This window comes from Hyalella azteca, unplaced genomic scaffold, assembly GCF_000764305.2.
Source record: "Hyalella azteca isolate HAZT.00-mixed unplaced genomic scaffold, Hazt_2.0.2 contig9347, whole genome shotgun sequence".
In the NCBI taxonomy this organism is placed as follows: Eukaryota; Metazoa; Arthropoda; class Malacostraca; order Amphipoda; family Hyalellidae; genus Hyalella; species Hyalella azteca.
In genome coordinates, this window is record NW_025939421.1 from 230,127 (window position 1) to 301,246 (window position 71,120).

The window sequence follows — 71,120 nt, forward strand, 5'->3', positions numbered from 1 at the left end:
CGCTACCGTACATGTGCACCATCATCACATGGCACGTCTGTGTGCGTGAGAGCGAGGAGATGTAACCTACGCACAATATATTCTCCCAAGCATGTCTGGCAACTTCTACATCTGCACAAACGGGACGTTTTTACCAAACGCTAAAATAAATAATATCTTTAAAACATCGCGTGTCCTCAGGGCTGATAGAGCAGGTTTACGTAGTAACACTTTTAAAGCGTACTTTATTTACTGTGTACTAACAAGTTATGTACATTGAGGAGATGACCTTGAGGGCATAGACACTTGTGCAGCTACATGAAGAATCGTAGAGCCTCACAGCGCCGTGGTCTTGTCTTTTAAATTAACCCTTCAATAGTTAGCTTAAATCAGAGCTAGTTCATTTTTTGCAAGAAAATATAGTTGCACTGTTTGGATGTTAGTTCGGATAGCACATTCTAACAATAAAATTTTACATTGAATTAACGTAAATTGGTTACCATCGTTTCGATCAATTCAATTGTGATCGTTTCGTGCCTTTTTTCCCTTGACTGGAAACTATAAGGATATTTTTGAATTTGGCGATGTAAATTGGTCTTTTGAGAATAAAAAATTATTCACATGTTTTAAAAATTCTTCACAAATATCGTTCCCGTATTTCATTTTAGATTTGAACCAACAGAGTAGTCGATCAATAAAATAATGAGAGATAATAGACTCCGTATACCCTTTGGTTGTGATAATCATGAAAATAATGTGGGAGGAAAGTCAATTCAATAGCATTTTTCCTTGATCATTTCCTAGAACATTACTTGAACGAACATCTGCACCTGTGATGAGATCAAAATCATTAACTTCCTTTTGAAGCTAATTTAATGAAATATTTGCATTATATTAGAACCATACAACAACCTGTGCAAATTTTTTTATTATTCACTTTTAAATCAAATGAGAAACCTAATTTAAATTACTGTTGTTGCCGAGATAACGTTGAATGGTTACATAACAAGCATAAATAATTGACTTGGTTAACACATACAATTATCAAGATTAGTCTTTATAAGATCGAAGTGGTGCTAATTTGATAGTATTACTTCTAGGCCATTTTGAGAAATTTTAATCCTGAAAGTCAGCAGATCACATTGACCGAGTCAATGACAATTTTCAGTCATGATTTGTCCTCTACGTGACCTCTTCCCAATATCAATTCCTGACTCTGACGATCCATTTAGTAAAGTTGACATATACTAATTAAGAATACTACAATAACAGTGATAAATGCGATTAGTTTATATCAATATTTGCTGTCTTCACCAATACTATTACTGACTAATACTATGTGGTGTGATGAGTTTCATTTCAGATGTCCTGCAGACGACGTAGAAAGAACTTCAGTCTGTAATCCAAACAAATTTTCTACACAAAATAATTTTCATGAGGGACTAAGGCAAATAAATAGCAGTTCTAAATATTTTCTGTAGGATTAAATTGAAAGTAAAGTCATGGTCAATTAGCTATATCATATGGGGATGATGATTTTTGCATATATATGATGGTAATTTACACTAGCGATTAATCAGAGGGTAACATGAAGCTAGTAGATGATTGCGATGGACAATTTTCATGAGATTCGTCTTATTGTGAGTTTATTTCGTGTGTAACTTATACTAAGTGGCAGCTAAATGGAAAATTTTATATTGTGACATGAGACTCAAATTTACTAGTATTACTCATATTTAATCTGAAAAATTTGGCCAACAAGATTTTGAATTACAACTGAGTAACTGAAATTAGCACGTTACATATACTAAGTTAGAATCACGATACAGAAATCTAAAACATTTTTACTTTAATTCGACAAATTGATTCAAATTCAACTCAAAGTTTATGCAGCATATCGTCATGTATAACTTCACCGGTGAAAGCTCTCCCGATAGATGTCGCTGCATCTAAGACTTTTTCTACGCTGTCTAAGGCACTCGTCGCAGCGCCAGTGGAATGTTAGTGTCTCGGTGTCTCTGAAGTTTAGACCTACGCTCAGTGTAGGTAAAGCTGTGAAAGCAGTAGTGACGATCATTAATTTACTGCTCCATCATGTCTCGTGTTTCGAAGAGATTTTATCGTTCAGATAGTGTACACAATCTTGCATTTTTGGACAGAGGTGAAACAGCAGCTGCAGAAAATCGTTTTATTTTCGAGATAAGTCACGAAGCGGCGAATAAAGGTAAGTTTTGGTGACCTTCACCAATTTCTAAACGAGATGAATCAAGAAGCGCCGGGTCGTTTGATATAACTTTCTAAAGGTATTATTTTTCATCCTATAATAGCAATCCCATTGCTGAACAATCACGTTATATTTATATCTAAATCCATGGTTGATGAAAACTATTTCTGTCAAAATTTTATTTCTTTTAAACTCAGCTGCATTCGAGCACTTAATACTGTTAATAGAATAGAATAGAAGTGTGGGCACTGATGAAATAGGCCCATCCGCCCATGGCCTGTTGCCGATTCTTGCATTTTTCGTGACTTGATTCACAAGGGATCCGGCCTTTGGGACCCGATCTTTCCAGACGATTGATTCTTGTCATAGTAAGTAACCACGATTTGTGATGATCTGTGTTCAGTGTGTTGTTGGGCGCCTACTCGAAGGCATTGAACTTCTGACACTAACCTGTGTCTCAACTATGTTTATTAAGACTTAATTGATGAATTGAATGTGTGTTGTCAGATTGTGTTCGAAAGTTGAGGCAAAGATTTGTTGAAAATTAGGTTTCTTTTGATTTTTGAAGGCCTTCGACGCGAGTGCTGTTGCGAAGTTCGTGACATTAGACGGTACTACTCCCGAGAAATATTTTTTCATGTATCCTGAATTCACTCTGTATCTTCACTGACCAGTAAACAATTCTATTACGGACATGAACACTTCCGCACACCATGTCAAACTAAGCAGATGTGACAAACTTCATATAAACTGAATTTATATTGATGCCGTTCGTCTTGTGTTTTTAATTGTCATTGCCCAGTACCGGTACTACTCACTAACAGATTAAACTCCGCTGCATTCTGGCACTTGACTTGGTCATCATAAGTACCTACGATTTCGTGATGGTTTGTGTTGTTGGTCGCCTACTGGAAGGCATTGAGCTTCGGACACTAACCGGGTCTCAACTATGTTTATTAGGACTTAATTGATGAATTGTATGTGATGTTTTGCCAGATCGTGCTCTAAAGTTGAGGTTAAGTTTTGTTAAGAAAATATATTGTTTCTTTTGAAGGCCTTCAACATGAGTGCTGTTGCGAAGTTCGTGGCTTAAGGGTACTACTCCCTAGAAATATATATTTTTTTACGTATCCTGAATTCATTCTGTATCTTCACTTACCGGTAAACAATTCTACTGCCGAGATGAACACTCTCGCACACCATGTCAAACTAAACAGACGTGTGACAAATTTCATATAAACTGAATTTATATTGATGCAGTTCTTCAGGTGTTTTTAATTGTCATTGCCATTACTACTCACTAACAGTTTCAGCGCATACTACGGTCATAAATTGGGTGAAGTTAAAAAATTCTATTGACAAGTAAGTCAGTTATTTTGCAATACTCAAGGGGCCTTTTTCTGGCCAAATTTCACCGTATGGGTATTTTTTCGATTGCATTACCGGGCTAAAATCTATGATGGCCTTAAACGTAATGTAATTTCAAATGAGAAAAATCGAAGAATTGAATTGTTGCACCGCAAATTGAAAAATTATTTTTAATGTTGAATTGTGGCCATTTTTTGCGTTCTCTTTAGCAGATTTGGCCGCTTTCTTTTGCCACAGTCCGGCAACCCTGGCCTGAACATTTGACCTCTTGCCGCTAGCGTATCCCTGGTACGTTGATTAGTGCCTATATTCAATGAAGTAAATTAAGCGTGCTAGCATTGAAGAAAATCTCATGAAACTGCGTCAGTTGCCGACCCTGCAATCAAATTCGTCCAGTACAACACTCATAAAAAGGAATGGGTAGGTAATATTGTACAAATATTGACTCATTTTCTGCACGTAGATTTCCTAGCACTGGTCCGTTTTTTTGCCGATTCAAGGGAATTACTTTAGATTAAGTGCATCCAAAAGAAAGGGTGTTTTTTTAATTATATGTTTTTGGGGTGTAGATTAAGAATCTGAACTCCGTTTTTTGCGGTCGGCATTTTTTTATATATTTTCTATAGAAAACGAACCTAACCTAACCTAGCGCGATTTTTGGATTTTACATAGTTTTACAGACTGGAAATGATCTATATCGATCTGGGAATGACTGTAAACCTATGTAAAACCCAAAATTGCGCCAGGTTAGGTTAGGTTCGTTTTCTATAGAAAATATATTAAAAAAAATGCCGACCGCCAAAAACGGATTTCCGATTCTTAATCTACACCCCAAAAAACATATAATTAAAAAAAAACAGCCTTTTTTGGATGCACTTAATCTAAAGTATTAGAGTATTACCGATCCAAGCTGGGTCAGGATTGCGTACACGTAAGCAAAAGTGCATCGCAATTAGGACGAAGTCTCCTCGTTCTCTGAGTGATGGAGTCATCTTTACCAAAATTTTTCGGTCTGTAGAAAAAAATTTGTGATCGCAAAACATTATTTCCGTTGAAGGTAATGTGTAAAAATGTGTGCCTATTATCGCTTTTTTGCTCATGCAGTTGTGACTGTTGCTCATTTGTAATGATATTCCTACCTAGAGCGTTCAGTTAATCGGTCTTTTATCTCGCCTCTGCCCTAATAAGAAGTATGACTCGGCCTTGAAGCCTACGCCTTGTGCAGTGAATGTCTGCTGCGTAGGCATTAACCTACAGTGTAATCTACTGAACTCTTTTAATACTGCAGTGTTGCCACCGCTATGCCGCTAGCTCTTACACTGCAGTGCTGCTACCACCATGCCACTCTTACCACTGCAGTGTTGCTACCGCCATGCCACTCTTACCACTGCAGTGTTGCTACCGCCATGCCACTCTGATCCCTCAGTATAGAAGTGGCAGATGAATATAGTTAATATAGGTTTTCACGCCTATAGCTCCCCTACAGTTATAGGTGCATATCCGAAGCGTCTAAATTATCGACTTGATGTGATGATGATTCTTCAGTGTCACCATTTGCTATTTAAATCACCCCGACTGGTTCTGTTGCTTTATAACCTCTACAACTAAATTGTACCGCGACTAAATTGTACAGCCTCTACAACTAAACCCGCGACGTAGAACCGGTACTGCAACTGCATTACGCGCACACGAACTGTAGAGACGCCGGCATGTGCGTGCTGGCGCCAGCCTGCACACACACGCACGCCGTGTGCGTGTTTTACCAGCCTGTACGTTCACACACGTCGTGTACGTGTTTTTGTCTGGGCCGTGAGTTGCATACAAGGCGCACTGCAGTAGAACACTTTCAGTACGTCAAAAACGTATAAAAAATTAATTCAGTTATACTCGTATAGATCTATGAAATGTATCGCGTTCATTCAAGAAGCACGTTATCAATTTGTAAAGTTACTCGTATATACCTATTAATTGAAAAGTTCGGCAAGCAGCCTGTAATTCTTTTTCGTCATTGTCATGTCAATTTCCCGGCATTTGCTTGGAAGTTGTAAGCATTATAAGGAATTATAAATTAAGCATTATAAACATTAAGTAATGCATAAAAATGTAAGTCGATTGTGAAGAGTACCTTATCTGTGTGACGATATCTCGAGCGGCCGCAGGCTCTTGCACCCTCGAAAACTTTTATTTATCAGCATGACGGTAATTTTTGGTGCATTTGCATGGTGAATTTGGGTACGTATATACTGGGTTGGCAGGCGCATTCGGATGCTTATATAGGTACTGGGTTGGCCGTTGCTAATGGAACGACGCCTAATTTGCCAATGCGTATATTTTTCTGAATGCATGTACAAAATGCATGCTTTTAATTCTTAATGCATTCACGTTCCTGCTGCACTGCGTCATATAAGACTATACTAGTGCAAATGTTAGGTCAGATATACGGATGTGTTGTATACATGGTGCGCCGTGTATAATTGGTAAGAGTCCTGTGTTGTATGGAGTTCTCATACGTCAAGAAGCCACTGTATTTACCGTGCAGTAAAGCTTACAAGATATGCTTTAAAGATATTTCTACTGCTGCTCTTTATTCTATGGCCGGTTTTTGCCATGTTTGCTTGATCGAGTTATTATAGGGTCAGGGTGAAATTATGCCGAAATCCGTTAAATGACTAAACGAACAGATATATCAATTGCGTTCAATCATTGAACTTTTCATCTTGTCTCTATGTAGTATCGTCGACCTGCATGATAATCGCTACCTAAGTTTGAATGGTGCACGGTGCATCTTACCTCAATATCAATGTTCAATTTATGGGTCGAAGTGGTCTCGAGGTAAAAATACGGCACGAAATTTTCTTCGTCTGCTCAATTTTTGCCGATTCTCGAATTGAAATAGAATCGTCTGTCTTTAAAAGATCCCGAATTAATTCAATTGTTTTCATTGGGTTATTTGTTCGTGTAGATTCTTATGATTAAAGTACATATATTTATATATATTATATATTATCGTTTAGATTCCAAGCATTATCGTATGTATTTTATATAGCATCGTATAGATTCGCCCCATTAATTGTAAAGCAGCGTTCGTTTACTAGGTGTGCAGTCGATGTGTGATTGTGTACACGTAGTCACGTATACTCATCTGTGAATGTACGAGTGACGTGACCATGGCACCGACCAAGCCTGCACTCATAAAACTTATAAGGTCATTGTCCAAATAACGATACACGATTTGTGGGTCATCCTGACCCGGTTAGGCTCAAAAAAACGGGTGCGTATCAGTGTTAGGTGCGCTCTCTACTCGTACTGTGGGTAAGAAAGTGTCACTATTTGGACACAATGACACCTTCATGTCCCTGAGTGCACGCTGAAGGTTGTCACTGCAGACGTAGTTGGCTTGGTCTTCTCTTGGCTCCAATGCACGGGAGACTATTTTTAAATAGTCGCGTTTTGTGCTTACGTATATACACACGGAGAAATTTATGAGACTCTGTCCAAATAACGATGCACTTTTGCGGATCATCTTGACCCAGTTTGGGTCGTAAAAAGAAGTATCAGTGTTATACGTAGCAAGTGTAACTATTTGGACAATTCGACCCTTATATTTTTCTTAGTGTACGGGCGTGACTAGACAACTGCGCAGAGCCCCGCTGTTGAATAAACGGTCGCAGTCAGCTGATCACTACACTGAGAAAGAAATGAGTCATTTGTCCAAATAGAGACACACTCTCTGCACGTAGCATTAATGCGTCTTTTCGCCGTGCCCAATTGGGTCAAGATAACCTACACAAGGACTAGAAGTACATCGCTATGGGGACAAATCTCACTCATTTCTCTGAGTGTTCTTTAAGCGAATTTCAACGCGCTTACCTAGCCCAATTCGCATTACAATGAATCGTCGATCGTGAATCGTGACTCACACGATTTTCTCTAACGATATCATATACATATGATAATTAGGCTCGCTAGTTGATAAACACATTTTGTGGACTTGATCCTCAAATAATTGCGGAAATTCTGGTCGAGATCAGGAGGAGATCGAATGATTTAGAATTGACCACAAGCCTTGCCATCCAATAATCAGGTTAGTTTAGCGTCAGTAACTTCATATCAATTAAACCAATCCATCGTTTTAAATTCATTTTCATGCTTGCAGTTGATGGAATATATCAGGTGATCTGATGGGTTGACTTGCCATCTATCAAGATTACGATTATCAGGGTAATTAATTGGAATTAACCTGACCAACATTTTCTTTCATAATTATTTTCTTGTGTGTCGTTGGTGGGATCTATTAAGAAATGATCATGATTGTTATTTTTATGTAATTAACTTGATATTAACCAGATGAAACGTTTTCTTTGATAATTATTGTGTTGCGTCTGCAGTTGGTGGTACCTATTAAGAAATCATCAGGATTATTATTATCATCTAATTAACTTGCTATTAACCAGATGAAACAAACATTTTCTTAAATAATTATTTTGTTGCGTCTGCAGTTGGTGGTACCTATTAATTAAGAAATCATCAAAATTATTATTATCATGTAATTAACTTGCTATTAACCAGATGAAAAAATTTCTTTAATGATTATTTTGTTGCGTCTGCAGTTGGTGGTATATACCAAGTGATCAGAAGCAAATGTGGAGCCTCAGTAGAGGAGTTAGGCGACCAGTACATACTGCTGGGTCCCTACAAGGAGGCCACCGCCCAGACTGAGGTTGAGATCACCGACTTTGGGGAAGACTCTCCCCTCCAGGGGCCCTGTGAGAAGCTCCGCTCCTTCGGGTGGAAGGTGAGGCAATGTGGGTCTGATCTATACGCAGAAATATTTATGGGTCAAAGTGTCCTGATAGTGATGAGATTTGTAGTGTTCGGTCTAACTACTTTGATGGCAAGTTAGGCTTGGAATGTTCCATATGTTCCTGTATTGATGGCAGGTTAGGCTTGGAATGTTCCTGTATTGATGGCAGGTATAGGCTTGGAATGTTCCTGTATTGATGGCAGGTATAGACTTGGAATGTTCCTGTATTGATGGCAGGTATAGGCTTGGAATGTTCCTGGCAGGTTAGGTGAGGTTTGTACGTTAGGTATTTGTATGTATTATATGTATGTATGTTATGTAGACAGGTATTTGTATGTATTGTAGGTTAGGTAGGCAAGTTGTATTGCTCGGAATGTTCCATGTTCTTGTTTTGATGAAAATTTCAATGCTCGAAAGTTTCCCTGTGAAAGTTTCCCTGTATCGATACCAAGTTTTTTGTACCTACGCTAAACTGAATTGTGTGGCAGGTGCACATGGGCAGATGGTTGGTAGACGGCAACCCGCAAATAATTTTGTTCGACATCGGGTCGGCGTCGCACGACCTGGACCGCTACAAGCACGAGCTCTTCGAGAACACCAAGATCGGCATCCCTAACGGCGACATCGAGTGCAACGACGCTGTCATCTTCGGCTTCATGGTCGCAAAGTTCCTTGAGGAGGTGGGGGCAACCGTCAGAAATGTTAATATGTAAATAATGATACTAAGTAATATCGCAATAGCGTTTTTAAATACTGTGAAGTGGGCACAACCATCTGAAGTATTAAATTATAACTAATGAGAATAAATATTATTCCACTATTATTTAATTATTGCGATCGGTATGTGAAGTTAGCTGTATGATTTTTATCGGTAGGTACCTATTCCTTTTTGCCGTTCACTAAGTACTAAATACTGTTAGTCTAGTCCCGTCTTTACCCAATACTGTTGGTCCAGTCCCATCTTTACCCAATACTGTTAGTCCAGTCCCGTCTTTACCCAATACTGTAGGTTCAGTCCCGTCTTTCCCCAATACTGTTAGTCCACTCCCGTCTTTTCCCAATACTGTTGTTCCAGTCCCGTCTTTCCCCAATACTGTTGTTCCAGTCCCGTCTTTCCCCAATACTGTTAGTCCAGTCCCGTCTTTACCAATACTGTTAGTACAGTCCCGTCTTCATTACCCCCGCCAATACTGGACAGTTTCGGTCTTAACCCGCCAATACTGGACAGTACAGGTCTTAATTACCCCCGGCAATACTGGACAGTTTCGGTCGACATGCGCTGAGTTTTGCGAGGACCAGCCTCGCGTGGTCGCGCACTTCCACGAGTATTCTATGTCTAACTTACTGTTTTCTACGCTAACGTCTTCTTCTATGTCTAACTTACTGTTTTCTGTCTAACGTCTTCTTCTATGTCTAACTTACTGTTTTCTGTCTAACGTCTTCTTCTATGTCTAACTTACTGTTTTCTGTCTAACGTCTTCTTCTTTATGTCTAACATTGGTACTATATTTTATGTCTAACATAGGTACTCTCTTCTATGTCTAACGTACTCTTTTCTATGTCTAATATACTCTCTTCTATGTTTAATGTACTGTTTTCTATGTCTAGCATACTCATTTCTATGTCCAATATACTCTTTTCTATATTTAACAAATTCATTTCTATGTCTAACATACTCTTTTCTGTATCCAACACACTCTTTATCTATGTCTAACATACTCTTTTCTTTATCTAACATACTTTTTTCTATGTCCAACATAAACTTTTCTATGTCTAATGTACTCTTTTCTATGTCCAACATACCCTTTTCTATATCCAACATACTCATTTCTATATCTAACATACCCTTTTCTATGTCCAACCTACTCTTTTCTATATCTAACATACCCTTTTCTATGTCCAACATACACTTTTCTATATCTAAATTACCCTTTTCTGTGTCCAACATACTCTTTTCTATATCTAACATACTCTTTTCATGTCCAACCTACTCTTTTCTATATCTAACATACCCTTTTCTATGTCCAACATACACTTTTATATATCTAAATTACCTTTTTCTGTGTCCAACATACTCTTTTCTATATCTAACATACTCCTTTCCATGTCCAACATACTCTTTTCTATATCTAACATACCCTTTTCCATGTCCAACATACTCTTTTCTATGTCCAACATACTCTTTTCTATTTCTAACACCCATTTTTATGCTGTTATTAAGATTAATTAACATCTCCGGACTCAGACATCCACGTGCCAGTATCTAACTCACACGCCGTGCAGGCGTGGAGGCGACTCACCTGCTCAAGAGGCACCCCGACGTCATCACGCCCAACGGCCTCAACGTCAAGAAGTTCGCAGCCCTGCACGAGTTCCAGAACATGCACGCCATCGCCAAGGAGAAGATCAACGACTTCGTTAGAGGCCATTTTCACGGGTAAGATCTATTATGCAGGGGAATTTTCACGGATCAGATCTTTTACTATGCATGGTAATTGACACGGGTAAGATCTCCTTTACCAAAGCAGAATTTCTACGAGTAAGATCATCTTTATTAGAAAATTAGCCCTTTGAGGGGAAAATTTACTGTTTTTCTACTAGCTAAAAATAGAAAATTTTAATAAAAATGTAAATCGAGTAAACTCCTGTTTATTATAGTTGTTTTCGTCAGGCACATGGACTTCGACTTGGACAAAACTTTGTACTTTTTCATCGCTGGTCGCTATGAGTTCGGCAACAAGGGTGCCGATGTATTCATCGAGGCCATGGCCAGACTCAACCATTATATGAAGGTGATGAGTTAGCTGTGTGTTGTGTGGGGTGCTGTGTGTTGTGTGGGGTGCTGTGTGTGTGGCGTGCTGTGTGCTGTGTTCTAAGTGGTATTTTTTACAATTAATGCAAGGTGTTATTGTACAAGGCGATCTAGTCGAGGTATGCGGTGTGGTTGTGGGATGATTTCGAATTATTCAAACTAGGATATTGAACAATTACATATTACTTGTTAATGAACTCTTCTTCAAAGTATGGAATACGGTAGTTGGGTGCTATTGCACGATGCAGTCTAGACAAGATATGGAGTGTGGATGTGAGGTGATATGGTACAATTTTGCTATCAACTATTCTTAATTGTACTATATACGTACCATCAAATTGTGTGTTATACCTATTACACTTAAACTTAACTTAAGTGTGCTACTTGTCATTCGAAACTAGGTGAGTGTGGTTGATATATATACGTACCTTTCACTCCAGACAATGTGTTGAGTTTCTTTATGTTGCCGTTGGTTACCCTAATCCAGGCACGATCATTTCACCTGAAATGATAAAATCTATGAATGTTTGCATTTTTGACGTGTTCATAATGATAGACATAAATGTTGCAGTTCAACATAGACGACGAGGCGGGCCGTCGTGGCATCTACCACCGCTACTGCATGGAACGCGCCGCATGTCACCTGGCCCACACCTTCACCACCGTCTCTGATATTACAGGTCTTGTTGCTTCTGTATGTCTAACGTCTTCTTCTATGTCTAACTTACTGTTTTCTATGTCTAACATATTGTTTTCTATGTCTAACATATTGTTTACTATGTCTAACATACTGTTTTCTATGTCTAACATACTGTTTTCTATGTTTAACATACTTAATTTTTCTATGTCTAACTTCTTCTCTATATCTAACATATATGGTACCCTTTTCTATGTCTAATATACTCTTTTCTATCCCCAACGTACTATTTTCCATGTCAAACATACTCTTTCTATGTCCAACGTACTCTTTTCTATATCTAACATTAGTTTTTATTCTGTTCATAAAGATTAATTTACCCTCTCCGGACTCAGACATCCACGTCCCAATATCTGCTTCTTTAAACCGTGCAGGTGTGGAGGCGACGCACCTGCTCAAGAGACACCCCGACGTCATCACGCCCAACGGCCTCAACGTCAAGAAGTTCGCAGCCCTGCACGAGTTCCAGAACATGCACGCCATCGCCAAGGAGAAGATCAACGACTTCGTTAGAGGCCATTTTCACGGGTAAGATCTATTATGCAGGGGAATTTTCACGGATCAGATCTTTTACTATGCATGGTAATTGACACGGGTAAGATCTCCTTTACCAAAGCAGAATTTCTACGAGTAAGATCATCTTTATTAGAAAATTAGCCCTTTGAGGGGAAAATTTACTGTTTTTCTACTAGCTAAAAATAGAAAATTTTAATAAAAATGTAAATCGAGTAAACTCCTGTTTATTATAGTTGTTTTCGTCAGGCACATGGACTTCGACTTGGACAAAACTTTGTACTTTTTCATCGCTGGTCGCTATGAGTTCGGCAACAAGGGTGCCGATGTATTCATCGAGGCCATGGCCAGACTCAACCATTATATGAAGGTGATGAGTTTGTGTAATTACTTTACTTCATGCTGAGGTAATTACTCTCAGAGAAATAGAGGGAATTTTGTTCAAATAACGATAAAATTCTTAGCTTATGTGCGAAAAAATTGTTGCTCTACCTTATGTGGGTCATCCTTACGCAGTTTAGATCATTGACAAACTGCGTCAGTACGCCACCATGAATGTTAGTTTAATATACGCCGCAATACGCGTCATGAACATGATGTTTAACACGAGATAATTTGCAGTTGGTTAGACACCAAGAATTTCAAGGTGGACGCTTCGAGCATCGATGGTCCAAGCGCATTAAGTGCTGTATTGATATGAATTTCATCTAGTTAATAGATCCAAAACTGTAAACCATCTCTCACTCAGACTGAATTAACAATCCAACCTAGAAGCTAATTAAATGATCTATACTTATTTAAATACGTATTTGAAATGCAGCTATAGTCCAACTATAAAAGTGGTTCTTCTTAAGAATACATTTTTATTTCAGAAATGTAACTGTAACCATAATAAATTGCTTTTCTTATAAGGACTAATTATAATTGCAGGTATTTTCCGTTAATCATAAAAAGTAACTTTTTTCGGTATTGATCATCATCTAAGAAATTTAACGTTAACCTTTATAATTGATTTTTCATAAGAATCGGTTATCATTTCAGGCGTCAAACGTAGACAGAACAGTCATCGTGTTCATCATCTTCCCTGCGAAGACAAACAATTTCAACGTGGAGAGCCTGCGCGGTCAAGCCGTCACCAAGAGTTTGCGCGACACCATTCATGAAATTCAGTCCAAGATGGGCAAGAGGATGTATGATATCTGCCTGACGTGAGTCAAGTTAGTGTATGATATCTGCCTGACGTGAGTCAAGTTAGTGTATGATATCTGCCTGACGTGAGTAGAAATTACATTATTATATTGTATTATAGCGGACGATTGCCGACCGACGACAGACGAGTTTTATTATATTATTATATTTTATTATATATTATATTGTATTGTAGCGGGCGGTTGCCGACGACAGACGAGCTAATGCTGAAGGAGGACACGGTGCGGCTGAAGCGCTGCATTTACTCAGCGCAGAAGAAGAGCTTGCCGCCCATCACCACGCACAACATCATCGACGACGCCAGGGATCCTGTCTTGAATGCCATCAGGCGCTGCAAGCTCTTCAACGATCCTGCTGATAAAGTCAAGGTCTTTGCTTAATGATCTAGGTCTACTTTTTATTAATGATTATTTGTTGCTATTCAATGATCCTGCTGATAAAGTCAAGGTATTTACTTAGTGAGATGGTCCAAGTCCAATTTATTATTGAAGATAAATGCTGATGTTGCTGAAGTGTGTGTGATTTTTTATCGATCAAATAGAGGTGCTAATTTTCTTGGTAAAAATAAATGATTATGTCGATGACGAGGATTTTTTTTTTGCAACTCGCAGAGGAAAAATTACGTACGTTTTCCGGCATGAGTGAATTGCATATTATCAGCCTTAATGTGATAAATCCTGAGATCTGCGGGAGAGTTAAAAACTTCATGTGAATTATGAGTGAAAATTAAATTCTGATCGAAAATTCAAACAGGTTGTGTTCCATCCCGAGTTCCTATCGGTGACAAGTCCGCTGCTAGGGATGGACTATGAAGAATTTGTCCGCGGTTGCCACCTGGGCGTGTTCCCTTCATACTACGAGCCGTGGGGCTACACTCCTGCTGAGTGTACCGTCATGGGCATACCTTCTGTCACCACCAACCTGTCTGGTCAGGCTCTTGATTATATGCCAAGAAGTTACTTTTGTTATAAGCAAAGAAGTCACTTACTTTTTTTCTAAAAAAAGCACTTTTGTTATAAGCAAAGAAGTCACATACTTTTTTATAAAAAAACACTTTTGTTCTAAGCAAAGAAGTCGCTTACTTTTTTTCTAAAAAAGCACTTTTTTTATAAGCAAAGAAGTCACTTACTTTTTTTTTTGTAAAAAAGCCCTTTGTTCTAAGCAAAGAAGTCACTTCATTTTTTTCTAAAAAAGCACTTTTGTTCTAAGCAAAGAAGTCATACTTTTTTTCGAAGCAGAGCAGTCACTTAATTTTTTTTCTAAGCAAAGCAGTCACTTATCTTTTTTTTCTACGCATATAATGGCATATAAAATGTTAATTACACTCCGTAGGTTAGATCATCTGCCGATCTGCCGTTCAATCTGCTCATTTGTTGAAAAAATATTACTCAGTACTCACTGCAGTGAGTGACGGAGAGCGCATTTTCTCGTCGACGAAAACGTGAAGTCACGGACGGACAGACAGACGGACGGACAGACAGACGGACGGACAGACAGACAGACGGACGAACAGACGGACGAACATGGCGAGCACAATTTTTCCACAAATGAGAATATGCGCTAAAGAGCGCGCGCCCGCACGCTCTCGAAATAAATTAATGATGAGTGGTATTAGCTACCACTTCTTCCCTAGTCGGAGCTGTTAAATATTTTCATACTTCATTCATTTTCTTTGCCAATGCTTAATATTTGAAGTTTTAAGAATATTTCTTCGTGTTTACTTTCTTTTATTTGGAGCCCTATCCCATTCTCTCAGGTTTCGGTTGCTTCATGGCGGAGCATTCATTTTATTTGCCAATATTTGAACGTTTTAACAATATTTTTGCTATGCCTATTCGCATTCAGCGTCTTTTCTTTACAAATACTTGACTAACTTTATAATGTTTCTTCACCTCTTCTGTCTGCCATTCAAAACCTTGTCCTTTGCCGCAGGTTTCGGTTGCTTCATCGCGGAACACGTGGCTGACCTAATGAGCTACGGGATCTAGCCTTTTCTTTACAAATATTTGAGCATCTTTAGAATATTTCTTCACCTCTGCTGTCAAAACCTTGTCCTTTGCCGCAGGTTTCGGTTGCTTCATCGCGGAACACGTGGCTGACCCAATGAGCTACGGGATCTACATCGTGGACCGCCGCCACATCGGCCTGGAGGAGTCCGTGCGGCAGCTGGCGCAATATCTTTACGACTTTACGACCCTCAACCGACGACAACGCATCATCCAGCGTAACAGAACCGAGCGTCTCTCCGAGCTGCTCGACTGGAGGATCCTAGCTGGCGTGAGTTCTATCCTTGTGAAGGATCCTAGCTGGCGTGAGTTGTATCCTTGTGAAGGATCCTAGCTGGCGTGAGTGGTATCCTTGTGAAGGATCCTAGCTGGCGTGAGTGGTATCCTTGTGATGTATCCCATAGCTGCGTCATCCTATTTATATAGCGTGAGTTAGACTTGTAAAGACAGGATCAGTCGACTTCTTGTCATATGATCGACAGTAAACTGCCCGTGTCTGCTGTTGGACGACCTAAGGATGTGCAAAGCTTCCCGCGTAGAAGATTCTTGTAATGGATAAGCAATTTATACAGAAAAACCATGCATATCAGTGAAGAGTTATACAGGAAACCATGTTTATCAGTGAAGAGAAAGGTTTTCATTTGAAATCCGCTCCCAACTTTTTTAATTTACTTGAACCTTGTTACCACATGTTCCCTATGTCATGACGATAATTTTTTACAGATAGTCCTTTAGTTTTGTGGTACATGATCGCTGACATTGAAAAATGCTGATTAATTCCTCACAATCTGCTCAGTATTTTTATTCAATTAATAAATACTTATCATTTCCTCATAACCTGCTCTGTATTTTTGTTCAATTAATAAATACATATTACTTCCTCATAACCTGTAATCCCCCCCATACCGTGTTCAGTACTACCGGCAAGCGCGGCAGGAGGCGCTGGTGAAGGTGTACCCTGACCTGAAGCTGCAGGAGGACCTGAAGGGCGGCGCGTCTAACATCAACTACCCGCGCCCCATCAGCGAGCCTCCGTCGCCCTCTTCGTCCCGCGCCACAACTCCAGCGCCCTCACAGCACGGCAGCGACGAGGAGAGCGTCGACAGCGAGGGAGAGGTATTTAGGATTCATATTTGTCAATTACCTGTTGCCTTGTTAAATTACCTATCTATTACCTTACTGTATATCTTAGAATTAATCTTATAGCATCGACAGCGAGGGAGAGGTATTGACGTATAATATATAATCTATTATCTAGAATAGAATCTATTATCTATATTAGAATCTATCTTATTATGTTGATATGTTAACTTTTTTGTATATTATTTTCTCTTAGCGTCGACAGCGAGGGCGAGGTAATGACGATTCATATTCCTCAATTTATGATAATATTCGTCAATTACCTGTTGCATTATTATTTAACCTATCTATTACCTTACACGTACTGTATATCTTAGAATTAATCTTATAGCATCGACAGCGAGGGCAAGGTATTTATGATTCATATTCGTCAATTTATGAATGATATTCATCAATTTATGATTGATATTCCTCAATTTATCTTTGATATTCCTCAATTACCTGTTGCCTTCTTACCTAACCTATCTATTACCTTACTGTATATCTTAGAATTAATCTTATAGCATTGACAGCGAGGGTGAGGTATTTATGATTAATATTCCTCAATTACCTAATGCCTTATTACCTTAACCTACTTTTATTACCAATTACCATACTATATATGTTAGAATTATTCTTATAGCATCGACAGCGAGGGTGAGGCATCGACGTATAATATATAATCTATCATCTATTTCCTTATTAATTCTATATTAGAATCTATCTTATTGTGTTGTTTATATATTACCTTTTATATATATTATATTCTTAGAACGTCGACAGCGACGGCGAGGTATCAATGTACTTCAGTATTTTATCTGTTAATCATAACATAATTGTCTTTAATTAATTGTCGTTAATTGTTGTTATGTTTATCATAACATAATGTCTTTAATTAATTGTCGTTAATTGTTATGTTTATCATAACATAATTGTCGTTAATCATATTGACCTTATCATCTATATTATATTGAATCATATCTATAATCTATATTATCTATTTCCTTATTATATACCATTTTTTTGATGAAATTCAAGGAATAGTCACTTGAAACGACCGCATCCTGCATTCATGCAATTCTATAGGCAATGGTTATAAAGCGATGACATTTTTTTTTAATTTAAAATTTAAATTATTCTTTTTAAATTTTCAAACGGCTCTGTATTCCAGGTGCTGCTGCTAGATTTCCATACCGTTTGAAAATCTCACGTGCATAGTGAAGGATCCTAGCTGGCGTGAGTTACATCCTAGTGAAGGATCCTAGCTGGCGTGAGTTACATCCTAGTGAAGGATCCTAGCTGGCTTGAGTGGTATCCTTGTGAAGGATCCTAGCTGACATGAGTTAGACTTGTCTTGCAGGATCAGTCGATTTCTTGAGATTTGATCGACAGTAAACTGCCCGAGGACCTAAGGATGTGCAAAGCTTCCCGCTTAGAAGATTCTTGCAATGGATAAGCAATTTATACAGAAAACCATGCTTATCAGTGAAGAGCAAGGTTTTCATTTTGAAATCCGCGCCGAATTATTGAATTTACTTGAGACTTGTTACTACTTATTTCCCATGTCATTATATTGCAACGAGTCGACGACAATTTTTTTCGATAGGTTTTTAATTTTATCGTACATGATCGCTGAGATCGAAAAATGCTGATCATTTCCTCATAACCTCAGTTCCTCATAACCTCAGGTCCTCATATACTCAGTTATTCACAACCTGCTCACTACTATCGTTCGATTAATAAATACTTATTAGTTCTTCATAACCTGCTCAGTATTTTTATTCAATTAATACATACTTATCATTTCCTCATAACCTGTAATCGCCCATAACGTGTCCAGTACTACCGGCAAGCGCGGCAGGAGGCGCTGGTGAAGGTGTACCCTGACCTGAAGCTGCAGGAGGACCTGAAGGGCGGCGCGTCTAACATCAACTACCCGCGCCCCATCAGCGAGCCTCCGTCGCCCTCTTCGTCCCGCGCCACAACTCCAGCGCCCTCACAGCACGGCAGCGACGAGGAGAGTGTCGACAGCGAGGGCGAGGTATTGCTGCTTCATATTCCTCAATTTATGATAATATTTGCCAATTACCTGTTGCCTTATTAGTTAATTACCTAAACTATCTATTACCTTACTGTATATCTTAGAATTAATCTTATAGCATTGACAGCGAGGGAGAGGTATTGGTGATTAATATTCGTCAATTTAAGCTTAATATTCGTCAATTACCTGTTGCCTAATTACCTTACCTATCTATTACCTTACTCTATATCTTAGGATTAATCTTATAGCATCGACAGTGAGGTATTGACGTATAATATATAATCTATTATCTATTTCATTTTCATCGATATAAGAATCTATCTTATTATATTGATTATATATTAGATTCTTAGAACGTCTACAGCGAGGGCGAGGTATCAATACTTCAGTATTTTATCTATTAACCATAACATAATTATCTTTCCAACTTATTATTGAACTTCTCATCAATATTATATTAAATCATAACTATAATCTATATTATCTATGTCCGTCCTTATTATCTACCGCTTTTTAATGCAATTCTACATAATAGTCACTTAGAACAACAGCATCCTGCATTCATTCATGCAATACAATACCTAGGCAATAGTTATAAAGCAATGAAATTTTTTTCAAGTTTAAAATTTAAAATATTAATTTTAAATTTTTAAACGGCTCTATATTCCAGGTGCTGATACTAGATTTCCATACCGTTTGAAAATCTCACGTGCATACTTTTTTCAAATTCACTATTAATTTTTGTGTAAAATTTAACGATCAATGTTTATTTCAGTTGGAGGAGCTGAAGAGCAGGTCAGAAGATGACTAAGCCGTCGCGTGTCTCTGGCTCCTGTGAACTGAAAGTCGCCAGCTGTCCTGGCGAGAAACAAGATATTGTCCACTGCCTCTGAAATTATTATGTACTCTTTAGTTGAGACTGCCATTGTAAGTAAGTAACATCTTCGAAAGATAGTGCCATGTTAGAGGTAGAGTACCTCTACCAATGGTAGAGTACCTCTACCAATGGTAGAGTACCTCTATCAATGAAAGATTACTCCTACCAATGAAGGAGTGCCTCTACCATTGGTAGAGGAGTATCAGGAAGAGAAGGTTCATATCGTTAAGTCTTGCGCGGTGAGAAAAATTAAGGGGTCATACTGTCCAAAAAGTAACACACTTTTTGCATATAGCGCTTATACGTCCTTTTCCGGCGCTAAAATGGGTTATGATGACCCTCATAGGAGCTAAAAGGGAATCGTTAATTAGACGAAGTCTCACTCATATTTCGTAGTGCATGTCCATTCTTGATGCAGGAGAAAAAAAGTGCTGCTGGTGCGCAACTTAGTATCAAAAGTTACCATCAAGTTGAGTGTAGTTAAGGTTTACTCTCAACGATGGTGTGTTGAGATGAATGTTCTTTTAAGAGGTGTGGGAAGCGACTTTCATATTCTATTGTTCAATATTGATATACATACAATACGGTGGAAAATCATTTTCACGTAGTGTGTGGAACTTTACTTGCTGAAATCTAATGAAAAGTTGCGGTACTGTGGTAGTTTTTCTGCTTTAAAACTGCCGAAAACTGGGAATTACCCACTGGCGCTTTAATTACCCCATTAGTGCTGGAATTTCCCCATTAGGGCTCAAATTACCCCATTAGGGCTTGAATTACTCCACTGGAAGTAGAGTTGCCCCACTTGGGGGAGGAACTACTTCATCAGGGATAGCATTACCCTACTGGGGGTAGAATTACTCCATTTGGGATGGAATCGCTCCACTAGGGGTAGAATTACCCCAACCCATTTCCACCTGAAACGCCACCCTGCTCTCATGTGATGCTCCTAATTCATAATACCGCTGCACATGCATTTAAGCAGTGGTATAAATCTGGCTATGGGATATTCAATTATTCATGATTGTTGAATGAAGTTAATTGTGTATCAACGGTGCTCATATTGCTCTATGATGTATGTAATGAAGCGCGGTCATTTTCCGTGCACGTCGATTGTATTGTGCAATTTCTGGTGCTAGTGTTGAGAATTTAAATGCTTCATGAAGCAGAGGATACAAATAATTTTAATTTTCTCGTGTGCCATTTAGAAAGTGCAGCTTTTGACGAAGATACCACACACCATTGAATGGTAAAAAGGCCTTTTACCTCGCAATCATGGTTAAGGTATCAACGGTGCCATACATAAGCATTTCTCTGACGACTTTACAACGTTGTAAAAAACGAATTAGTTCAATGCCTGTTGAAAGTGAGGGTCGTCGTGAAAGGTAAGCAACCTGCTGCGGATAAGTTTGTTCGGACGGAACGTTGCAGTTCCGGCAAAGTAGTTCGCCGTACAGGCCAGTACGAGTGAAGTGGTAATGTTACTCTTCCTTATCGACAGCTCAGTGACCCATCTTCATGTGAAATATTCGCGCATTGATTCGTGTAGCTCAAAATAAAACATTCTAGATTAGTAGACTCTATTCACCTGCTAGATATCTTTCTTTAAATGTGTTCTAATTTAAATATTTTATTTGCGCTTAAGAGATGAGAAACAGAGCCAAAATCGTATCCGAGCTGAAATATGGTAAAAGATGTCATAAAGATTGATATTTTATGCCCATGACAATAGATTCAAAATAAAACATTAATTATTGAAGCCGTGCAAGTCGTCATATGAAGAGGCGATCTAATCAAGAAAGTTCACCTCGTTTGCTGCGTGGCACGAGTAATGAAATCATTTTACTTGTTAAGCAAATGTATTTTTATGTCAATATTATCTGTTAAGTTTGAGCAAATTGAATGTGTTTAGTTTTTCCTTTGTAAAAAAATTAAGTTGGGTAAAACATTCAACTCGTGTACGATGTGTGAACTATACCCACTACTCGTATTATATTTTTTCGTGCTTAATATTATCTGATTCAATCAAGACGATAGAAAGGAGGCAAAATGAGATGTTTGTGTACTGTTGATCACCAAAAAATTGACGCCTACTTCATTTTGAGACAGCAACGCTGTAAGAAACCTGTAATGAATAATTATATACTTCCAAGCTATTAGAAAACATGAATAAAATGTACTGCATTTAATGATTTAACGAAATGAATAATTTAATGCGGACGTCGCGGCTTCGTTCAGCAGACATAGGCGTAGTAATTCGTAGCTTGGGAGAGCTTATGCATTCTTTCCAATAAATTGTAAAGCGAATGCGTTTTTTTATATTTCAATTATTCACACATGCAACTTATGATCCGATTCACTGATTGGTTAATAAAGGCATGAAACAAACGTGTGAATAGTTATCATATATACATATATATATCGTTACACGATTCTTTCATAGTAACATTTACATCTTTTAGAACACATATCAATATGTATCAATGTTCTAGAACGTACTGAGATTAATTATAATTTAGATTGCAGCTCCCATCAGTTGAGTGAAGTAACATTTCTAAGGAATAATACTTTCCACTCTTGTTTTTAATACTTCATATTTCGCGTTACATCGATTAATAGTAATAATAATTTAGTCGTACAAATTATCAATAACGGCCTTGGCGAAGTCGATGCGGGTTGAGTGGCCTCCGATATCTTTTGTTCGTACCTGAGACAAGACGTATAATTATAAAAACATAATTAAAATTATTACCGTTAGCGCTTTGGAAAAAGTACAAAAGTTAAAGCACAGACCTTATGATTCAACTGCCTGAATTCCACAGTACTTAGCTATCATTTCTAGCACTAGCAGTTGACCCAAATTTCTATTTACGGTTACATATTTCTAAATTTCAACGAATCTAAAAAGCTGGTACAGAAGCAAACGTCAAACATAAAAAGAGAGCAGCTTTTAGAAGAGATCACATTACGTGCACAAGGAGTCATGGAATTGGATGTGAAAATTACTGGTCTTTAATCCGAAGTTAAAGCAATAGTTTCATTTATTTCAAAGCCTGACCATGGGAATTGTAAACAACCTTATTCACCCTGATTTGTTCGAAACCACGAAATGTATTTTTTTAAACGATGAAATTTTTATAAATTTTCGAATAGATGGAAAGATTTTCTCTAAATTCTGTTACTCTTGTATATACATAAAATCTCGTCTAATTTAAACACCATCCCAAACCATTTGTTATAATCGTGCACATTATTAATGCTTAGAATTGCCGACCCATAATAGGTGAGCATTCCAAGACTGACACCAAATATCACGACAGGCAAAGAACGACACCAAGATTTCCATGGCGAAGAAGTGATCGATGTACGCATAATATTTCCATGGCGAAGAAGTGATCGGAGTTTATCCGCTGTGAAGATTCTCAATGATTGCTCGCTCAAACTCGGAAGTTTTGCTATAACCTCCGATGTCGCGAGTCTTCACCTACAGAAAACAAGAAGCACAAAGAAGCGTGCAACCATGAAGATATAATAAAAACACTCGTGCATTGATACCATTAGCAGGAGGTTAGTTTTCAGACATGAAGGTGAAGAGGGAATATCAAAATAATGTGACAGCCTAAACGAGTACCCGAGACGGCAACTAGATGTACGTTGTACAATAAAAAGAAAATCTAAGCTCTCAATTACGTGATCGTAATAAATATTAGCAACAGAACCAGGCTCCCGACAAAACCTTGATCATTCCCACGCTGTTTTAGTTAATCAAAGAGATGAGTTAATAAGGCTTCGTTAAATATTGAATTTTTTGGGCTGATCGTACATCCAGTTAAGTAAGAAATACTTCAGGGCAACTAATCTAATACACCAAATTACCATTGAAACATATCACGGTGTATAAAGCATCACTTATAATCTGAGTTGAGCTAGAGATCTGACTCAACAATACAGATAGTGTGATAATACATAGTGAAGTACCATGATAATCTCATACACAAGTTCAGAAATGAGAAAGTATTTATAAGAAAAATGCAAAAAAATTATGTCTCTGTTATCTGGTCAGGAATATACTGTACCTTGGCTAAGAATTCACCAAAAACGCAAACGGTAAATACGTGAAATAAGAACCATATTACCCCAAACGCGACAATGTAAACTACACCAATGAATAAACTACACAAGTAATTTCATAACAAAGTAGAGTCTCATAACTATACCTCATATTTGGTGCAGGTACATTACATTAACTAAAGTGTAGGAACTTAAAAAAATACTCATCACTATATACCACCATAGCACTTTTTTATACGTATATATACAAACTTTTTAGTATAACCTACCTTGCCGGCCTTAATGACTTTATCAACAGCTCCTTTAATGATGGCGCTGTACTGGTCGAGGCCTGCGTGCTTCAACATGTTGGCGGAGCAGAGCAACATCGCTGTTGGGTTCGCAACATTCTTGCCCATGCCCTCAGCGAACGTATGACGGGCGCCCTGCAAATACAATAACATTAAATAACTTACTTCTTTAGCCTGCTACAATAGCATGTTTAAGAATTTAAACGCAAAAAACGCCAACATGTCTTTATCGCAAATGCACTACGCAAGTGCTTCAAGAAAACACGCAGCTGTATTAACCCACGCACCTGCTACATGACACCACGCACCTGCTTCGTGACAACACGCACCTGCTTCGTAGCAACACGCACCTGATTCGTGACAACACGCACCTGCTTCGTAGCAACACGCACCTGATTCGTGACAACAGCCCATGCCCTCAGCGAACGTGTGACGGGCGCCCTGCAAATATAGTAACATTAAATTACTTACATCTTTAGGGTACGCACACAGTGAAAGCAGGTTTGCCCGCGCGGGCAACCTGCTCCAACCTGCCACAAGAATGAACATAGGATAATAATGTAAGTGTTCACACTGAAAACCTGTGCGAGTAGGCTTCTGTATTCTATGGTTTCCGGTGCCAGCCTGAGCAGGTAACCAGCACGCTGGCAACCTGCTTTCACTGTTTGCGTACCCTAAGCCTGCTATAATAGCATGTTTACCAAGAATTTAAACGCAAAAAACGCCAACATGTCGTTATCGCAAACGCACTACGCAACTGCTTCAAGATAACACACAGCTGTATTAACACACCACGCACCTCTATTAAAGCACCACGCACCTGCTTCGTGACAACACGCACCTGTATTAACGCACCACGCACCTGCTTCGTGACAACACGCACCACGCACCTGCTTCGTGAAAACACGCACCTGTATGCTGTATTAACACACATGCACATGCTTCACAACAAACAACACGCACCTGTTCGAAAACGACACAGTGCGAAGAATAAGAAGACCCCGCGACGACGCCAGCGCCCCCCACGAGCCCGGCGGCGAGGTTGTCCACAATGTTGCCGTACAAGTTAGGCAAGACCATCACGTCGAACTGGTGAGGGTTGGACACGAGCTGCATGGCGCAGTTGTCGATGATCATGTTGTTGAACTCGATGTCCGGGTACATGGCGGCTACCTGCAATGCCGTTCAAAATTGTATGTTGGCGCAAGGTTCAAATGAGTACCGGTATACCTGCAAGTTTGCTTAAAAAGAGTTGTTTCTTAATTATATTTTAGTTACTCTAGTTGTCCGATAATAGGTAGACAATACCTATGATAGCAACTTATATTGGTAGCATGCAGATTTCCTTGGTGAGTCTTATATAATAGAAATTATTTTTTTTGTGACTTATGTTTTATAAAGGTATAAAAACACTTTATATTGGTAGTGTGTAGCACTAGCTTCATTTTTTATGTCGTAAATGTTAAAAAATTATAGTTATCCCGGTGACTTGGGTTTTGTATGGATATACGTAAAATGCAATTTAGAGTTTTCCATTGCACTCCATACGGGTATATATTATGAAGTTTTCTTTGTTATGTCGGATCTATTAGAAAATTAGTTATAATTTGCGACTTTTACATCCAAGGAAGCCCGAAGTTTGTCATAACTTTAAGCCTTGCACATGAGGACTTGAATCGAATGACAAGAGCAATAGCGAGCTGCTGCAAAGCAGCGTTTTCATTCATGAAAAAATTATGTACCTATTCAAAAGCAATCGAATAGAAACTTGCAAATCACTGTTGGAATCGAATAGCCTTAATGACCTTAACTTGAGCTCGTGAACTTTGAACAACAGGTATTGGTGTAAAAAGAATAAATAATGATCGTACAAAAGCATAAAATTAGCATAATATTCTAACACATATTACAGAACTCGATAAAATGAACAATATTACATAACTCAAGTAAATATGCACACATTACAGAAGTAAAAAAAGTACACATACTATAGAACTAAAAATGTACATAGATTACGGAAATAAAAAACACGTACACGTACTACAGAGCAGAATCATCAAAACGGATTATTGAAGTACATACGTCAGCGCAAGACTTGAGGAAGAGACCGTCGCCGAGCTTCATGATGTTTGCCTTGTGCACAGCCGTGACCTTCTTGCGGCCGTGCTTGAGCGCATAATCGAACGCAAACTTGGCGATGCGGTTGCACTTCTCCCGCGTCGTGATCTTCAGACACTCCACCACACCTATAATATCAGCAGCCAATTAAGAGATTAACACAGCAGTTTTAAACTCGGGGCTACAAGGAGAATGAATAGCAAATGTAACATAAGCAAAAGTGTAACAGAAGCAGCAGCTTCTCACGATCATCTTCAGACACTCCACCACACCTGTAACATCAGCAGCCAAGTTAGAAACAAACACGGCAGTTTTAAAAGTAAGTTTAGGTACGCTGAGAAAGACAACAAGTTTATTATAAGTATTTCTACTAATTAATACTCGGGGCCACGTAGAAAATGAAAATCAAATGTAACATAAGCAAGAGAAGTGTAACATAATCAGCGGTTACACTTTTCATGATCATCTTCAGACACTACAACACACATGCAATTTCAGCCAACGATTACGTGATAGACAAACCTTGACAAGGAATTTTTTTAAATCTACAACCAAAGGTGAAGAGAACTTCACAATCGAACAGCGTAAGCAGCAATGCGATAGAAACAGTAACAACACTAGAAGCAGTAACGCTTGATGCATCTAATGACACCTACAATATCATTGCACCACGAGAGACGAACAATTATGAATGTACGTAGCATCTGCCAAAATATGATATAACTGATATAACTGTAACGTGATTGGAATGTTTTGCCTAGTCCACCTAACAGTTCAATACAAAAATAATTTATAGCAATATTAGTTACCTAATCTAAGATTGAAATTTTATATATACTCCATAGGTATGTGTGATCACATACATACCATATAGGTATGTATGTGATCATTACCTTCGATCAATACACTCATCTGCTAAAATGTTAAAGAAAATTCCCTAAAAACGGTGATACGAAAAAAAAAATAAAAGTTACCGGCTCTAGTTTGCAGATATCTGCTAAATCTTGACTTAATTCTGTAATGTAAAACAAATCCCGATTGTAAATGAACAAAAGATTGCAGTTGCTAATATTTAATGCTCTCGCGCTCAGTATTACCGTTTTGTTATAAAAGTTAACTTATGAAAGTCATACAAGTGAAAATTTTTGATCACATGAAAGTAAATGTTTCTGTTACTAACCTTTAACACTCTCATGCTCGAGGGCGCTGTACTCTCCCTCAGTCTGCTCACGTATGACGATCATGTCGACGTTCTTGTGGCGTACGTGGTTGCACTTGAGGCCGGGCAAGGACTTGACGTGCACTACGTTAGCGTAGAGATCAAGTTCATCCCTGAACAGAGAACAGCAAGTAGTTACATGTGCTGGTCATATTTAAAAAATATACTTAACTTTTAAATTATATAGGTTACATTATTTACATATGATTTGTGAATTTATATAAGTTATGCATAAATTATAAATTATATTAATAATGCATGGCTTATAATTTATATAAATTTATTAATTGTGTATAAATTAATAAATAATTTATAATTCAGATAAATTATGAATAATTTGTAATTTATAAATTATATAAGTTAACAATTATATTATACATAGTGCTGATCATGAGAAAAAGCAAAATTTTACCCCAGCTCTCAAATTAAAAAAAAAATAAATAGTTAAACAAAATCTATCCATGCAATGCATCAAATAATTTAAAAATTGTACAAATGATAATATTAATAGATAACAAGAACACAATCTAGGTTGTAGTATTAACTCCTCAAAAGAAAAACATAAGATTTTATAATAAAGTGAAAAATTTACAATATACAGTAATTTCTCCTCATTCAAACTATAATCACCTTCTTGTATAAAACATTCTCAATATTGATATAAATTTAAATACTAAAATCGCATGCTTATCTCGAAGAACATCCGATAGGTGGCCTTGGGTATACCGTAGTTGAAAATTCTCTGAAGTTGCAGCACAGAAAGTCTGTATTCAGAAGTGAGAGTGACAAAAGAAAAACTAAAATCTAAAGTCTTCCCACAATGTCCTTAGATCTGCATGAGTGATAATTTATTATTGACCAGAACTACATGGCAGAAGAGAAAATACAAAGATTTATTAACAGCTACATTGAATTACATGCACCTGAGCTTCATGTTGAGAGTTTTAGCCTCGCCGTCAGCGTTGTATTCAGGGGAAGCAAGGATTCCTTTAAGACAAATACCATTCCTCTTGATGCTCTCCACGACGGTCTCGAGAGGCTCGGAACGATGAGGGTCAATCTCGCTGATGTAGAGCTGCTCAAAGTCCACTGGGATGCCTGCAAAGTAGGAACAAGGTAGAGAGTTGTAACTTGTTCTACTGTTATTTCGTAAACACCAATGCATCATAATGAAAAACTATTTGTGCCAATGTGGAAACTCAGGACTCAAATTTTACAGCAATTACTCATTGTTTTGCATTGAAGTTTTAAAATTTCTTCAAAGTGACATGACTTCAATTTTAGCTAACAATTAATAATCACCAATAAATTTCTAATGCAATTTGCACCAATAGTGCAAAAGTAAGAGAATGTACCTACATCCTGCAGAAAATTCAACCATAATTTTCATATCCCTTGTTAAAAAAAGTAAGCAAAATTCATTCATTCTTTGTACAAATATTAAAGGGCAAAAATTTGAGCCAACATTTTGCAATGAGAATATGACCAGTTTACCTGCAGCTTTAAACACGTCCATGACCACATGACACAATTCTGGCCCAACCCCATCCCCAGGTATCAGAGTAGCAGTTAGGCGTTGCTCAGGCTTGCTGGCAGGCAGCCCATGCTAAGGATATTGTAAATACAATAATTACATGTTACATGATCTTGAGAGTACTTAGGTGGTTAGTATATACACGTTACATGACCTTAGGAATATTTGTTGCAGAATATATGAGGAACATGAGGTTTAAAGTAGGTATGTTGAGCCGAAAGCACTAAGATGAGGAAAAAAAGATGAGAGACAAGTAGCCAGGTAGGTGTTAGCAAAAATATTTTTTGCCATTTTAAATTTAGGTTAAGAGCTCAGCTAGACTACCACATTCTGAAATATTGCAACAAGTATTCTATTAGAATTGTCTTACAAATTGACCATAGTTTGGTTAACTCTGGCTCAAGAATATAAGGCATTCATACCATCAATAGGTGCAAATCACGTGAAATGTGTTCTTAGTCTCAAAATGATTACAAAAAAAAATTTTACATTATCTTTCTGCAGGTTGGAGTGATTGAAGATAATTTAGCACAATGACCTTTGACTTTCAGAGTGTCAATTGTGTGTGCATTTTCAAACATTCCTTAGATAATCTTACTCTGACAGGCACAGACTTACAGTAGAAAATGGAGCAGCTGAAGCATTATGGAGGCTGCGTTGCACAATGCACTGAGTGGTGAGGCGGCCCTGTGGAAGCATAACATTTCTTAAATTTAGAGTAACAAAAGGTATATTTTAGATGAAAAGAGTTCAAGTGATGGTAGAGTCTGAAATGATTTTAGAGGAATGGTAATAAAATAGTTTCTTGACTGTGAAAGTGAATATTGATGCTCACTTCACAAAACAATGATTCAATATCAAACTAAAACCTAAGCAATACCCAATTATAAAAAAAATTTATAATCACTAAAATGCCTCAAAAAATGTTTTGCTTTTATTGAAAAGTGTTTACACAATTAGCTGAGCAATTTGACTGGCTTATTCATGGACAATTCCTACGTAGATTATTTTTCAGCGAGGTACAAATACCACTAATACCATTAACATCACCAGAGGACTCAAATTTCCAGTCTTCAACTGAAACAATCTTATTACATATGTAAACAAAACTAAACATCAAACCACTACCATAGAGTAAGATTAAAACAACTTTGTAGTTGCTATTTATTCTAAGATATTCCAACCTCATAAATGTTAGATCCAAGTTTTCAACCACTAAGCAGTTCCAGTATTAAGTACCTAGCTATATAATTTTTAGTAAAAAGCAGCAGGTTTAGAAATTAGACTTTGGTGCAGAATCAACTGAGTGACAACTTATGTGACATTGACAGTTGTTCTAATTACAAATCTTTACTAATAATGACAACATTTCTTTGTTGCCAGTTGTTGGTGTGCCAGGTATGGTGATTGGTGAAGGTAAAGAAGCTGCAAGATGACATTTTATACCTAAGAAAAATCCTAATTCTGATAACATAACAAGCAAACTATGCGTAGTGGCCTTTGACAGCTTTGTACAATAACATTTTGGTTTGGCAAATGAATGAGAATAGTTTCAAATCCAATTTTGGCACCAGCACACCTTTTTTGCTAAATCTTGTGGTACTGTCAAAACTTAAAAGTGTCAATGCCACTAAACTTGCCAGCAGCACTTAAATTACCCACCTCCAATAGGAAATATATATTTCATAAAAACAACTGAACCACATCTTTCTATTGCAATCAAAGCAGTTTTGTAGTCATCATGTCATTCATCATTTTTCAGGTGGGTATTAATTTATCAAACCCTAAAACTGGTGGCGATTCTTCTCTCATTGACGCCATCGGAATTTGATGGCAGTATTATATTTAAGATCTAAATCAACAACAAGCCACAGTAAACTACCATAGGATATGGGGACCGGTATTGCGTTACATTCCGGAAAAGGCAATCGAATACGCACCAGTGCACCGGCGAGAGGACGTCCAATGGCAGCCATAATTTAATAGATTTTCTCTAGAATTAGAGCAACGGTAGGATAACCCTGACACTGTCGACTCCGTAGTGGCGGACAAACGAAACATAGTTGGCACTGTGCCAATGAGTGTCTGCAAACCCGCTTTTACCCTAAAATCCAAATTTTTTGGTCTATGTCTTCTACATTTATAATGAAGATCAACTGTGGTTTTATAACAAACAATTAAATGAATTTAATAACTTCTAAACGAAAAAAAACGGGCTTATCCGTCTTAGGAGGTGCCGTGGTGGCTCAGTGGTTAAATAATAATAATAATAATAGCGGTTTCAGCATTATTAGGCCGTAGGCCTGTCGCCGATTCTTAACATCGCAGAACAGTCACAGCATTTTGCGGTCTCGAACTCGCAACTCACTGCTACAATTCTGCTATGCTTAACCGCCCGGCCTCCTTGCCGATTCTGACCAGAAACTGGCGCACAGAGCTGGGATCGAACCCGCGCCTCTCTGCGCCAATCTTGGTACTCTGAACTTTAACCACTGGGCCACCCTGCCCAGCATCAGAACTTAAAGTTCCAGAGAACCAGGATTGGAGCAGAGAAGCGCGGGTTCGATCACGGCTCTGTGCGAGTTTCTGGTCAGAATCGGTAAGGAGGCCGGGCGGTTAAGCACAGTAGAATTATAGCAGTGAGTTGCGAGTTCGAGACCGCAAAATGCTGTGAATTTTCTGCGATGTTAAGAATCGGCGACAGGCTTACGGCCTACTAAACGCTGAAACCGCCATTATTATTATTATTATTGGTATAAGGATGATTTGGACGGAAATTAAATATCCTTTTTCAGAGTTCATTTCTCAAGCACTTCGAAATCTTTCACCACTATATTTTTTAAAGCAAATTTCTGTGCATGCAACGAACTAGTTTAGTAGTTGACGCTTAAATTTTATCAGCGGATTGCGGCCAACTTTGGCACTGTTCATTCATAAGAAAAAGTACGGACAATATCGTAACATGTAATACAAAACTTTATTCTTCAAGGCAGAAGCTTTAACATTCCATTAGTCTAAAATAAATCATCAAATAAATTACAATTGAGCACCATAATAGAGAAAAAACTCCCGGCCAAAGACATTACTTCCAGCTTTAGCCCAATATAATCTAAGTTATTGTTATGCTATACATAAACGAAACTTCAACGTACCAAGCTGCAATTCGACATAATTCAAATACAACCAACACATTACCATTCCGTAGCATCAGAACTTATCCTCTACTAGTAGTGATTTTTTTGTGATTAAAACAAAGGCATGGGCAAACTATGAAAGAATTTGGACACGGAAATTTAGATATGTCACAAAAAATAACGCTTTAGGCAAGACTAGCGCACTGACTTTAGCTGTAAATAGTCACGATAGTGGCAGTAACTAGTACGTTTAGCAGTTTCAATGAGTACAAATTTACAGTAATTAATTAAAACTACAAAAATTTTACCATCATGGAGTAAAACATTGTGCAGTTGCTGAAAAATAATTGAGATGTTAAAAGAAGAAATCAAATAATCGACCGTTGCATTTTGCTAGCTAAATATGGAAACAAACATAAAAAATTCTATCCGGTTCTAGACGAGAAACATCCCAATGACAATCATTCATGAACGCGTGGATAAAGAAAACAGTTAATCAAAGCGAATTCAAAGAGATCGTGCAATATAAGAGATCGTGCATCACCACAAGGATACCAACACAGAGCACGCATTCGTAGAAATTATGGCATCCGCTTGAAAATATAATAATTAAAATGCACAGTTCATCGACTTTTCTGTCTTTCATCATTCATGCGTTGGTTATAAGCTACAAGTCAATGGATTTAAGAAACGCCTTGCTTGCCGAACGCGACCTGTAATAGCGACATAAAACAAAATCAGTACTTCATGTACTCCACAAGAATAATTTTATACATTTTGTCCAGTAATAAGAATGAAACAAATTCATTAAGTCTCCGTCGATGCCAGTTAATTGTTGAACAGCAAACTACTCCCAATGCCATATACTTGTATACTAAAAACAATGCAGTAGTAAACATAAAAAATATAACTAGTTGTTGCAAAGAACATTAGCAGTTCCCTTAACAGAAGTTAACTTGATGAATCGATGCAGCGTAGAAGAGCAACGCTTTTTTTTTTTAATTAGCGTAAATGGAAGAATTTTTGACAGAAATATTGCAATAAGAATGTACAAAAGGAAATGTGGAAAGTTTGCAATACTGTGATACAGAACTTCGCTCACCAGCCCCACTACACAGTACGCTATAAGCAGGCCTGATGACAGGCTGCCATCAGGAAATCTGATACTACTTAATCAACTTTAAAACACATCGACTTACAAGTTAAAACAGATACTAGGGCCTTCCTGAATCAGGCCACCTATTAGTCTTTACAATATATCGAACCTCAGAGCATATTTAACTGTGTACCCATTAAAAAGAGAGAGGTTAAAAAGTACACTGCGGTAAAAGAAATTCAGCAAAATCAAGTAGATAATAATTATAAAACACTATAAATAAAATACATAAACAAGTGTAAATAATCTCTTTTGTAAAACAATGCCCTTCTTAACAAATGTCCAACGTTGCCAGAGATGATTTATTTTTGCATAATGCTATAACAAATAGCTCCTAAACTTGCTGTGAAAACAGTGATTATCAACTATTAAAAATGATAGTGACCGTAAAATTCTAAATTCATTTTTTCGTAACAACGATTTAAACTAACTACAAAATAAAAACCTTTATTTCGATTGTCTTCTCTAAAAAATCCTGGGGAGAAAAAAAATCTGCGAGGCGCCTCGGGCAAGAAATTAAAACAAAACTGAACGCATTTACATCGCGTAAAGAGAAGCTGTAAAATATGACGAGTCACTAAATTTTATGTGTTTTTGGCAAAGGAATCTGAACGAACTTGGACGGCACTTGCAAAACAGCGTAACCATCGTTAACAAAAACTCTATGGAAAGGTGCAGGACTTTCGTTGTATAGTTTTGGACAGAGCGCAGGCTTATTCTTGTTTTGAGGTTCCTCGATGTCCCAGAGGTCCACCATACCACACCCAGGCTTTATTTTTTGATAACATTGACTGTAATCTAGCACCAGGTAATTGACTTTGAGCTTCAGTAGACTCTCATAGACTGTTTCCGCAGGTCGTCTACTAAACACGCTATACACAATTTTCGTGCGCCGGCGCACTTCCTTGGTCTCATAGTGAGGGTGGTTCACTATTGGACGTCCAGTGGAGAGCATCAGGTTAGCCATCGTGGGCATAGAGCCGGCGAAAACACTGTTGGGTGCCGTTTCGGTCTGAACAAAATGCAGAAGTTCTTCGAGATCTGTGTTTAAGTACTCGCCTTGTGTTGCGCGTTGTTCCATTAGGTTCTTGTAACCTGGGATGGTCATAACAGATAAGAGGATCGCAAGCGTTAAGTAGTATAAATCTTTCCTTTGTAGCATCTTGAAGTACTTGGGACTTGCGACAAGAGAGGCTATGATGCATAACTGTGGAGTCATGAAGAGCTTCAATCGCATAATCAGAGAGGCAAGAATGCAATAGACAACAAGCATGGCAATATTATACACGATGCCAGGATCAATTGCACGCCAGAGATTAGGTAGAACGTCTGTTTTGTTCTTGAAGCTGTCCTTCAGGTTATTGAAGCAAGTTGCTATAAAATTCGATCCTACGGCTCCAACCACAATAAAGGCAAGGGGCATCAAATACGAGTTGCACAGACTCAACGCGGTAGAACGTGGCATGAAATCGAATTCGCTGGAACACGTGTAAAGCTTTGTGTGGAAATCTGAGTAGTTAGAGAACTTAGAACGCAGAATATTATATACATGAGAGTCTTCCTCCATGCCTAGAAAGTTAGACAACTCCATTTTAGCAGCAATTGTGGAGAGAAAAATGAAGACAATCTGCACAGACTTGTTCATGGGCGATGGGATCCAATTGAAGATGTTTTCCAGAACAACATACATGAGGAAGATAGCAAGCAGGCAACCCGCAAGATGTGAAGTCATTAGCATCTTATTAGCGAACATTGAAACGAGGCAGTTGGCAAATCCAAAAAGACTGCCCATGAGCACCAACAGCATAGGCAAAGGCCTGATCATTTCAACAGCATGCAGGAAATACACCAGCATAATTGTCACCAAAAGTGTGTATTGAGCAAATTGCCACGTTACTAGGTAGCAATAGGTTGATACAGCTATGCATAGAGCCTGGATGTAATGAGCCCGTGGTTTCCTCAAGGTCTGAGTCACCAATAAGTTGATCAGCAAACTGAACGGGAATGAGAATGTCTCTCTCAGAGGAGGTGTCCACATGACCCTTGTGGCCTCTCCGTGATTGAAAAAAAAGCACAGAGCTGCCACAGCTCCTCCTATGTAGCTGTTGCTCAGCAATGCTCCTGATAAGAATATAAGAGCGGCTGTTAAGCCAGCCATAGTCCAAGCACACTGCACATAGAAATTAGCAGGCACACCAAGACCATCGCAGCTCCAGACTGCTGCCAGACGAGCTCCTCTGGACACCTTGTAGCACTGCTCCAGATCTATCTGCGCCCACCGGGTGAAGCTACGGAATGTTCGGTATAGAGCTGCTATCACCACCTGGCAAAAAGTGCAAATTAGTAGTAATATATAGAATTACTACTAGTAGTTCCGTAGTAATAGAATTCAAAAGCACTCATTTTATTTATACTATGAGCTAGGTCATGACATATTTTCAATTAGAACGAGGTATGAAAAATAGTGGTAATATCGGGATATTAGCACTGAAATCACGCAGGACTATGGGCAAATTACCAGACAAGAATCATTCAGTGACATGAAAATATGAATAACTGAAAAACAAATGTATTATATCACTAAAGAAATATATCAATGTATTTTCTGACAAAACTTTACCTCAGGCATTACGTTGAAGCGATGTAGGCTGTTGATCACACTAGGATACTCAGTGATATTGTTTTGCACTAGCGTTGTTAAGCCATGAAGCATCGTGTCAGACTCCACCAAGATTTTATAGTGCCAGTAGTAGAAGCCCTGAAAAATGTTAGAGACAATTAATAAAATTAACTTAAAATGGAATATGTTCTCTAGGTTGAACTTTGATTAACTACTGAAGTGTTTAGAAGATATTACATTACATAATTCAACATCCATTACAACAGTTAATACTGAGCCAAAGGTACGTGCATAAAAATAAATGTGTAAAAAATGCTTAAAGGTGCCAAAATTTAAACCAGCATAATATGTGAAGAGTGTAATGAATTGCAGCCTTACCATTTCTGTTCTGAAAGTCATTTCTCTTTCCAGATCAGATAAATGAGAAAACCTACGATCATTTTCAAACATGGAAGAAGTGTGGAACATGTTGAGCAGACCACAGCAAAGCCCTGTAAATAGAATAGAATATTTGAATGATTAAACATTGTTACTAACACTGCTAACATTAATCAAATATATATTCCTTACACTGGCAATATATAGCACGTATTTTTTCCTCTTTAGCTGTTCTTGCTTGATTTTTGCTCACAATCATGTGGGATCTTGCTTTCTAGTTATTCCAAAACATGGTAATTATATACATGAGAAAATCAGGATGAGGATAAAGCTGACATAAATTAATAGATGGCCTTTGTTATTTTTTCTGGGTTTATTTCATGAACAGATTTAGAGGGGTGTCAGATCTATTAAAAATCTCTTTGACATCAGAATAATGGTCATATATAGAAAAAATATAACTCAGTACTCACTGCAGTGAGTGACAGAGAGCCCATTTTCTCGTCGACGAAAACTTGAGGTCACGGACAGATGGACGGACAGACAGACAGACGGACGGACGGACGGACATGGCGAGCACAATAGTGCATTTTTTCCATAAATGAGAAAATGTGCTAAAAATTATCAGCCAGCCATATATTGCAGATATCAAGTCTTATGTGCCTAAATAGACTAAAATCTCACCTCCAACTAAGAGGAGCTTAAAACTCATTTTCTTATCAATGCAATCATGGGAGGTTGCAGTTTGTCTGCTAGTGCTTTTGCTGGAAGAATTGGTGGAAGATTTGGACTTCTCATCCTTGGGAGCTTTAGTTGCATTCTGATGCTTCTTGCTGTTCCTACTGCTTGTGCTGGATGGCTTGGTCTCCATTGGATTATAAGGTAGACTGGCAGCCACCAGACCAGGATTCCCTGAGGGTAATCAATAATTAGTAACAGGACACATGAAATTTAGAAGCTGGAGTTGATAATGATATACTGCTAATATCAACTCATTTCAGAAATACAATGAATTCAACATGGAAACAGAGTTATTGAAGACATATCAATGTTTCTAATCAAAACATAAGCCAGCCACACAATCTTGGTCCTTCAAATAGATTTTGAGTAATGAATGGTTCAATTATCCATAACTGATTGATGATTTTTTTTTTTTTTGACAAAGATGAAAACTCAAATATGTCTCAGTAAATGACCATGACTGTATGTGTATGACAATGAGTAGACCAATTAAGTGTCATGAATACTGGGCTTGTCATATTGATATGTAATATGCATCAATGCACTATACACATGTAACTTATTAAAAAAAAGCATATAAAACTCCAAGTATATAAGCTGCAATTTTGGCTTAGAAGTTTAAAATCTGACTTCTCATCAGTTATCAAGAATTCAAGATGGTCTCAAAAACCAACTCAACAGTCTTAAAGTCTCAACTCAGAAGTTGCCCGTGAAGGAAACAAAAATGCCTGCACGTGATAATATATGACAATTTCACTCACTTTTAAATTTAGTCTTATGGCTATAAAGACTACGGTCCTTGCCTAGATAATTTTTTCTAAATACAAAATAACTGATTTTTTTTTAGTTAATGATTTTTGGAAACTACAAGAAAATGAAGAAATACTTGTTTTCATGCTGAAATCTGAATTAGTCATAATTTTTAGAAAATTCTGCCCAATCCAATAAGCTTGAATAATTCTGGAGTTACATTCAATGCCAGTATGTGACACTAACTTTGTTCCTACAGCTGTACAGCACCTGTTGTCCTGTCCTATGTTGCCAACTTGCCAGCCCTCAAAAGAAAATATTTCATCAATAAAACTGAGCTACAACTTCCCAGCACAATCTAAAAAGCGTCTCAATTATTATGATCATTGTGACAATCTGTTCAGACTGTTCTTGTAGAAAATAAAATACTAGTTATGACAAGTTTGGGCAGTAATAATATGTGGTTTTTAATGACAAGAAGAGGCCAAATAGTTAGGTACAGGACAATATCGGCTCTTCTGCATCTGCACTCTGCAGCGGCGCAGCCTGCTAGAACTGAGTGGTGAATTTTGTGGCATTGACAGTACTCACAGTAGCAGACTGTTAGGATTTCATTAGCCAAGGCATTGGCCCTTGCCCAGCCTCCCAGGCCCCAGCTAACTGAGCTAAGCCAGCTTGGCCCAATCCCATCCCCTGATGATCCTCATGTCCCATCATCCCATCATTCCCATGACAGTGACTCATTAGAAATACCACAAGTTGCAGAATTATCATTGCTGATGATAGAAAATTCTCATTTTCAGCATCTACTGGTACTTTAAGATCTAGTGAGTGGAAACTGGAATTACTTATTAAAAAACAATAACAGAAAAAATCTGTGATATTCCTGCCCAAGTTGATACTTGATCAGCACTCATTTCAGCAGATTGGCACAAATACTTCATCTTCTAATCTTCTACCAAGTTCCAACGTACCGTACCATACCAGTACTACTTTACCTTGTAAAGTTGTATAGGTACTTTACTTAAAGTAACTTACCTTAGTTGCTACCCAGTACCTACTACTTGGATTATGCATCACTTAAGTCATTAGTCAACCACAAGGAGATGGTAATTATATACGGTGTGCGTGTGTCACATACTGGCATTGAATGTAACTCCAGAATTATTCAAGCTTATTGGGCAGAATATAAATACTAGGTGTGCGAACGCACACCTAGTATTTATAGCCCTAGCCGTATTAATATTATTCTTTAAACTTTATACATACCAAGGAAATAGAGATTTTGTTGGTGTATCTCAACGTCTAGTGGACAGTGGTTTTACGGCAAACAGCAACTATGCCGGCAATGAAATTTCGTCCGTTGATCTACCAAGCTAGCACTGGCAGCCGGTAATGCAAAATACTGCTGAACAACATCTACACTGCCCAAACACTTGTGTCCGTGCCGTGGCTGCTTGTGTCTGAGTCTGACTGAGAATATGGTCTGAGGTAAATAGCTCCGGACCTTCGGAGTTCGGACCAAAGGAATAATTTGCCTTTGAAGACTGGAACCTTGCAAGGCTTGCAATCGGGAGATATTGACGTAAACGATAACTTTTTGACCATGTTATCGTCATTTGCTTGATATCAGATAGCTGTAGTTTATTGTATTATTTGAATTAAATCGGAATCGTATTAATAAAGTAGCTTGGATATTACTAAAGGAGTGCTCTACAAAGACCAACGCAATGCCTGAATGTGAATGACCTGAATCAAAGCTTATGAATGTTAGAGGTCAATAAAATTCAAAACGTAGGAATGCCGGTAATAGAATATTTATTTCAAGAAATCAAATTACAATATTTCGGAAATATTTTGTCTTCGGATACTCATTTTCAATAATTTTATGATAAATGCCGACCAACAGCGTGTATTTAGAACTCGGCTCTGAAAGGGTAGTCAGGATGATCGACATCTCTGAAACACAACAAAATGAATGGATCAATAGGCGATCGACAACTTCGTAATAAATGTAGTTCATAGATAGGGTAGTGATTCTGGGGAATATATAATATATGACAATCTCGGCGTAGGAGCGATAATTAATAGTCAGTTAAGGACTTATGTTATGTCTCAATATTTGCCATATATAGCACTAATGACTAAACTTACATGCCCATTTCAACGTAGCGCAGGTTGCAGTCCAAGCCTGTCAAGGTGCTCATGTCTTCAGGCGACATTTCGAAGTCGAAGATCTATTAATGAATCATACATGAAAACTATAATTTATTTCTGGTATCATTGATTAATTTTACGAAATATATAACAATTATACTTTACACAGTAACAAAACGATTTAACCCCAATTAACCCCAAATATACTCACGTCAAAGTTTGATTTAATCCTGTCTTTATTGGACGACTTAGGGATGCAGACAATGCCTCTCTGAACCTGTACGTGCGAAAACAGAATCAACTAATTTTTGTCTTAATAATATAACTTTAGTAATAATTATTTTAATAAATTTGTGACGAATTTTATCTGAAAATTCACGCATCAAAAAAGTCGTTTTAAAGCATTCAAAATGCAATAAAATAAAAACTTTTTATTAGTTCGATTACGATAAAAATAAGCAATGACTTTAGGCTATAAGCTATTCCCTAAAGCTATCAAGCTTTAGCGAACAACAATAATATTCAGACACCAGGTTGACAGCAGTTGCTGTGGTACCATCATAACCTGGTTGCACGCTGGTACCTGGTTGCATCCACAACCAAGATGTTCCGATATTTATTTTATGGGAAGTATTGATAATACCTGGAACTTGATGAGGATCTGACCCACAGATTTTTTGTACTTTTCAGCAATTTTTCGAATCGTTTCGTTCTCCAGTAGCGGAGCAACATTTCGAGTATTCCAGTTTCTGATAAAGGAGGAATGAAAACAAATTTAACCTGAGCACGAGTAAATAATTTTATTTCGCATTAAGCGGATATGATGGTTAACCAATCAATTCGCTCAACACTACACGTACTTGATAAAAAATTAGGACGAAAATTTTTATCGATCATTATTGCACACGATGTACGGATCAAGATTTTGGAGCCTAGTTAGCACAAGAAAAAGCATATTCACCAAAATGATCATAACGATAGCAATATCGATTAAAATTAATTATTTTCCGAGAGTTTCCCCGAGTCTGGGCCCTACTTTGAACCACCACGTACCCAGCAGGAGAGCCTAGAGGACTGTAGGCAACTACCACGATGCCTTTACTCTTGCAGTACTCGATGAGCTTCGTCTGAGTCAGGTATGGGTGACTCTCCACCTGTAAATTAAGCCTTCAACTTATTCAAAATAAAAAAAAAGTTAATTTCAATTATTACAAAACAAACCTCTCAGATGTACGTAAGTTCTTATTATAACAAGGGCCGCGCCAGTTGCGTTTACATACATTTATAAATTCAGGGTCATTCTACAATTGAGGATGAGACTGGTTATTTTGGAATGCAACAGCCAACCATTGCGCTAGCATCCATTTTGATGGTTGATAAGCAATGGTGCAACAGGTAATAGGTTGATAATTGTAAATTCGGTAGAGTGTGTAAGTAGAACCATAACCGAGATGTGATGTTACTACTTATTACACTATTGAAGGTAGTTGTATTGGTGATTTTCATTATAGCATGGCTGATAGCGAGACATATGATTGGTACGGTTGTGCAATTATTTTTTGGTTGGCATCAGTTGCAGTAGTGCACTTATCACCAGGTTAGCAGCAGTTGCTGTAGAACCATCATAACCCGGTTGCATGCTGGTACCTGGTTGCATGCCGGTACGGTTGTACCGTTGGTGAGCAGCGTCTCTATTTGCTCTCTATTGAAGTTGCTCACGCCGATGGCTTTGGCAAGTCCGAGCCTCACGCACTCCTCCATGGCGCGCCACGTATCAAGGATGCTGTCTGTTCCCGGGATGACCTTTCCGTCCTTATCCTTCGGCAGAAAATCGTCTCCTTCCTAAAACAAAATTAAGGTGAGTATTGCCTGGGATGTCCAACAGATGTTCTGAGGTTTTATAGGGATATTACTGGGCGTTTCAATGCCCCCAAAAACAATCAAGCAGAAGAAATTAAGGAATGATGACGAGAAAAGTTAAAGCTAGTTTCAATGTTCGTGTTTAACCAGAAATGTGAATTGAATTTTCGGAGATAAAAGGCAATGTTGTATTATGTTTTACTTGCCTATAAGGTATAATTATATCAAGTTTAGAGGTTAAAAATATACCTAATACGACGTAGGCCAGTGCAGCAAGAAGAGATTATTTAACGTTCAAGGATAATTATACCAAATAAAAATACCTTATGTAAGGGAATATATGATTTATACGACTCATGCCGGTGCATCAAGTATATGGAAGTACTTACTGTTAAGGGATATTATTTTTTACGAAGATAAAAATACCGTGTACGATGATAAATACATTTACGACGTATGTCAGTGCATCAAATATATAAAATTTATACTTACCTTTAGGGGATATTTATACGAAGATAAAAATGCCGTGCACGAAAATACATACTTTGTACGACGTCGGCCAGTGCATCAAGTAGAGATCAATGTAGGAGAGGCCGAGTTGAGCGAGGGTCTTTTTCAACATCGGCACCACCAGGTCTCGGCGATGGAATGTGTTCCACAACTGAACAAAATGTGCATAAGGTCATGTCAGTAAATTAAAAAAAGTCCAGTTTCACTAATGAAAACTTATTTGAAATGAAATTTCATTAATTTACAATTTAAAACTTTCCTGTCAAAACTTCTGGAATTATTTTAATTTTATTATAGCGAATGCACGTTCAACGTTGGAAAAACTTCCTCGGTAGAGTCAATGATTTGAGATTACATCGAGTTCGATTCGAAACGCTTAAAACCATTCGAAACTATACATATTATGTAATAAAATTACAAGAAAATTAATTCATTTATAATTAGAAAAGTTCATATGGAAAAGAATCGAACGAATAAAAAAACACGTTGAACAAGCTTTCTCATGAAACTGGAAAAAATATAACTCAGAACTCACTGCAGTGAGTGACAGAGCGCGCATTTTCTCGTCGACGAAAACGTGAAGTCACGAACGGACGGACAGACAGACGGACGGACATGGCGAGCACAATAGTGCATTTTTTCCATAAATGAGAAAATGCGCTAAACCGTAATAACTTATGCTGCTTAAAAATAAATTACCCTAAACTAATAGAACTTTGTTTAACGATTCTATTGCACGTTATCAAGTCATAAGTGGTGACCAGTTTGTGTTAATTAAGATAGCGTATCTCGGATCTCGCTTAACAGATCTGAACTGCAAGTCACTTCGTGGCACAGCCAGGTTTTATCATATGCAAAGGTTATCATTGTGAAAACACTGGTAATTAACACGTATGTGTTTATATTTTCATGAATATTTGCACACTATATGTTTATGTTTTCATAAATATTTGCACACAAATTAAACATCATTTACAATAGTCAACAGTCAAAGATCATATTGATGGATAATTTTACTGAAAAATAATAACTACAATGCATAGTTGCTCGCACGAAATGTGAAATTTTACACTTGTGGGGTAAGTGTGAAATTTTATACGCACTCTCATATATAAATAAGATTATTTCATGGTATGTCCTAAAAATAATAGGCTTTTTCCATAGAATAACGGATACTAATCGAGTAAAAAGTTATTGTGATACAAATATTAATAAGATCAATATCGTTTATTCGGGCTAACGATAACTGTAAAACCCAGATGCTCGAAGTTCCCAAGCATATACACGCTGTTGATGTCACTCGTCTATTAGCAAGTCAACCTAAAAGATTCAAACTCACCCAAGAAAATGCAGAAGTAAACTTCCATTTTATATCATAATAAAATTATTATTTTATGCCTAATTTTAGCTGACTTGAAAATCAAGACGCAATACATCATAGTTATAGAGACTAGCAATGCAAATCATTCCACCGGGTGTGCGTAGTTACAAAACATATAAATCCAGACGTTCAATTAGTTTATGAATTAAGAGAGATGAATAGAATTTTCATAGACGTCTATTGAACAGAGTTATTACAGGCCGCTTATCTAGCTTATGATGCAAGTATTATATAACGATGATAGTTATCGGTGATAACCGTATCACGTGCAACTCTCTTGCATTAAAGAGATAGCATTGAAACCGGTCGTGCCGGCCAGCACCGGTATGAAGAATGCTATTGAAATCAACAATAACGGTATGCTGAATTTGAAAAAAATTGAATAATTTTATATACGTAATAATAGTCTTCTCGCTTAGCTTCTACGTGGAGACCCCCAACTCGTCTACAAAAAAAAGTTGTAACCTGCGTATAGTAACAGAAGAATGGTTTGATAGTGTTCCAGCTATGAAACTACTTCGAACAAAGTATCTAAAAAAAATTATCACGAAGAGGGACGTGGGAGTTTTTGAAAACTTCAGAAATTATTCATCACCCACATGGGGCGGGTGCTAGGTTTCAAGCTGCCAGGCCGCTGAATTTGGGAATTTTGAGAGAAAGAAGCAACGTTAGCATCTCAAACGTAACAAGGAGGGACAGGCGACAAAGAGAGGCAGGTGATTTGGAGGGACAAGTGAACAGCAACAGCAAAGAAGACTCTCGAACAAAGAGGTCGCTCAGACGAGACTTCTGCTGCCCGCACGAGAGACACAGAAGGGAAATGTAAGGAGGCCTAACATAACTTTACCCCGCAACTGAGACAAGCAGTCAGACACCGCAAGCTCAGTGATGGGGAGCTCAAGAACAATTAATGCCTTTGCGAACGCGAAATCTCATAGGACTTCTGACGAGCTAAGGCGTAAACCAGAAGTTCCCGCTGAGGGGATCTTCGTGTCGAGACTTATCCCTGTTTATATCGAGTTTACCTTGGTGGTCAGACCTTAGCTTTCATATAGACGACGAAGATGACTACAGTGGCAAGACCGAACCTTATTTGCATCGTTGAAGATGCGATGCGACGATGCGTCATGTGTCAAGATATAGCCTTGTTCAAATCAATATTCGACCGAAATCAAACATTACCTTGTCCACGACGAAGAGTTCCTCACGTTTGACGACTCCTTCGTCGATCTTGGCCTTGATCCCAGCTCCGATTTCTTCTTCATTTAGATAAAAATAGGCACCGTCGATGTGACGATAACCAACATCGATTGCATCTTTAATTGCTTGAGTGCCTTCTCCATCTTTACTCTGGGTAAAAGGAAGCAAAAAATTGTAAATTAAAGCAGTCAACTTCAAGAGACCAGTGCATGGGGAAGATCTGCTACTGTTTTTTCGACTTTTTCTAGCAAAATCAACTAGTTCAAATAAACACATATAAATCATGACGTCAAATTAATTATTTTATGGATTGATTGCATAATTTTATGAGGAATTCAACAGAAAAATATTGTTGCTTGTCGATGATACATGTCGTCTCACCAGCCAGGTCCCAAGCCCAAGAATGGGCATCGATGCTCCTGTATTGAGCTTCACAGACGGAACTTTAGCAGCCATTCTAGGTAAAATTTTACCAGGCTAACAAATACACATCCACCCGTAATGATGCCTTCAGCAACACTGACCGCGGAGTTGCATATAAGCATTTTAACACAAAGTCCTCAAGTCGCCTGATAAACCTGTCTGCTTTGAGATCGACCAGAGCGCTAGAGCCTTCATATATACTTGCTATTGCTTTACACTTAACGGGCTTATCTCGCCCACGCCTAATTGTACTCTTTACGATTGTAACCGTCCGAAGTTTTTATATACTGCTTAGTTTGCTACTCTTCGACCATCTTATAATTTCGAAGGAGTCTTACAGCAAAGAAAATAAATAGCAAGCAAAAGTACTCTAACATGAGCTAACCTGTGAAACTTAGTTTATATCTCCACCCGTCCACCGTCAACCCCAAATTAATGAGCAGCGGGGCTACAACCGCACTTGTACAAGGTGTGTATATGGTAGCGGTTCCTTACTCTTTTAACTTTTTGTCTACTAACTGGAACCTTTTGGTACGAAAAGCATCGGTAAATGGCAATGTTAATTACGGCATCGGTAGACAATGTGTTTAGACACCTTCTGCTTACAAGTGGTAGCCTAAAGACAGGCTTTGACAGAGATCATGCAGGATGGGAGGTGCTTCTGACATAACAAGTCTTCAACCCAATTATAAAAAAAAATAATACGAGGGACTGCTGCAGGCTTACTTCTCCCTCCTTCACCATTTTTTTTATTTGCCTATGCAAGTAGGCTATTAGCCACCGCAAATCATCTATTGATCGATTTAAGAGGAATTCAGCAAAAATGCAGATAATATCCCCTATACAACTCTCACAGACTTGGACACATAATATCCGGCACCATGCAATTTCATTATTTAATTAAGAAAGCACTCTTGCACTCTGCTCTGATTGATTCAGCCCCTGATCCGCATTCTGCACTCTCTGCTTATCACCAAGCCATGGTTACCAAGCATTCGGGCATGGTTGAACTATATATACTAGTTCAACCATGCATTCGGCATTCTGCATTTATCATAATACATTTATCACATATAATGCATTTATCACTTGTATTCGGCTCTATCGGAATTGATCATTCTCCATTCGGCATTCAAAGTTTAGGTCTCTGGAATCAGTACCAATTTTAAATTACTCATGCCTAAAAGACGTAAAAACTTTATGACCAGGTTATGGTAGGATCAAAACAAATTGTCAAAAACTAAGAAAATGTATTATCTGACTTGTATTTACAGCGAGACTATCGTCCTCATCGAAACAAATCAGTGGGCACGGTGATGCCGCGACATGCCAATACCGAACGTTTAGGACGGCTGAGTGCTATAATTCATAGCATCATCTGTCATCTGAGTCACCAAATTCAACTCAAGAAAAAACCTAATGTCGGGCTGATTTAACTCATTTCATTCACATCACATTCATGTTCTATCTTAGTACCGTAATACGTTTACCTGCTAGAAACTGAATTTTTTTTTATTATTGGAAATTCCATTCACATGAAATGCATTCAGGGTGGAATAAACGGTGATGGATTTCGGAGGTATTCAACATAAATATTACTCTGTCTGTTGAGTAGGTCGGGCCTTCCTGAAAGTTCGATGTCATGTTTGTGTCAGAACCGGTATCGATGCACTCGTGTAAGCATCACGGAAGCACTCATTTTGGGAGTAATGTTCGAATATTGAGAATACTATCAGCATATACCCTTCAATGACGTCAGGGACGCTACTAACTTAGCCCAACTTTTCACTAGTCCACGCCTTGATCCCATCATTCGCCGGCATTAAAGCAGAAATCTCAACTGTTCGCAAGACTTGAAAAAAGTTCGCTTGTTCGGCAGGACGCCTATTGCTCGAATGCCATCATTTAGGTCAGCTGGACTCTTCATGCTGGGATTACATTCCGCTTTCTCCGGCTGAGCTCATTTTGTTAACTATCACTGAAGAGATGCTAAGGAGGAGGGGATTGAACTTATACTAGCGAGGGGCTGGAGGGGGACAGCTCCCTAGAGGGGATGAACTGAACTGACTATAAATAGATGGTATACAGTGGGGCTGAACCCACTAAACCTAGAGAGCGGCTGATCCAAGCCTCAACTTAAATTTTTTCAAGCCTGTATTTCATAGACCGTTGCAAAAATAGAATGACTTAGAAGAACCACAACCCCTCTAACGGGACTGCTATTTGCAACTTCTTAATTAATTATCACCATGCGAATGAATTTTACTAAGCGCAGTTCAAACTAGTTCACTTTTATAATTTATGGAGAATAAACAAAATCCACTCTGGTAAAATTAAGCTCAAGATCAATTTTTATTTCACCTCGAGCTGATTGACCATTTTTTCTAACTTGGCAAAAATAAAGTCCACTGCAACTGCGCAATTTTAACTGAATTATAATAATTGGATTTCTAATGGAAAGGGAAACATCCATGGAAAATAAAAAGTGACACGCTGGAACTTTTTTTCTTCAGTATAAATAAGCTAAGTATTGAGTAGTCAACAATTAAATTGTAAACAGAGTCAGTATCTAAGTACTTTGAGATCTACGTCGATAGGAGAAAGCTGGTATCAAGAGACAGACTGCGAAGACAATTACAGTGAAAAAAAAACGAATCAAGCAATTTTTACAATTCAAATTAATAACCCTAAATTTTTAATTATCATAATTACCTTTGTTGAGCAATTATTGTTTCGAATGATAGTGATTTCACATTTTGTTGACTAGGTCCACATCAACAAGAACTGCATCGTATTTTTATTCAAAATAATACCTTAAATACGGCGTGAACCTAGACGAAAATTGGGAATTTACCAAAGCATGGACAAGACTGCTGCTCGGTACTCCCTCATTTACCAAGATAGGTACCCTGCAGTTATTTGGTCACGACCCTAAACTAATTGACGAGAAAAAAGAAAACTCGCAAGATAATCCAACGAGTTTGAGGTCGAGGTGAAAAAAAAGTAAAAAATACAACGGAAAAACTAAAATTACCATGTTAACACCAACATATTGACTAGCTTAGAACACGTCTGTTCTCGTAAACAACCAGGGAAAATAATCATCAGAATACCTAGAACAAGAATAATCTTAGGTCTACCTCTAGGAGAAGAATTATCACTAGGCAAACAGTATGAAGATCACCAAATAATAAAAAAAGTACCATTAATAAACCTTGTAGCACAAGAACATCTATGTAAAGTGAAATGACATAAACCCTGGTTCTTCAAGTTTGGATAACATTTTCACTGAAAGAAGTTACGCAACACAAGAAAATAAAGCTCTCGGGTTCTTGAAACCCTTCAGTTTTGATATGAACTTGTTGATGCTTGGAAATAACTCTAAGAGCTCATTATAGCTTCTTCAATTTAAGAAAATAGACACTTTACAAGCTCTAGTCGCAGGAAATTTAAGATTGGCTACCAACTACGAACACTACGCTCGATAGGTCCTTATAACATCCTTAATTACAGCTCTACAAATCGGACAAACTCCGCCACCTCTACCCTTCCACTGCTGAATGGCACAAGTGTAGCACATGCACATGTGACCGCAACTGTACAGTACAGAGTCGATGTGCCTTTCATAACAAACTGAACACTCAGACGCATCCATGGAGTTGTTGTTACCAGGCGAAGACGCTTGATGGGATGTAGATGATGAAGAAATTAATGAAGTATTGCAAGTGTTGTTGGCGACGGAGTTACCCATCATCTGAGTAGGTACTCTTTTCTCGAAAGTGACAGGGAACTGAACTTGTATCCTAGTAACAGAATCATTTCTTGCCAGCGTTTCTCTTGGAACGGGGGGTCTAGGATGAGCGTTATACCGCACTGGTGAAGGAGCCTGGAGGCTTTCGTTGTAGGAGTGCGTGGTGTGAACATATGCACGGTTTGGGTAGGTAGACGGAGCTGGGGTGCTTCCCATGATGCGGTTATCTTCGGCAGGCCCTGCAGGGGGAACGACGTTGCTCAGACGACTGACCGACTGGGTGTTGGAGGACGTGGTATTTGTTGAGTGCGTCTGTTGAGCAATGGGTGCGGTGCTCGGCTCAGTACGAGACTGTGCACGGTGGCCGCAGTCCATGGAGTTTGGAGAAGCAGATGATGAGTCCATCTCATCTGGAATAGAAGAAACAATTAGACACTGAATCAAAAGCTTGAATACGATTTTCAATAAATCTAAAATTTAATGGTTCAATTTATTTGTAACATTAAAAATAGCAAAAATAGGGCTTGCAGTCCAGGACAAAGCTTTTTAATAATAAATTTTACCTTAACATAGGAATGAGAACCTACCAACAGCAGATTGGAGACGCATTTGCAGGTCCCGGTGCTGCTGTTCCAAAGCGCGGCTAGGATCAGGCACCTTGACGGCTCCCACCATCCGTATTTTAGCCGTGTGACCGAAGACGTCGAAGAAGGCATGAAGCTTCAGCGAACTGTCGACGTGCATGATGACATGTGGAGATCCGTTGTTCTTCGCAAATGTTATTTGCCCGTTAGCGCTGTATGTGAAGGACAATTCATCTCCCACCTTCGGAGAAGCCGCGACGTCCTTACATACAACCCAGTACTCGGACCGATCCAGGAGCTCATCGCAATCTTCTGGCAAATCGGCTGACGATAGGTCGGCCGGGTCTGCAGAGGTCACGCCGAATGCCATTGCACCGACATAATGATGCTCATTAGCCAAGACTTGTAAAACAATTTTCTCATTCATATTAAGAGGCCGTCCAGTGAAGACGTATCCTTTGCAATACTCGTTGTAGCTTCGCTTTGCTACCATCCTATTGCGGTCAGAAAAAGAAATATTCGCGCCTTTTGTGTGGTGAAACGAGAGTGGTTGGAATGAAACATTCTGATGTACCATCAAAGGCAGCGAATTGCCAGTCGATTCATATTCAATGGCTTGAATCACCATTGGGTCAGTAATGCGGAGATTTCCAAAACCAGGAATAGTAACGGTGTCTTCAGCTACGTCGCTGGAAGGGTAAGGCTGAGTTGGTTGTGCAGGAGAATTCCTATTGCTGATGGCGCCATTCGAAGTGCGTACGACGGTGGCGCTTCTTCTGTAATCATCCCTGTTGTTCATGGAGAAGGAAGGGTCTACGAACTGAAGAGAAGTACTGTTTCCATAAACGTCAACAACCACCCAAAGTGGACCTTTAACGTCTACACCGTTCAGAAAGACACCGATCTCTGTATCGTCCATACCATATATAACATCTCCGGCAGAATTGACGTAGAAGTAAAGAACACTGCCTTGATGCGCGTATCGCTCGCTAAGCGCCTTTGCCCAGCAACCATTTCTGCTTGTGAGATCTGGACATACGTATTTTGGCAATGCACCTCTCATGCAATCGGGGTTTACTGAAGTGAGACCAAAACGCAGAACTCCAGACCAGTTCGAGGAAATCTCGAGCAGTCGAATGCATATTTTCTCGTTGATGGAGACACTTCGATTGGAGAAGGCGATGCCTTTGCAGAAGCTCTGTGTTCTTCGTACAACGGTTCCTTCGTTCGTCACTCTAACGTTTTCGCCCATGACGCTGTGGAAAAGCAGGGGTGGGCGAGGGAAAGTTGCGGAATCCGACCATCTCGGAGCTGCAATAAAAAAAAAACGAAATGAGTACAAGAGCGAATGGCGGCAGTTACGCAAACTTATACGAAATATTTGAAGATATACAATTGCGTTGGGCGTTAACAACATAAAATTAATCACGAACAAAGAGAAAAACTCAAACGGTGTTTATATCAATATCTGAAGGCGATTTGTTCACATTAGACATTTAAAGGCTTGCAGGGAGTTGTTACCATGTTTATTTAAATACCTTCACTAACACCAAAGAAATTATCGATGCAATAATGATAATTAAGAATTATTCAAAAATTGTGCTCAATGATGGCTGCATGCCATGCAAACATAAATTAAACACACTGAATGAGTAAAATCAATCTGTATCCCTGCAATACAAATTCACACCCCACTAACTAAAAGATCGGGTCTTCAGCTTCATTTTCGATTTTTAACACCAATGCTAGAACGGTTTCGATCAGGTCGTACATTCTTCTTATAAGTGTACTTCAATAACACATGTTTTGACTTAGTTTGAAAATCGAGGATAAATAAAAACAAAATAAACTAGAATCGGTGCTACAACTACGAGAAAGTTAGCCGGTTATGTAGTCACTCCCAAAAGAATGGGAGCGGTGAAAATAGGAACGCTCGACCCGCAGAGTTCTGTCAGATATTACTGGTGGTGTTCTTTTGGAAGGTATTTCTTTTGATAACTAAGTATCAAATGGAGTAAAGTAGCAGGCTAGCATAGATGGCCATGACTATAAAATAGTTGGGTTGATGATTTGACGTCAATAGAAGGCCAAGCTTTCCTCATGCAGCCTTAATTTCCAATAAAAATCGGAACCAAGTTTTTTAACTTCCATATTTAGATAAATTTATTAATATTTAATATTAATAGCGTACAACGATAGGGAATTGCCTCATGATTATGAATACACTCATTATTTAATCGTGACCATGAAAATTACAAAAACGTTCCACTTCTTTTATCGATTATTATTAAACTACACAGAATGAGTTCTTTAGAACAATGGGGACAGAATTAATAAAATGTAGCGTAATCATTTTATATTGCATATGTATGAGCACTGAAACGAGCAAACCGATAGCAAGGCAACAGAGGCTTGCTAACAAAGGCCCTAAGCTCTCCTGATGAGATACCACTCAACAAAGAACCTAGAATGCGATTTCGGTGAAAGCCTGTGCCAGGGCTGGTTAACCTTTGTGTGACGTGGACCTTCCATAAAGAATAACAGTTATCATCTCGCAAATTATTTAGAAGTCTTCAAATATAGTAGTAGGGTATACAAAATGTTACTGTAATAGTACTTCACGCCCAACAACGAAGAATGTTGTGAAGCTCGAGATAGTGGAATATCTTTGCGATGAGTCCTATATATTTCTTCCTAGTACATTTACGTGCAAGTTTGAAGGTCAAAACTCAATTTTTGCACTCCAGTTATTAAACTGCAGAAGTATATGTTCAATGATACCCAATCCACAACCTGACAGTTAAATCCTCACGGCTGTACAAAAAAACTTTTTACTGCAATTCGGAGGACATGAAAACTCGCGAATGAAATCATGCGAACTTACAAAACTATTGAGACAGTAACTAACCTAATCCCATTTTCCTCTTCAACTTCTTTAGTCCCTTCATCCTCTTGAGCAGATGTCCGGTGTTCACGCACTGCACGGTTCGGGTTTCCAACGCACGTTCGACGCAGATGGCAGGCATTTCAGGGAGTTTGGGAACGGAGGGAGGAGACAATCGACGAACGGTGCGCTTGCTGATCTGGCGCATCTGAATAGTCCTTGGCCAACACGCAATAACCGGGTAAACAGCAAAAAACTTATCAACTTTGATCTTCAGAGGTTAGAGTGACTTTTAGTTTCAAAATTCATTAAAGTGCCCGCTGAATTTCAAAGTTGCTAAAGAACGTAATATTAGGTTCAGTATGCACAAGGTTTTCGTTCACAAAAGAATAAGTTTTGTACACTGTTTCAAATCATAAAAGTCTACAGTTTGGATGCGCATCTGGTACGGTGGTTTTAATGAAACAGAAAAACAAGAACTGAACAACAGAAATTTGTGAGCTCGAGATCAATAGCCTGGAGATTTTATGCACACGACGGAGTACGGGACTCTCTCCGATTCGTTGCAAGCAGCTTTTCAATGCTCCAGTGAAGCTAACTTAGGCACTTTCTAATTCTCACAAAATCACAACACTTGATGAGATCACAAGTATATTTAGCGTTGTTGCAAGTCTAAAACTCTTTGCACGAGTTCAGGACTACTTCAAGAATGACAGGAGTTTGACAAGCACGTAACTTCCAAGGACAATATTTCACTGACGGCTAGGCCTAGAGTGACTAGCCTAACCACCTCCTGCGACGGTCTTGGTATGAAGACTGAGCCGGGAGCTCAGCAACTGGCGGCGTGTCGTCTCCCGGTGTGCGCCAAGCGCGAACGGCTGCGCAGCTGGTGATAAATGAGAAACGGGGAGGGAAGGTGTGGCTAACTACCACAATAGTCTGGCGCTAATTACTTCAAGAATATAGTGATATTCAACTTACTCAAAGAATGACTTCTTAATAATAAATGGTCATTGAAAATATCGCTATGTGGAGTGATGCCAATTATTCAGATATTCTCGTCGATTTAGGTAATAATTTTAGGAATTTCGTATAGCGACACTGCGACAGAATATCTGATGATAATTTTTCAGTTGGAAACTCACGTAACATATTGTTCCTACCTAAATCAGTGAATTACAGAATACTCAGACGTGAAAAAAACATTTCAACTTCAAAACTTGCTCTTTTGGCTGTCATTCTAACCGGAAGTTGTCGTCTGATAAATCGAGTTTAAAACAGATAATTGGAATGCTTGAACCTTCCTTGTTTTGAGAAGGGATCACGGTAGCAGATGCGGCTTAGCCAAATTCGCCCACACACCAGACGTCAGTCACCGGACGTCGCTATGGCTCGAGCGGCCATCCACGAGCCCCTACTCAAAAATAAGTGTGATACCCAAATTACTTCGGCCAATCAGAACTTCGTTTTGAAAGATATCTTTAGCCGGAATGATTTGTAAATAAAATTCTATGTTTCAAATGACACTTATTTGCTTCAAAAGTTACGTATACCAGGCAATGACTTCGGTACTCGATTTACGAGCATCGAACAACTCAAGGTCTCGAATTAGTGTCTCTGAACACAGCCTCTGCACGCATCTGAATCTCGCCTTTTTGTGTTAACCGAAATGAAACGAATCATAGAAAACCATAAACTTGTGAATCTTCGTTCAACTAAATTATTGCATAAATATTCCGAAAATTATTTAAATAGTGGCCTTGTCGAAATAAACTGGCAAGATGGATGACATATACGAGTATTTAATTTGAGTAACTTTCAACCACTTCAACAGAAACTGTCAATAAGTTGAGTACGATCGAGGCCACAGACTTCAAGCTTAATTGAGGACTTGTAGTCTCGTATGGATGTTATTTTATGAAGGTTTGATCTTTAAGTTAGCTTGTTGCATGATCTAGAAATGCATTTTGCGTGCTAGGGTGGCATGAAGGTACTACTAGTTTAATTTTATTTACGCTTAAGGTGTTGTTGTGAACGATGGATTGAAGGATCCGTTTATCTGCTTTATAACCGCTGGTGTACGTATTTAGTGTGAAATCAGTGCAGTCATCGTCTTCGTTTTTAGCAAGAAGTGGTTATCGAGCATGAATGAAGAGTAGACATGCAGCACCTTCTCAGCAGGGCGGAAAGAATGGTGAGTGTAGGACAGGAAGCAGCGGTGGGAGGGGCGGACGCGTGATCACTAGCAAGGAACGGAAGCCTGCGCCGGAAAGGAAGCTCGTCTCGCCGACACCAGCGCCTCAGGCTCGCATGCGCGACTTTTCTTCAAGAGCGCAGCTTAGAGAAGGAACAACCTGTGCTCATTTTATAACAACAGCCCTTTCTTCCAAGGCGGGAACTGCTTACCATCTCCCTAGATACAGTTGTGTTCGTAAAACGTCCATAGCATGCGTTACATTTATCTTCTCTACGTTCATACTTATTTCTTACATCCGTACCTGAAAGAAAACCCAGTATTCTTCTGGTATGACGTAAAATGAACCAAATCAATTTATTATTTACGAAGTCCTATAAGCATGCAATCTAAAAATGTGAAAAGTATCTTTAGGTGACTTTTGCAAAAAAAGGAAGACGCCTGCAAAAAAATTGCCAATTGTCAGGAAAACAGGCCACATGTAAAACCCACCCAAAACACATTTCATAAAACAAGCCACCGTTAAATTCCTCGACATAAAAAACCTGCCAAATATCACAGAAAAAACTTAGCATCAAGTTCATATTTTGATCGAGCTAAATATATCAAAGGAATGAGAACCGAGCAAAAAATTCCTGAAATAATGACCGCGAAAATATGTAAGCATCAGAGAGACAGCGGCCGGGTTGGCTGTATGTGTGATGTTCTCCACGGCTTTCTTCGTCACATTTTCCTTCGACTCTTTGCAGGCGAGTTCATAACTTTACTAAAAATCCAATTAAACTTTCATTATTGTCCTATTGCCTTTTCATTTCCATAACTTTTTTAATCCCATAAACGTTCAATAGTTACTTAAACTTTCAGCGTGAACTATTTCTTGCTCTGTGCTATTGCTATTTCTTGCTATTTCTCGTGAACTATACCAATCTCTGTCTGTAACACACAAAAGCTGCTCGCAATCAACAATTTCGCGTAAAATATTTATATTATATGATATATAACTCTCTATTTCGAACACAGGCTGCTCTGAATCAACAATTTCGTGTAAAATATTTATATAATTGAATATACCACTCTACCACACACAGGCTGCTCTGAATAAACAATTAAGCGTAAAATATTTATATAATTGAATATACCACTCTATACTACACGCAGGCTGCTCTGAATCTACAATTTCGTGGAAAATATTTATATTATTTAATATACCCCTCTAAACCACACGCAGGCTGCTCTGAATCAACAATTTAGTGGAAAATATTATATTATTTAATATACCCTTTATACTACCCACAGGCTGCTCTAACTCTACCCGGGTTCTACTGGCTGTACGCAATCTTCTGTATATTGGCTGGAATTTTTGCGTTCACTTGTGTCAAGGAAACTAAGGGCAAAACCTTGGCTCAAGTCGCTGAAATGTTCGGAGGAAAAGTTCCCAATAGTTACATTATCCTTCAAACCCCAAGTGCTCTTAATGGCAACAATCAGCATCGAGATCAAAACGGTATTGCTGCTCAAGATTTAAATCTACACGGAATTGAACACGGCTCGTCTGCACACGATAAAAATGTTCATCGAGATCAAAACGGGACTTTGGGAGCAAATGGGACCAATCTGCCTCGAGATCTAAACGGTTCTTAAAGAACTAAAGGTAACCGTTTACAACGAAAATAAAACGAGACTTAGCACCAAACTGTAACAATCTGAAGCGGAATAAAAACGGGACATTAGGACCTAACGGTAAAAATCTGTCGCGAAATTAAAACGATTCCTAAAGGTCTATCGGTTACAATCGGCAGCGGAATTAAAAAGGCTCTCAAAGCCCTAACGGTAACAATCTGCCATGAAATTAAAAATCTGTTTAGTAGGTACATAATAGTAACAATCTGCATCGGGATCAGGGGCCATACTTTCAAAACTCGCTAAGTGAACGTAAGTACTTACGCTCTATTTTCTTGCCTATAATTGGTGGATTTGGCTTGAAAGGACGTCAGTGATTGGCTGATGAACATACGATCTGTCTCTTATACACATCTGTACCTAATTACTCCAGTACAGTAATCTCCCTATTTTACTGTACGTACTTACTCCAGTACAGTAATCTCCCTATTTTACTGTACGTACTTACTCCAGTACAGTAATCTCCCTATTTTACTGTCGGTTACGTAGTATTTATGTCTTAGATTATGTTTATGTTTATGTACTTCCTTACTCCAGTAGAGTAATCTCCTTACTTTACTGTACCTACTTACTCCAGTAGAGTAATCNTGGTGGAAGTGTGATACGGTAGCGGTAGTACCGGTATAAATGTAGCGGGAGTGTGATACGGTAGCGGAAGTACCGGTAGTATGGTGGAAGTGTGATACGGTAGCGGTAGTACCGGTATAAATGTAGCGGGAGTGTGATACGGTAACGGAAGTACCGGCATAAATATAGCGGAAGTGTGATACGGTAGCGGAAGTACCGGTATATAAATATAGCGGAAGTGTGATACGGTAACGGGGGTACCGGTATAAACGTAGCGGAAGTGTGATACGGTAGCGGAAGTACCGGTATATAAATATAGCGGAAGTGTGATACGGTAACGGGGGTACCGGTATAAATGTAGCGGAAGTGTGATACGGTAGTGGAAGTACCGGTATAAATGTAGCGGAAGTGTGATATCACAGCAACAGAAGCAATCCTAAAGCGCGCCGTTATTCGCAATCGATCTCTTCCGCCTAACTAACTACTGAAGGGTGCATTCGGAAAAATTATTGGGTCTTATTGTCCAAATACTGACGCACTTTCTTACCCATGGCACGTGCAAAGAAAGGACAATTTGGCTGGGTCAAAATGGGTCATGATTACTCACACAAGGTCAAAAAATGCATCTCTATTTGGACAAAGTCCCACTCATTTCTCTGAGAGTGGTCTCGTTTTATGAGTTACTCCCTGGAGGTATGCATCACGAAATTGTAATCACTCAATTCAGAAATTTAGTTCCTATAATTTTCTACTGGGAACTTATTTTGAAAGGAAAAAAAAATCATGCCTTGCATTGCTCTGTTTTGCGTATGACAGGTCACTGACTCACTGCGGACGTTTCTAGGTCATCCAAGATCATAGTTGAACTAGTATAAGGTTGACCCATCAGAAGCCCATTTTTGCGGATGTAGTTTATTGTTCGCCTGTGACGTCACTGACCTCAGTGACGTCACGGCCATTAACCAATCGCCGAAATTCGATCAAACCAGTCTACCAATCCGTCATGGGAATGACGGGATTGTTTACGTTTCTTGATGTCAGTGACGTAACAATTAAGAAAGCTGGGCCGATACTTTCAAAAAAAGTTAAGAGATCGTAAGTTCATCGGCCAATCATTGACGACCTTTCAAGCAAAATCCACCAATCATAGACAAGAAAATAGAGCGTAAGTACTTACGTTCACTTAGCGGTATGGCCCCTGAACTGTAAGACAGAACTTCTCGTGGGTCAACCTTATATTGTTCAACCATGACCTATGCGCTGCATATGCAGTTGAATAACTGAAATGCAAAAATATTTCTCATATTTTCTTTCGCATTCTTTTTGGTTCATGATTATTTATCGGATGATGAGAGACTTATTAGTACAGTCACGCTGTTCATATAATCACTCAGCTCACAATTAATCACAGTCACGCTGTTCATAATCACTCAGCTCACAATTCGTCACAGTCACGCTGTTCATAATCACTCAGCTCACAATACATTACAGTCACGCTGTTCAAAATCACTCAGCTCACAATTCGCCACAGTCACGCTGTTCATATAATCACTCAGCACACAATACATTACAGTCACGCTGTTCAAAATCATTCAGCTCACAATTTATCACGTCACGCTGTTCATAATCACTCGACTCACAATTCGTCACAGTCACGTTATTCATATAATCACTCAGCTCACAATTCGCCACAGTCACGCTGTTCATATAATCAATCACTCAGCACACAATAAATCACTGTCACGCTGTAGAGATCAAGTGACCTTGAATAGTGTAGTGAGCAACAGATAAACAGACGTTTAACCTTAATTGCGTCACTGACGCAGGGTCTGCTGCATGTCAACGGTAACTCCCGTTACCTGGAATATAACGATATGAATGCCATTAAATTAAGACTCCTAAAGCATGCACATTAGGAGATAAGAGTTATCCATTTAAGGTAACTCTTTATCAAAAACGAATAGCATTGATAAGGAATTAAATTTGTCTATTCAAGTTACCTTAATAAGCAAGCTCTTATAATAGATACGAATAACATATGTGACGACGGTTATGTATTCATAAACAAATGTTAAACTTTTGTCCACTTAAGGTAGTAACTTACTTATTGTAATAACCAAGCCCTGTGAACAGGAATAGCATTAACAAAGGTTTAAAATTAATGCCTCTATCTGGTGTATATATTACAAGTTATCGCATTGGGATGGCATCCCGCTGTTCCTCTAGCGTGAGAGCGTGCCCTTCCCACGCCCTCCTGAAGAAGGTCATGAAGGGTGAGAGGTGAAGGAGTGAAGGGTGAGGGAGTGAAGGAGTGAAGGGTGAGGGAGTGAAGGAAACCAAAGCCCGGAATTTTCGTCTCTTTCTTGCCTTTATTTCTGGAGCGACGAGCTGCTTGCGCATCACAAAGGAGTCAGCGTCTGCATGACCTAAGATATCATGCAAAGATAATAAGCTTCACAGTTTACTTATTAATGTAACTGTAAAATAAAGTATATATTTGAAAAATTCTACATCAAATGAACTTAAAATTGTGTGCGTACGTTAAACTGGGAATTTTTAATTGCTTGCATCATTTCAGAAATTAAAATTTGCAGCATTCTGATTGTATGTTGGCTGTATTTATGTGCATTGGTTTAAAGCACATATGAAACATCATGAATAAATAACCATACATAAATAAACGAAACACATAAAAAACGTATTTCTAGCCACGCAGAAGTTCAAGCAGGGCGCCTGCTAGTAAACAAATGTTGTGCTGTGGAGATACGTACAGGGCACGTGAGGTAACGTAACACCTACACACGTGTAGGTGTTACGTGTGTGGCCAGATGGCACGCATCCGGCGGGCACGCGTTCAAGCATCTCGTATTCCAGGTGTTCAGGGTTCCGGTGATTCCCATTCCAGGTGCTCTGTATTCCGTCCGGGGTTTTGTCCGGGACAAATTAAGCGGCGCTGCATCCGGTGCCGGATCAGCTGGATCATTACGAACAAATACGTATATATTATACATACACCATATAAGGGCTTATTTTAACGAACATGCTAACGAATTTACACAAACAAAACATAGGGGCTTATTTTACCAGACACACGAATGAAGTTAAATGCATAATATAAAGAGTTATTTTAGAATAAAATTTCAGGGGGAGAATGCATGTAACTTTGTTGATTGTCGTATTGCATTACTTTCAAACTATCTTAGAATTCGTGCATAAACTACTACTAAAAATTTTTTTATTCCAAGGTGAATACATTTACTGATTAAGTTATAATAGATAGAATAATTCGTCATCACACAGTGATTCCAAAGTGTATAATTTCGGTATGGTTTACACTGCTGCTACAAAAATTCACGTTTAGAATCAACCGAAGAAAGGAATGACATTAACTGAAGAAGGGAAACAACGAGCGTAATCTTGAACCTAATCACGAATACGATAATGATCTACAAAAAAAAAAAACAACTCCCCACCTCACCTAACCACAAAGACGACACTCAGAAAAGTACATGTCGGAAAAAAGTTACCTCAAAAAATAGAATGCGTGGCAAAGACTGGCAGGAAACGGACACGCAGGCATCACAGCTCGAGGCTGCCATCGCGGCACCGCCTCCGGCTTTCCTGTCCCGACTTCGACTTCGAGGTCGAAATCATTATTGAACGTTTTTACGTCAAGACATAAACTATTATTTACTTAATGGGGAATTCGAGGGTATAAAGTTCATAGTAGAACGCATTAGTAGATTCAGTGAAGTTAGTGCAAAAAGTTCAATAATCCTTTAAAGATGAAGAGAAGACATTGCCAAGCGTTAAGCAGGTACGGAAATTTTGACCGCATGTGAACAAAGCGCCACTAAGTGAACGCGTGCTAAGTTTAGCAGTTGTTCAAGTGTCATCAGAATTTGTGCGTCGCACCTGAAGCCGAATAGAAAATATAATGCAAAGATTATACATAGAATTTACACGATGATCACATTTTTGCTCAGGAATTTCCTATAGTTTTCATTGATATTTCTTGCATTCTTATGTAGTTAAAGTTGAAAAATCCTTACTTTTTATTTATTAAAAGGGATATGAAGTAACGAAGAGAATTTTCCACGCCTTAAATCGTCATAAAAATTTAAAAGCCTCGAAAATACTTAACTCTTCATTAACTCTAGCGCTACCCAAGGCTTCTGTTGCGCCCATAGATACAAAAGCTAAAGATGCGCAGTGTTGCGCTAAGCACAACGCCCAGGAAGACAAAAATTTAGTGACACCGCGCATCCTGCGGTCGCCGGAACTCTCATTACCTGCGCTCTTGGAAATCTCGAGGTTCTCACCGTCACCAGGAGATTTCGGTCACGTCTCAGTAACTTCATTATACGTTATATACATGATTTTAATGCATTATCTGCATAATTTTGAAGCACTCCATGTATTATTTTAATGAATTATGGACAAACTTCTGATACATTACGCATATAACTTTAATGTATTATCTACATAATTTTAATACAATATCTGCATAATTTTAATACATTATCAACATACTTTTAATAAATTATCTGCATAATTTTAATACATTATCTACATATAATTTTAATACATTATCTGCATTATTTTAATTCATTATCTACCTTATTATTAATGCATTATCTGCATAATTTTAATAAATTATCTACTTAATTTTGATGCATTATCTACATCCAGCGCTCGATCTGGTCTGTCGATCCAGATCGGGATTCATGCATGCATGACGCTCTTATGGGTAGTAATTAGCTGCTGCGTGAGTTACAAGTATTAAATCCTGATTAAGTAACTAAGTTATAATGTAAGTGGATTATAGATGAATTAAAGGATGATTTACGCGTAATGACTTCATAGGTGTTGTATTTTAATTGTATGATCTACATATCACGATTCAGGGGCTGATAATTTGAAGTATATAGATATACAGCATTTTGTTATCAAATATTTCCAGATATTTTACATAAATTTTTCTTACTTCATTTGTTGCCATGCGTACAGGATAAATACCAAAATATATCCTGCACTTGATTAATTCCGTCATCCTTGCAACTTTTGTGCACGTAATTGCCCACCGAGGCAATTTTAATCAGTATGAGCTCCATCAAATTTCAGCATCCGTCGTTAGTGTTTCGTTCAAGTCGAGCTGGTGTGGCTGACGTAAAGGGCAAAGAGCGCATGAACCAGACCAGTGTCGTAAGTCATCAGTGTCGTAAGTCATCAGTGTCGTAAGTCATCAGTGTCGTAAGTCATCAGTGTCGTAAGTTACCAGTGTCGTAAGTCACCATTGTCGTGTTAACGCTAACCTTCGGATGAAAATAGCAAGAGAAGTTGGTCAACGAGTTTCAATTTGTTGAGAATCTATTTCGTAAGCTGCGAAACTTTTGACTAGCGTTTGTTAATCAATAAATGACGGAAGATAGGGTACAACGGAGAACCATGACTGAGAAATAACTAAATTCCAAATATTTTACGTAGTATTAGAATAATAATAATTTAATAGTAATTAAGATTTTACTCGCCGGAGCGATAAGATTTGAGTTAATTAAAGGTAAAAGATGAATACATCATGCATGATTTGTACTTTATTCACGCAAAATCCAGTGATATTCATTTATCAGTGGATACAACTGAATTACAATTGGTAACATGCGAATTATCGACTTTTCTCTAGAATAAGTTGATGTTTTCAAAACAGCAATTTGATTCACTCGCCGCAAGCAAAGTAAATGTAATTTTATAAAACGTTTTATATGTAGCCAAGAACTTCATTGAGGCCAACAAAAGTCAAGACTGAAGTCTCGATGTGCACCTCATCAACTGCAGCCCTTGACACCTGTGCAAACGGCGCTAGCGTTGCAGGTGTTGAAACTGGTCAAGAAGGCCGAAGCCTATAGTTTATTAGCATCGGAAACTAGTAATCTAGTATGACATGAACACGAGTGTAGTCCGCAAATAGCAATGAACTTTAGTAACATTAATTATCTGCATGATTAGCTAAAAGTTGAATTGCTGCGCTCTGAGCAGCATTAGTTTATGGCAGTACGGGCAATAACAGCATTAGTTTCAAGCAGCAACAACACTAGTTAAAGGCAGCAGTAGTTTTAGTTTCCAGCAGAAGAACATTAGTTCAGGACTTTAGGGCAACAACAAAATTAGTTTACAGTAGCAAGAGCAACATCAGCATTAGTTTCAAGCAGCAGTAGCATTATTTTAAGCACGATGAGCAGCAGTTTTATACAGGCAGCAAGTGCAGCACGAAGCGGTTGTTCCAGTCTAGCAGCTTGGCTCACAGCTTTGCTCTGGCACGGCCAGTGTGGCCACCGTCGCCTAACTTGTAGTGCCGTCTAGACTTCAGCTCGCATTTTACAGTCAAAACTTTACATTGAAATGACCATTAAAAGTAATATATTTAATTTGAGTAACATATAAATGTGAATGAAGGTTTTAACTGTGTGATGTGAAGGTGAGATCGGCTGTAAATTGTTGATTGATGTGGAATTAAGTGATTGGTTATGAAATGGGAAGTTCACTTGCAGCGAATTTCGCTCAGCTGTCTGGAGTTCGATAGCAGCAGCTGCGTTTACCTACTACGTTTGAACGGAGACCGTGATTTCTTCAATGGTCGCAACTTCAGTGATGATTTTTAATTTAATGATGGTCTTAACTTTTATTCTAAGATATATTTAGTTCTGCGATGTAATGGTCGTAACGTTCAAGAATTACGATGATCGTGAGTTATGTGATGGCTATAACTTTTAAGATGACAGTGAGTCATCTTACAAGACTTACATGACCGTAAACTCTAACATGACCGTAAATACTGGATTCAAATCATCAATTGAACAGTCAATCTTGAAGTATTTTTCCAGTTAATAAGAAATAGATACAATATGAATATCACATGGTCTATAACTAATCACCAATTCACCAATGATCAATCAAGGTCAAACCCAATCAATCCTGTCGATCGTAAACGAGAAGCCCAAATTTTCAATCAATCTCTTTGTTTAAAAATTTCGATCATTTTAAAAATTTCTGTCTCGCCGGAACTTATGATTACAATAAAGCATAAGATTTCTAAGTAATTAACCACTTAAATATTGTCGGTAGAGCAGAGCACTCCAAGGTCATCGGCCATCAGATTTACCGCGGCTCAAATATCACCATGCCAATCGGATTGCCTTCCTGGTCACGGTTGTAGGAATGCCATTATTGATTTATTGCTTGTTTTGTTTTTCAGAATCTTCTATTACTCATGCATTCTTGAGTAGATCCTTGTTTATGATGTGAAATAACTTAAACATTGATGACATTAGTATGTTGATCATTATTGGTTGGTCGTAAAAATAAATACCTATCGACTATGATCGTTGCGCAGATTATTCAAGTCATAACGTACCATTTAAATCTATAACAAAATTTAACACAAAATAAATGAAAATCTTTGGTCCAGGCTATTCTCTACTCATTGACTAAGCATATAAAAACTGTTTATTAGTGCATATCAATAATAAAAGAGAATTTACTGTAGGTTATGCTCTGGTCCTTTATCAAACTAGCATAGAAATAGCACTATCATCACCTTTACTATGTTTGAAATTCGTAATTCGACATGCGCGGCGTATACTGTGTATCACACGAGTATTTTAATTGCAAATCAGCAATATTATCTTGAATGAAGATTTATCAATTTATCAAAAAACGCTATCACACATAAAAAAATGAACGTTTTCGAATTGTCACGATCCGCATTAAAATCTATTTAACGGCCACAATCAATCAGTCACAACATTTTGCGGAACGGTGGCCACACGGACAATTAGCTAGTCAGTGAATAAATTTTAGTGCGGTGCCAATTAGCGTTTATGGTATAGGTTGTCCATTCGTCGTACCGCCTGAGGGTTGTAATCACGGTTGTGAGTATCTTATTATTTGTAGACGCTCGCTCTACTGTTTATAATTGTTTTAGTTGCGAATATCTGTTTTATGAGCGGGACTACATACCCCCGGTACCATGATAATTTGTTTACGTTGTCCAAAATACCGACAACTAACCTAATTGTCAAGAGCGTCAGTATAACTTTTAATTGGTTCATTTTAGCCTGTGTCAATCTTCGTTCCATTATTTACCACGCTACAATTCAAGGAAATGTTCTTTTTTTTCGTGCCACTTACGGCTTACAGGAACATTAAAGGGAAGAAAAACCAGCGTTCGTTTTGTTGACAGCCTCGATGATATAGCCTATAGGTAGAGCGTCAGGGTTACGAATATTATAGAGAGAAAAAGTGATAGAGAGATTAACATGTTTAGCGGCATTATAACGGGTAGAATGCTGACGTTAAGAGAAGTGTGATACGGTAACGGAAATACCGGTAGTATGGTGGAAGTGTGATACGGTAGCGGTAGTACCGGTATAAATGTAGCGGGAGTGTGATACGGTAGCGGAAGTACCGGTAGTATGGTGGAAGTGTGATACGGTAGCGGTAGTACCGGTATAAATGTAGCGGGAGTGTGATACGGTAACGGAAGTACCGGCATAAATATAGCGGAAGTGTGATACGGTAGCGGAAGTACCGGTATATAAATATAGCGGAAGTGTGATACGGTAACGGGGGTACCGGTATAAACGTAGCGGAAGTGTGATACGGTAGCGGAAGTACCGGTATATAAATATAGCGGAAGTGTGATACGGTAACGGGGGTACCGGTATAAACGTAGCGGAAGTGTGATACGGTAGCGGAAGTACCGGTATATAAATATAGCGGAAGTGTGATACGGTAACGGGGGTACCGGTATAAATGTAGCGGAAGTGTGATACGGTAGTGGAAGTACCGGTATAAATGTAGCGGAAGTGTGATATCACAGCAACAGAAGCAATCCTAAAGCGCGCCGTTATTCGCAATCGATCTCTTCCGCCTAACTAACTACTGAAGGGTGCATTCGGAAAAATTATTGGGTCTTATTGTCCAAATACTGACGCACTTTCTTACCCATGGCACGTGCAAAGAAAGGACAATTTGGCTGGGTCAAAATGGGTCATGATTACTCACACAGGGTCGAAAAATGCATCTCTATTTGGACAAAGTCCCACTCATTTCTCTGAACGTAGTCTCGTTTTACGAGTTACTCCCTGGAGGTATGCATCACGAAATTGTAATCACTCAATTCAAAAATTTAGTTCCTATAATTTTCTACTGGGAACTTGTTAAGAAAAATCATGTAGCTCAAGGTTCGGTTAGACTCAATAGTCTACTAGAACAACTCCCTGAATAGCTCTGTTTTGCGTATAATAGGTCACCGCGGGCGTATTCTAGGCCATCCAAGATCTACGCGCGGCAAATGCAGTTGAATAACTGAAATAAATAAAATATTTCTCACATTTCTTTCGCATTCTTTTTCGTTCATGATTATTTATCGGATGATGAGAGACTTATTAGTAGGCGCTTCATATTACGAGAATATTAGGCAATCATTTGTCAGTTTCTTAGTGACAAAGATAGTTTGATTTTGTCTTCCCTTCTTTATGCATATGTCGACAAATTGATAAATGATCAGAGACAAAGATGGATTCATTAATAAATTTTCAGGGACCAAGATCGACGAATTAATAAACTATCAGGGATCAAGATTGATAAATGAGCAGGAACCAAGAACGATAAATTGATAAATGATCAGTAACCAAGGTCGATAAATTGATAAATGACCAGGAACTAAGATCGATAAATCGATTAATGATCTGGAACCAAGATCGATGAATTGATAAATCATCAGTGACCAATATCTATTAATGATCAAGCAACAAGATGGCTCGGTCCTTCATCAAGACTCCCTTGCTGTCGACTCGTAATGGCAGAGCATTTCGCCGCACCCAATATTTTGCCACTTTTTCAGGTATGGTTATCAGTATATGACTATTTTGTAATTTTTAATGGTAAACTTTAATATTTCATGGCGTTTTGGTTGCAAATGGATCGTTGGGAATTATTTTTGGGCCTACGATTTTTTTGCTCTTCACATGCGCGTTAATACTAATTTAATGCAAGTTTCTGATGTCTGTAAGAACATTTAACTTGTTAGAGATACAGGATACAACATTTTCAGATAAAAAAGTAGGAAAGTAAGTGAAAAATATACAACGTAAATGATAGTCAAGCTACTCAGTAGCCGGTTATTTATTAACTGGTAAGTTATTAACGCGGCATTTTCCTGCTACCAGCTTCTTTGGCGACGTTCTCCGTGGGCATGATCATCGGCTTCTCCAGTCCCGCTTCTTACCAAATTCGGAACGACAGCAAACATCCGGCACCACTCAACCTAACTAATGATTTCACGATGACGACTTCACACAATGATTTAATCCATAACGAAGCACTAGGTTATAACGACACTAAACTTTACAGCTACTATAATGACGATATTATGGACCCTAATTTGGTGAATTCACATCACCAATTCAACGCTAGAAACAACACCAACTTTCTTTTGTCATCTGCCGAACTGCCAGAGCGAGAGGTACTGAATCGGGATTATGCGAAAAGCGATTTGCTGAATGACGTCAGAATGGAATTTTCGAATTTTATCTCTGGGAAGAATTCAACGGAATCTAATTCGACCAATGGATTGCTGACGATGACGTCTAATGAGCTGGCATGGTTTTCATCGTCTACAACTCTTGGTGCCATCGTCGGGGGCTTTGTATCAAGCCTCTTCCAAAACGCCTTGGGTCGGAGAGGAAGTTTATTGGCTGCTGTTATACCGGCTGTCATGGGGTGGTTCCTTATTGGTGAGACTTTGATTTATATCATTGGTCAAATAGTTGAGTTTATATTAGTTTAGTGAAGCTAATAAGTTAAGGTAATAATGTAGTGAAGCTAATAAGTTACGGTAATAATGCATCTAAAAGCTAAGTAAATACTAATTAAATTCAGCATAACTTAATTGAAAACGTTCCGTAGACCACAGCTCAATAATTTAAAACTTTAAATTGTTGATTCACCTGTTCAAATGCTTCGTATTCTTGTTCAAATTTGCTGGACATCCGTGCAGGTTTTGGCAATAACTTGGGGGTGCTGATTCTGGGACGAATTCTGACTGGGTTCTTCGTAGGCACGGCGGTGATACCTGCCCTGATCTACGTAGCAGAGGTGTCGTCGCCTGATATCAGGGGCTTTTTAAGTGAGTTTGCAATGAAACACGAGTCGCTATCCGTATAATAATGGTCAGAATTAAGATTTCTAGGATTTGATAACCACATGATGAATACGGTGATGTTTTGATCGTGCTAGAAAGTTGTGGTTCAGTTTCGTTTAAAAATGCACCTATTCTATTGAAGGCCGGCGACTTGAGTGCTGTGGCGACGTTATAGGTATTGTCGGTAGTTCAAATCTCTCTATTTTTTCATCTTTACTCTATTTAAATTCAGAAAAATTAGCGAGACTTTTTTCATATAGCAATGCAATTTTCGCCTTTGTATGGGTTATCCTGACCCAGTTTAGCCCGGCAAAAGAGCACGCATCAGTACGCTCGCTCTTTGCCTGTGCTGCGAAAAAAGAAGTGTCATTGTTTGGAAAAATGTGACCCATTAATTTTTGTGAGTGTAGCAATAAATCATTTCCTCCTTGGAGTGATGTAATGGTACAGTAATGGTATTCATTGCGTGCAGTACTGCTATACAGTAATGGCAATCACTGCGTGCAGTACTGCTATACAGTAATGGCAATCACTGCGTGCAGTTCTGCTCGCGGACATGTCGCTCTCTCTGGGAAAACTGTTCGTGATTGTCATCGGATCTGTGACGCAATGGCAGGATTTGGCGTTGATAGCGACCACTCCTGTCTTCCTTCTCTGCATTTCAATTTACTTCTGCAAGGAATCTCCCAACTACCTCATCAACAAAGCTAATTTCGAAGAAGCCCGCAGATCTCTACAACATTTCAGAGGTAGGTCAGCGAACGCTGAAATCTTCAGTTTTCAACCAAATAGAATCATAAAATGGAAGTAAACAATTGGCGTTTTGTGGGTTTTTGATTAAGTACTTACCTATTTGATTGTCTAATGAAGAAATCGTGACAAGTTATTGAGTATTTGAATTCATGATTACATTACGTATCTCATTAGCAAAACTCCTAAGTAACCAGAAAATATTTGACAAACATTTGCTCAAATCGTAATGGATCTCAGATTAGTGTTAAAGAAAAACTCAATTAATTGCCGCTGCTGCTATATTAATTTTAATTTCAATTTGTGCATGCAAAACATTTTCGTAATTGTAGGAATTTTCTGGAATTACATTGGCAAAGTTACTAATCTTAGTTTTACGCATTCACCTAATACCTACTATCATTTATAGTTCAAAGTTTATATGATTATAAAGCCAGGGTAATCAATGAACACGCTACAGAAATTGCGATACATTATCCCCGTTTTTCTATATTGCAAGATTTTTCCAACGATTTAATGATTGAACAGTTTAAAATCTTGTTTTTTTATCATTTGGCCAGACATAGACATACTAGCGCAGGAGTTTGATGACTTATTACAACTATGAAAATTTCATCTATATTCGCAATATATCGTAGCGACAATATGACTAAATGATTATCGAACTCGCAAGTTAAAAACATTTTTTTCATCATCAAGGCCCAGACACGAACATATCGCAGGAGTTTGAAGACTTGAAGGCATATCAATTGGAAGCCACAAAAGACAAGCTGTCGTTAACAGTGCTACGGCAGCGCAGCGTGCACATACCCCTCGTTATCGGGCTCGTGCTGTGCGCGTTCGTGCAGCTCAGCGGCATCGAAGCTCTCACATTCAACTTAGCTTCGATATTCAAGGTGAAAACTTAATTAATGTTAAGAATAAACCTTTGTTCAGCGAGAAAGAAACGGGTTTTATTAAAGCTAAAAACTCAGCTCAGGAATGAAAGTATTTACTCAGCGAAAATTAACTAGTTATTAAAATGTACTTTGCGCGTTTCATAGGTACCTATCACATTCAACTTAGCTTCGATATTCAAGGTGAAAACTTAATTAATGTTAAGAATAAACCTTTGTTCAGCGAGAAAGAAACGGGTTTTATTAAAGCTAAAAACTCAACTCAGAAATGAACGTATTTACTCAGCGAAAATTAATTGTTAATTAAAATGTACTTTGCACGTTTCATGGATATCGGAATTATCGATTAAGAGACACATATACGGGATGTGAGAGTCGAGAGTGAATTTTTCAATGCAATATTTTACTTTATTTTCAGCTGATTTGTATTATCTTATTGATTAATTTAACATTATTGACTGTCAGCAATCGGGCAGCCATCTGTCGGACTACGGTAGCAGCATAGTAAGCATCAGCTTCCAAGTTATCGGCAACATCATCGGCACCGCGTGTATTGAAAACACCGGCAGGAGACTACTGCTTGTCGTCTCGTGTGTCGGCATGACAATCTCCCATGGTTAGTACACTACACTACAACTTTCTATATTATTGAAATATATATATAGAATATATATATATATATATTTCCCCTGAAAATAACTGTTAGAAACTGTTCCCCTGGTTCCCCTTAGAATATTTTCACTGGGAACCTTATTTCTAACAGTTATTTCTAGGGGAACCTAGGGGATGAATATACAAAGGTATATTCATCAATAGGATTGATTGTAAAACCACAAAATGTTGATAAGCAAGCCTGAAAATCTAAAGGCGCAACAAATCAGCGTAAGGTCTACAAATGAGTTGATGTACGCCATACAGGAAGTAAATTCCCGTGCAATTCTAATTTTTGGAAATTGCGTATTTTTCTTAATTGTAATTCAATCTAAAGCATGTCTGTAACTAATTATGTTATAATGCTTCGAAATCGTATTGTTGAAACGCTAAGTTTATATAAAAATTGTAAATTCAATCAATAAATATTTAAATTGCGTTTAATTGTAAAAAAAAGTAATTTCAAATCTGATGTGCCACCCTACCCCTAATATTTACGAACTCATGCAGGGTCTCTTTAATTTAATAAAAAGTGATGATGGGTAGTAACATTTAATGAATATAACGCAACACACGCATAACACTACGCATATTTCCTCCCCCTTATAGCTTGTCTGGGGGCGTATTTCTTCGAGCTACAGAGCGCCCCCGCGTGGACTCTGGAACGACTCTTCTGGCTGCCCCTGGCCGCAGTCATGCTCTTCATGCTCACTTTCTCTGTGGGCATCGGACCCGTGCCTCTAGTGCTTATAGGTACGCATTTGGTACTCTA

General features: G+C 38.4%; 6 protein-coding genes across 8 annotated transcripts in view; 2 read left to right on the plus strand and 4 right to left on the minus strand.

Annotated features, from left to right (window-relative positions):
* Positions 1 to 1,973: 1,973 nt before the first annotated feature.
* Positions 1,974 to 21,953, plus strand: LOC108672742 (glycogen [starch] synthase). The gene is made up of 16 exons (XM_047881978.1): positions 1,974 to 2,203; positions 8,182 to 8,366; positions 8,864 to 9,055; positions 9,639 to 9,700; positions 9,901 to 9,914; positions 10,659 to 10,812; positions 11,047 to 11,167; positions 11,759 to 11,867; positions 12,259 to 12,412; positions 12,647 to 12,767; positions 13,439 to 13,605; positions 13,782 to 13,974; positions 14,360 to 14,534; positions 15,672 to 15,883; positions 16,528 to 16,728; positions 19,548 to 21,953. Exons 1-16 carry the CDS (start codon positions 2,074 to 2,076, stop codon positions 19,581 to 19,583), a joined length of 2,226 nt encoding a protein of 741 aa, XP_047737934.1. The 5' UTR covers positions 1,974 to 2,073; the 3' UTR covers positions 19,584 to 21,953.
* An 85-nt stretch (positions 21,954 to 22,038) lies between these two features.
* On the minus strand, positions 22,039 to 30,975 carry LOC108672745 (probable isocitrate dehydrogenase [NAD] subunit beta, mitochondrial). 3 transcript variants are annotated; one of them, XM_018160469.2, is made up of 9 exons: positions 30,819 to 30,959; positions 29,497 to 29,565; positions 28,839 to 28,950; positions 28,268 to 28,442; positions 27,306 to 27,457; positions 26,090 to 26,253; positions 24,971 to 25,180; positions 23,987 to 24,142; positions 22,039 to 22,353 (listed from the first exon to the last, which is right to left on the minus strand). In XM_018160469.2, the coding sequence occupies exons 1-9, from the start codon at positions 30,852 to 30,854 to the stop codon at positions 22,276 to 22,278; spliced, it is 1,152 nt and encodes a 383-aa protein (XP_018015958.1). In that variant the 5' UTR covers positions 30,855 to 30,959; the 3' UTR covers positions 22,039 to 22,275. The 3 variants fall into 3 exon arrangements, with proteins under 3 accessions (XP_018015958.1, XP_018015957.1, XP_018015956.1); XM_018160468.2 differs by lacking the exon at positions 22,039 to 22,353 and adding an exon at positions 22,541 to 23,130 and having other exon boundaries at positions 28,839 to 28,947; positions 30,819 to 30,975; XM_018160467.2 differs by lacking the exon at positions 22,039 to 22,353 and adding an exon at positions 22,541 to 23,130 and having other exon boundaries at positions 30,819 to 30,971.
* Positions 30,976 to 31,826: 851 nt separating this feature from the next.
* Positions 31,827 to 39,342, minus strand: LOC108672746 (probable C-mannosyltransferase DPY19L1). Its single transcript, XM_018160470.2, has 5 exons — positions 38,927 to 39,342; positions 36,851 to 37,078; positions 36,167 to 36,279; positions 35,789 to 35,926; positions 31,827 to 35,491 (listed from the first exon to the last, which is right to left on the minus strand). Exons 2-5 carry the CDS (start codon positions 37,035 to 37,037, stop codon positions 33,746 to 33,748), a joined length of 2,184 nt encoding a protein of 727 aa, XP_018015959.1. The 5' UTR covers positions 37,038 to 37,078; positions 38,927 to 39,342; the 3' UTR covers positions 31,827 to 33,745.
* A 159-nt stretch (positions 39,343 to 39,501) lies between these two features.
* LOC108672744 (1,5-anhydro-D-fructose reductase) lies at positions 39,502 to 45,292 on the minus strand. The gene is made up of 9 exons (XM_018160465.2): positions 45,147 to 45,292; positions 44,748 to 44,915; positions 42,219 to 42,335; positions 41,462 to 41,656; positions 40,868 to 40,968; positions 40,458 to 40,563; positions 40,026 to 40,091; positions 39,812 to 39,894; positions 39,502 to 39,616 (listed from the first exon to the last, which is right to left on the minus strand). The coding sequence occupies exons 1-9, from the start codon at positions 45,219 to 45,221 to the stop codon at positions 39,574 to 39,576; spliced, it is 954 nt and encodes a 317-aa protein (XP_018015954.1). The 5' UTR covers positions 45,222 to 45,292; the 3' UTR covers positions 39,502 to 39,573.
* Positions 45,293 to 47,679: 2,387 nt separating this feature from the next.
* On the minus strand, positions 47,680 to 53,258 carry LOC108672747 (protein neuralized-like). Its single transcript, XM_018160471.2, has 3 exons — positions 52,432 to 53,258; positions 49,527 to 50,834; positions 47,680 to 49,349 (listed from the first exon to the last, which is right to left on the minus strand). The coding sequence occupies exons 1-3, from the start codon at positions 52,613 to 52,615 to the stop codon at positions 48,664 to 48,666; spliced, it is 2,178 nt and encodes a 725-aa protein (XP_018015960.1). The 5' UTR covers positions 52,616 to 53,258; the 3' UTR covers positions 47,680 to 48,663.
* Positions 53,259 to 64,523: 11,265 nt separating this feature from the next.
* The window catches only part of LOC108672748 (facilitated trehalose transporter Tret1), a 9,383-nt gene continuing 2,786 nt past the window's right edge, over positions 64,524 to 71,120 (plus strand). The window contains exons 1-7 of the mRNA XM_018160472.2: positions 64,524 to 66,752; positions 67,078 to 67,644; positions 67,908 to 68,036; positions 68,594 to 68,800; positions 69,501 to 69,697; positions 70,163 to 70,313; positions 70,958 to 71,101. Of these exons, the coding sequence (XP_018015961.1) occupies positions 66,665 to 66,752; positions 67,078 to 67,644; positions 67,908 to 68,036; positions 68,594 to 68,800; positions 69,501 to 69,697; positions 70,163 to 70,313; positions 70,958 to 71,101 (1,483 nt within the window). The 5' untranslated portion in view covers positions 64,524 to 66,664. The remainder of the gene's footprint in view (positions 66,753 to 67,077; positions 67,645 to 67,907; positions 68,037 to 68,593; positions 68,801 to 69,500; positions 69,698 to 70,162; positions 70,314 to 70,957; positions 71,102 to 71,120) is intronic.

What these genes read in the sequence shown, in the direction of transcription:
- LOC108672742 (XM_047881978.1), top strand. Translation starts at nt 2,074, where the DNA reads ATGTCTCGTGTTTCGAAGAGATTTTATCGTTCAGATAGTGTACACAAT. An exon ending in GTTAGAGGCCATTTTCACGG is followed by an intron (nt 12,413 to 12,646) that starts GTAAGATCTATT and finishes TGTTTTCGTCAG; the next exon opens with GCACATGGACTTCGACTTGG. An exon ending in ATCCTGCTGATAAAGTCAAG is followed by an intron (nt 13,975 to 14,359) that starts GTCTTTGCTTAA and finishes AAATTCAAACAG; the next exon opens with GTTGTGTTCCATCCCGAGTT.
- LOC108672745 (XM_018160467.2), bottom strand. Translation starts at nt 30,854, where the DNA reads ATGGCTGCCATTGGACGTCCTCTCGCCGGTGCACTG. An exon ending in TCCTCAAGTCTTGCGCTGAC is followed by an intron (nt 25,181 to 26,089) that starts GTATGTACTTCA and finishes ACGGCATTGCAG; the next exon opens with GTAGCCGCCATGTACCCGGA. An exon ending in AAGTCATTAAGGCCGGCAAG is followed by an intron (nt 23,131 to 23,986) that starts GTAGGTTATACT and finishes TGTTTTCTGTAG; the next exon opens with GTGAAGACTCGCGACATCGG.
- LOC108672746 (XM_018160470.2), bottom strand. Translation starts at nt 37,037, where the DNA reads ATGGAGACCAAGCCATCCAGCACAAGCAGTAGGAACAGCAAGAAGCAT. An exon ending in TAAGCTCCTCTTAGTTGGAG is followed by an intron (nt 36,280 to 36,850) that starts GTGAGATTTTAG and finishes TTCTATTTACAG; the next exon opens with GGCTTTGCTGTGGTCTGCTC. An exon ending in TGACTTTCAGAACAGAAATG is followed by an intron (nt 35,927 to 36,166) that starts GTAAGGCTGCAA and finishes AACATTTTTCAG; the next exon opens with GGCTTCTACTACTGGCACTA.
- LOC108672744 (XM_018160465.2), bottom strand. Translation starts at nt 45,221, where the DNA reads ATGGCTGCTAAAGTTCCGTCTGTGAAGCTCAATACAGGAGCATCGATG. An exon ending in TTGGGCTTGGGACCTGGCTG is followed by an intron (nt 44,916 to 45,146) that starts GTGAGACGACAT and finishes CCTTTTACCCAG; the next exon opens with AGTAAAGATGGAGAAGGCAC. An exon ending in ACTGGCCGACGTCGTACAAA is followed by an intron (nt 41,657 to 42,218) that starts GTATGTATTTTC and finishes ATTTTGTTTTAG; the next exon opens with GAAGGAGACGATTTTCTGCC.
- LOC108672747 (XM_018160471.2), bottom strand. Translation starts at nt 52,615, where the DNA reads ATGCGCCAGATCAGCAAGCGCACCGTTCGTCGATTGTCTCCTCCCTCC. An exon ending in GAAGAGGAAAATGGGATTAG is followed by an intron (nt 50,835 to 52,431) that starts GTTAGTTACTGT and finishes TTTTTATTGCAG; the next exon opens with CTCCGAGATGGTCGGATTCC. An exon ending in GCGTCTCCAATCTGCTGTTG is followed by an intron (nt 49,350 to 49,526) that starts GTAGGTTCTCAT and finishes CTTCTATTCCAG; the next exon opens with ATGAGATGGACTCATCATCT.